The 58,901-nt window shown below is 44.6% G+C and overlaps 4 protein-coding genes across 4 annotated transcripts; all 4 read left to right on the top strand.

Moving 5' to 3' along the window:
• Positions 1 to 4,825: 4,825 nt before the first annotated feature.
• LOC133453111 (uncharacterized) lies at positions 4,826 to 5,933 on the top strand (the record flags this gene model as incomplete). The annotated part of the gene is made up of 1 exon (XM_061732985.1): positions 4,826 to 5,933. A coding segment is annotated over exon 1 (843 nt), but the record flags the coding sequence as incomplete, so codon positions are not given.
• Positions 5,934 to 23,529: 17,596 nt separating this feature from the next.
• LOC133452262 (macrophage mannose receptor 1-like) lies at positions 23,530 to 26,192 on the top strand. The gene is made up of 4 exons (XM_061731483.1): positions 23,530 to 23,581; positions 23,752 to 24,132; positions 25,100 to 25,435; positions 25,794 to 26,192. Exons 1-4 carry the CDS (start codon positions 23,530 to 23,532, stop codon positions 26,138 to 26,140), a joined length of 1,116 nt encoding a protein of 371 aa, XP_061587467.1. The 3' UTR covers positions 26,141 to 26,192.
• A 4,277-nt stretch (positions 26,193 to 30,469) lies between these two features.
• On the top strand, positions 30,470 to 32,795 carry LOC133453106 (tripartite motif-containing protein 16-like). The gene has a single exon (XM_061732978.1). The coding sequence runs from the start codon at positions 30,572 to 30,574 to the stop codon at positions 32,249 to 32,251; it is 1,680 nt and encodes a 559-aa protein (XP_061588962.1). The 5' UTR covers positions 30,470 to 30,571; the 3' UTR covers positions 32,252 to 32,795.
• Positions 32,796 to 40,698: 7,903 nt separating this feature from the next.
• Positions 40,699 to 42,468, top strand: LOC133453103 (tripartite motif-containing protein 16-like). The gene has a single exon (XM_061732976.1). The coding sequence runs from the start codon at positions 40,699 to 40,701 to the stop codon at positions 42,466 to 42,468; it is 1,770 nt and encodes a 589-aa protein (XP_061588960.1).
• The last annotated feature ends 16,433 nt before the right edge of the window (positions 42,469 to 58,901 follow it).

Genomic DNA, 58,901 nt, shown 5'->3' with positions numbered 1-58,901 from the left:
AATCCGGACAATAAAAACAATCAATCAATTAAAAACATAGCAAAGTACAATACATAAAACAACAGTAAAGTGCAATAGTCAGGTCATTCCAGTCCCAAGATTATTGTGAGTATGCATGTCTGAAGAGGTGAGTTTTAAGGCGGGATTTGAAGGTGATGACAGAGTCTGACAGTTGAATGTGGCAGTGAGTTCCAGAGGCGAGGGGGGGGCCGAGCGGCTGAAGGCCCTCCACCCCATGGTGGATAGGCGAGCAGATGGGAGGGTGAGTTGCATAGAAGAGGAGGACCTGAGAGAACGGGTGGGGATGTTAATATGAAGGAGCTCAGCAAGATACTGTGGGGCTGGTTGTTGATGGCCTTGAAGGTGAGAAGAAGAATTTTAAAAGTGATGCAGTATTTGATTGGAAGTCAATGGAGCTGCTACAGGACAGGTGTTATATGACTGGAAGACGGGGTTCTGGAAATGATTCTGGCGGCGGAGTTTTGGACAAGTTGCTGTTTATGGATGGATTTGTCAGATAAACCAAAAAGCAGGGAATTACAATAATCAAGACAGGATGCGACCAGAGTGTGGACCAGGATACGCTCAGCAGAGAGGGAGAGTCCCCCACAATGCTGGTCCAGCAGCCCTTATCCATGCATAGCCACGCCCCCATCGGGTGCAGCCACTTCCACCTGACAGCTGACTCTGGCACCTAGAAATCAACTGAAGAGAAAGCCACATTACTAGGAGGAGGACCAGATTAATTTGTTTGTTTCCAAGTTCTTAGTTCTCTGTTTTAGATGGTGTAAAAACATCTGCAATGTTCATACTGCTTTAAAAGAAAGAAAGAAAAAACAAAGCCTCAAAATGCTAGGGACAAAGAATTTTGTTCTGTTGCAGGAGGGGCACGGGGGCGCAGCAGGTAGTGCAGCCGTCTCACAGCAAGAAAGTCCTGGGTTCAATTCCCGCCGGGGAAGCTGTGGGTGCGGAAATGTGTGTTAGGTTCCCCCATGACTCCAGTACCCACACCCTGGGTACTGGAGGTTGGTGGGGTTGGTGAAAGGGCCTTTCTGTGTTGGGGCTATACATGCCCCCTCTGGCCAGCCAGGGCGCCAGATGGGGTGGGGAGGATCTGGCCGGAATAACGTGATCCTTCCACGCACTACGTCCGGCCGGAGAAACCCCACCCTGTCTGGTGAAAAGAAGCGGCCTGCTCACTCATCAAGTAAGGAGGAGACTTGAGCCCAGTGGTTGGTAGAAGATCGCAATGCCCAGGACTGACTTAGGTAGACCACTGTGTGATAAAATGGGTAAAAAAATCGGGGATAAAAATATTTAGAAAAAAAAACAAGTACTTGACTTGACTGGACTACAGTAGGGGAAGAACTGAACACTCTGAATACTGTCTGTGACAAACCGCCGGTGCGGTCAAAGCTTCTGTGGGTCCTCTGTAGTTCAGACGAGCTGTCCAAGAACAGACGGCATGTCCCATCTCAAGCACTCTAGAAAGGGCTGGCTGCTGTTTTCAGTTTCTACCACTAGATGTCGCTACACCCTCCATAGTAGAACCTGAATTACAGCTGAAACATTGGTAAATCTTTACTGCCTCATTTAAATTCCAATTTGGCGATTTACACCAGCAGCAGAAATAAGTATATGTCACAGTCCAAACAGTCATGAACCAAACCTTAACAGAGAAATATTTGTCAAAAACACATGTTACGTATGAAAGGTGCAAATCAACGCTGGGCTTTATTTCGGTCAAGGAGGCTGCGTTTGTTTTGAAGCATGTAGAAGCACAGACACGTCAGTGGAGAGATGGAAATGCTGTCGGTGGTCAAGGATGTATATCTAGAAGAAGGATTACAGTGAGAGAGTACAAGGTCTTCTTGCGATTTCCCAAAGAGCCAAAGAGCAAACGGAGAATGTGAGACTCAATGAAACCTCCTGTAGATGGGACCTGGGATGAGTGTCAAACATGTTAGCATACAGTATATCCCAAACCACGTAGTCAGGTATGACAGCTCCATTGGGCAGAGGTGGGGTTATATAAGGATACAGGACAGCAGATTGAAACAAAAGCCACCTCATACCCTTCAAATAAAAATCTACTTTTTAATCTTGTTAGCGTGTCCATCAACTGTTTGTACGTGTTAAAAGACAAACCTTCAGGAAACTGGGAGAGCAACGCATCCAGCAGCAGGCGGAGAAGACCGGGCGACTCTCCAGCTGCTTGAGGGAGGTTGAAGGAACAATCCTGACTTCCTGAGAGACAGACGTGCAGCTGTGAAGGGAGAAGGTTGTTAAGTTAGTGCACGTTAGTGGAGTTCATGTAGAAACTAGCATAACCACAGAGGAGGATGTTCTTGGTGTGTTTTGGTCTTGTTATGAAGTCAGAAAGCGTGACTTGCTCTGGAAAGGGTAGTGTAGCAAGGTGGATGCTACGGGGCCCGCCCGAAGGATGGAGAGACACGAAGCTTGTGCAGAACCCTTTATTTGTCACCAGACACCAACACACGTGCTTCAGCTCCAGCAGCCTCAGTCTGACCAACCCGTCTCAGCAGCAGCTTCTCCTCTTATGAGGCTGGCAGAGTGGAGAGGCTGACGAGCCACACCTGTGTCCCGTCAGCCTGAGTGGCTGCAGCTCCTCCACTCTGCCACACACCCCCAACGCCAAACTCGCGCCGGGGTCCGTCCGGCCGAGCCTACTCCCCCCCCCCGCCCCCTCGGAGCGGGACAGGGACCCTCCGGGCTTCCTGGTCGGGTGGTCGCCCCCGGCGTCGGCCTGAGCCGCGGAACGGTCGGGGTGGTCGCCCCCGGCGTCGGCCCGCCCGGCGTGGAGGATGCGCTCGGGGCCGGGCCCATGGTGGCCTCGGGCCACCCGGTGCGCGCACGACTGCCTCCTTCACATCCGCGACGCAGCCCTGCGCGGGCTGCTGGTCCGCCTCCAGGACCGCCTCTTCCCCCACACTCTGCTCTGGTCGCAGGTCCGGCCCCGTCTCCGCGGGACCCGCCGTCGCTGGCGGCTGAGCCTCCGAAGCTGCCTCCCCCGCCGCCTCCGCCTCCGCCTCCGTCCCAGGAGCCGTCGCCTGGCGGCCTGCAGCCACTGCCTCACGGCCGGTCGGCTGCAGCGCCACCAGCGCTGCCGCGGCGAACCTCAGACGGGGTGCAGGGATGGGTCGCTCCGCGGGTCCTGCCGCCTTGGGAGCCGTCGCTTGGCGGCCCGCAGCTTCTGCCTCCCGGCCTCTCAGCTGCGGCGCCGCCAGCTCCTCCCGCGTTGCTGCGGCGGCCCTCAGACGGGGTGCAGGGGTGGGTCGCCCCGCGGCCACCAGGGCTTCTATGGCGGCCAGCTGCCGCTCGCCCTGGTCCCGGAAGGCGGCCGCCATGCCCGCCATGGCCCGGGCGAGCGTGTCCAGGGCCCGCTCCGTGCCTCTCTCGTCAATTCTTCGGGCCCCACGTTGGGCGCCAGATGTAGCAAGGTGGATGCTACGGGGCCCGCCCGAAGGATGGAGAGAAACGAAGCTTGTGCAGAACCCTTTATTTGTCACCAGACACCAACACACGTGCTTCAGCTCCAGCAGCTTCAGTCTGACCAACCCGTCTCAGCAGCAGCTTCTCCTCTTATGAGGCTGGCAGAGTGGAGAGGCTGACGAGCCACACCTGTGTCCCGTCAGCCTGAGTGGCTGCAGCTCCTCCACTCTGCCACACACCCCCAACGCCAAACTCGCGCCGGGGTCCGTCCGGCCGAGCCTACTCCCCCCCCCCGCCCCCTCGGAGCAGGACAGGAACCCTCCGGGCTTCCTGGTCGGGTGGTCGCCCCCGGCGTCGGCCTGAGCCGCGGAACGGTCGGGGTGGTCGCCCCCGGCGTCGGCCCGCCCGCCGTGGAGGATGCGCTCGGGGCCGGGCCCATGGTGGTCTCGGGCCACCCGGTGCGCGCACGACTGCCTCCTTCACATCCGCGACGCAGCCCTGCGCGGGCTGCAGCTCCTCCACTCTGCCACAGGTAGTGATGGCACAAACCTTTACGTCTCACTCTATAATGTTCAACCAAGACAACAGTGGAATTGTTGTTTGGAAACATCACAATGTAAACGCAACAGGACACAACTGGATTTTTTTTTTTTTGGCCAATACATCTTTTTTTTCCGTCTTTCTTTTGTTTCATTAAAGGGGACCTATTATGAAAAACAGTTTTTTTCTTGCTTTAACATATATAAAGTGGTCTCCCCTCAGCCTGCCAACACAGAGAAGGAGGAAAGCAAATTCTGCAGTGTCTGTACAGCCGCCCGGATGAGCCGTCCAGTGTAATATGGATCTACGAGCCGTTCAGATTTGCGCATTTTCGTTACGTAAGCAAAATGCAAACCATGCCTCGGTCGGTCTCGCTGCATGAAACCATACCCACAACTAACTCTGCCGGCCGGAGCGTCCGCCATTGTTCTGAAGCGGGAAATCGTGTGGCTGTTTCAACAACGAGGGACAGTAAAAATTAGGTTTTGCATCGACACTTACCCTCATAAAAGGATCAGTACCAACAGTACGGACCCGCAACTGCACACGAGTCAGCGGTAAGTGACGTTAATTTTTTATGTTATTTATATTTGTTTACAAGTATGATCTTTGCATGGGTTTAGTATTTAGCTTAGCTCCGGAGCACCGTAATGAGTTTTTACAGGATTAAAGCTGTCAGAGAGGTCAGATTTTTTCTTTCTTTTTTCTGAACACATTATTCACTAGCTACTCTCAGGATGGAAGGACCATTTCACCCAGTATAACAATAAATGTTGAATACGATTACAGACTATATACAGGCCGCCCATTCATTTCATTGCGGTTGAGTCTTGCTTGCTGATTGGGTAACGTATTGCGTCACGCATCGCGTCACTTCCTGGTGTTTGCGGTCTGTGCTGCTGCCGTTTCACGGCGTTGCAGGCTCAGATCTCTCCCGACTTTTTATCTAAAACTTAGACTGTTTTCTGGTAAAATAGCACTATATCTGGTACATTACTGTCTTTATTTCAACACTCGCTCATTTTCTCTTCCGTAACTTTCACTGTCACCAATCACCGATACATTTTCTGTCCGTTAGCCTCCGTTAGCATCTTAGCATGGCCGCTCCGGCTCCCACCGCTTCACCTCTTTCCTGCTCAGTGTGTGAAATGTTTAGTTATTCCTCTGCCTCCTTTAGTGAAGACGGTAAGTGCTTAAAGTGTAGTTTATTTGCAGGGCTGGAGGCGAGGCTCAGTCAGTTAGAGGTCCGGTTCGGCCAACTAAACCATAGTCCGAGAGCCTCCTCAGCTAACCAGGCTAAGCTAGCGGCGGACCGGCCCGTAGCAGCTGAGCGTAACCGCTCCCCTGCAGCTCCCGAGCAGCCGGCCAGGCAGGGCAGCTGGGTGACGGTTCGGAGGAAGACTAGTCTTAAAGGGCTCACGGAACACCACCACCCGCTTCATGTGTCTAACAGATTTTCCCCACTTAGCGACACATCTGTTGAGAAACCGACCCTGGTGATTGGAGACTCCATAGTCAGACATGTGAAGCCGACTCCAGAGACCTTAGTTAGGTGCATCCCGGGGGCCAGAGCGGGCGACATAGAAGCAAATTTGAAGCTACTGGCAAAGGGTAATCGTAAATATGGTAAAGTTATCATCAATGTCGGAGCTAATGACTCCCGTCTTCGCCAGTCGGAAGTAACCAGAATGAATATTGTCTCGGTGTGTAACTTCGCCAAAACCATGTCAGACTCTGTAGGTTTTTCTGGCCCCCTCCCCAATCTGACCAGCGATGACATGTTTAGTCGCATGCTCTCGCTCCGCCGCTGGTTGTCTCAGTGGTGTTCAGAAAACGACGTGGACTTTATTGACAACTGGGAGACATTCTGGGGAAAGCCCGGTCTGATTAGAAGGGACGGCATTCATCCCACCCGGGATGGTGCAGCTCTTATGTCTAGAAATCTGGCCAATGTTATTAGACACTCCCCCTGACAATGCAGGGTCCAGGCCAGGATGCAGAGCTGTAGTTTAACAGGGCTGGAGGCGAGGCTTAGTCAGTTAGAGGTCCGGTTTGGCCAACTAGACCATAGTCCGATAGAATCCTCTGCGGACCGGCCCGTAGCAGCTGAGCGTAACCGCTCCCCTGCAGCTCCCCGGCAGCCGGCCAGGCAGGGCAGCTGGGTGACGGTTCGGAGGAAGGGTAGTCTTAAAGGGCTCAGCGACACATCTGTTGCTTCTCAAGGACCAACGCCTGCCAACAAAACTGTAGGATTGCATTATGTAATTAGCGACTCTAAAACTGTAGGATTACATGATATTGGCGACTCTGGCCAGGTGCCTAGCAAAATAGAAGTGGTTGCAGTTCTCCGCCCTCCAAAAGTTCACCAGGTGCAGCGTTATAGAGGCGTTAACCAAGATAACCTTGTAAAAATTAAAACCAATGCACATTTGGTACCAATTACAGACCGAAAAATTAGATGCGGACTACTAAATATACGATCATTAAGCTCTAAGTCTCTGTTAGTAAATGATATAATTACAGAGAGCAGGAGTGATATTTTCTGCTTAACAGAAACATGGTTACAGGAGGAAGAGTATGTTAGTTTGAATGAATCAACTCCGCCCGGCTACTTTAATCATCACATTCCTAGAAGCACGGGCCGAGGCGGAGGAGTCGCAGCAATTTATAACTCCGGTCTCCAAACAAAAATTGAACCCAAGTGCAACTATAATACATTTGAAAGCCTCATGCTTGGTCTGAAATTTCCGAGCCGGAAATCAGAGAAGCCAGTTGTGTTAGTGGTAGTGTACCGGCCCCCTGCTGGTGCGTATCTGGAGTTTTTGTCTGAATTTTCAGATTTCCTTTCTGGATTATTGATCAGCACAGATAAATTCATCATAGTGGGTGATTTTAACATTCATATGGATGTTGAAAGCGATAATCTTAAATTAGCCTTCGATTCTCTTCTAGAATCAATGGGTATCTCACAAAAAGTGGATAAACCGACGCACTGTTTTAATCATACTCTCGATCTCGTTCTCACCTACGGTGTTGAAACTGATGGTCTGTTGGTGTCACCTGTAAACTCCCTTTTATCCGACCATTACTTAATAACGTTTGAATTTAATTTTGTTGATGTTGAAGTGCAAAATAGGAGGTATTATTTTAGCAGATGTTTGTCTGATGAAGTTATTGTTAAATTTAGGGAGGCCATTGCTTATCTTACGACAGTGCGAAATAGTGATGTAGTCGAGGCCAGTGACCTGGGTTCTACCTCTGCAGATGTTGATTTCCTTGCTAGTAACACTGCTGATTTGTTGCATTCAGCTTTAGATGAAGTTGCTCCTTTGAAAAGGAGGGTTTCTAGCCACAGGAGCTTAACTCCCTGGTACAATTCAGATATCCGCATGTTGAAACAAAACGTGCGTAAAATGGAAAGGAAGTGGTACTCTTGTAGGTCTGTAGACTCTCATCGTGAATGGAAAGATATTCTAATAGTATATAAAAAAGCCATTCGCAAAGCCAGAACAGCTTATTATTCAACGCTGATAGAGGATAACAAAAGTAACCCACGTTTTCTGTTCAGCACTGTAGCCAGGCTGACAAAGAGTCACAACTCTGTTGAGCCGTGCATTCCTGCAGCTCTCAGTAGTGAGGACTTTATGGGCTTCTTCAACAGTAAAATCGCGAGAATTAGAGAAGAAATCAACCAGCCGGTTGTAGGTGTTTCTTCAGCTTTAGCGACTTCCCTAGGCTCTGACTTGTCTCTAGACTGTTTTGATCCTATAGACCTCCCTGAGCTGACTTCACTCGTTAATAGAGCTAAGTCAACCACATGTATGTTAGACCCCATCCCGACTCGTCTATTCAAACATGTTTTTTCTCTTATTGGTACGACAATACTGGACCAAATTAACCTATCCCTAAGTTTAGGATATGTACCACAGGTTTTCAAAGTCGCAGTAATTAAACCTTTACTTAAAAAACCTTCTCTTGACCCAGACACCTTAGCTAATTATAGACCAATTTCCAACCTTCCATTTGTGTCTAAAATTCTGGAAAAGGCAGTTTCAAGCCAGTTATGTGACTATTTGTATAGAAATGATCTGTTTGAAGTCTTTCAGTCAGGGTTCAGAATGCATCATAGCACAGAGACAGCACTTGTTCGAGTCACGAATGACCTCCTTATGGCCTCAGATAAGGGATTAGTGTCCATACTGGTTCTACTGGACCTCAGTGCTGCTTTTGACACTATAGATCATGGCATTTTACTGCACAGGTTAGAGCATGTTGTTGGGATTAAAGGGACAGCTCTATGTTGGTTTAAATCATATCTATCTGACAGGTTCCAGTTTGTTCATGTACATGAGGTTTCTTCAGAACAGTCAAGGGTCTGTTATGGTGTTCCGCAGGGTTCAGTGCTAGGGCCAATCTTGTTCAGTTTATACATGCAGCCGTTGGGAAGTATAATCCAGAATCACGGCATACACTTTCATTGTTATGCTGATGATACGCAGCTCTATTTGTCTATGAAGCCGGATGAAACAGAACCGTTAGTTAAACTTCAGGCATGTCTTAGGGACATCAAGGACTGGATGTCCAGAAATTTCCTGCTTCTAAATTCAGATAAAACAGAGGTTATCATTCTTGGTCCAGAGCATCTTAGGAAGGGATTAGATGGTGTTGCGATGGCTTCCAGTGCAACTGTGAGAAATCTTGGTGTTATTTTCGATCAGGATTTGTCGTTTAAACCATATGTCAATCAGGTTTGTAAAATAGCCTTTTTCCATCTCCGTAATATTGCAAAGATTAGGAAAATCCTCTCACAGAGTGATGCAGAAAAACTAGTTCATGCGTTTGTATCTTCTAGACTAGATTACTGTAATGTGTTGTTAGCAGGATGTCCAAGTAATTTGCTGAATAGGCTCCAGCTGATCCAAAATGCAGCAGCACGAGTACTGACAGGAATTAGCAGGAGAGACCACGTCTCTCCAGTGTTAGCGTCGCTCCATTGGTTACCCGTAAAATTCAGAATCCAATTTAAAATTTTATTACTTGCGTATAAAGCCCAAAACGGCTTAGCTCCGCATTATTTGCAAGACCTGATAGTGCCTTATGTTCCTGTCAGAGCTCTCCGTTCTCAGAGTGCAGGTTTACTCGTAGTTCCTAGAGTATCTAAATGTAGATTTGGAGGGCGGGCGTTCTGCTATCAGGCACCATTACTTTGGAACCAACTTCCAATCTGGGTTAAGGAGGCTGACTCCACCTCCACCTTTAAAACTAAACTTAAAACCTTTCTGTTTAGTAAAGCCTATAGTTAGTGTTTAGTAAACCTCTAGCTGGTGTTGGTAAATCTCTAGGTAGTGTAAACTTTAGTGTGTCAGAGTCGCTCCTGTAGTTTCTTGTGCTGGCCCCCCCTTCTCCTCCCTTTTCTCTCTTTTGTCCATGTTGCAGCATCCTTTGCCGGACACCGGAACCTGCAGGTGGTCGTGGGTGGCTTGTAGCTTGCATTACGGAGCACAAGTCTTTCCCTGACCCTGCACCCCAACCTGGGACTTGCTGATTGGGCCGGAGCTCCGGGAGCTGTGTGCTGGCCTGCGGTCCCCACCCCTGGTCATCCCGTTGCTGCCCCCCCCTTCTCCTCCCTTTTCTCTCTTTTGTCCTGCAGGTGGCCGTGGGTGGCTTGTAGCTTGCATTACGGAGCACAAGTCTTTTCCTGACCCTGCACCCCAACCTGGGACTTGCTGATTGGGCCGGAGCTTCGGGAGCTGTGTGCTGGCCTGCGGTCCCCACCCCCGGTCATCCCGTTGCTGCTTCCACCTGCCTGCTGTGCTGTTGCCGTCCCTGACCCACCAGTCTGGCCCTCGGCAGGAGGGTCCCCCCTGATGAGCCTGGTCCTGCTCAAGGTTTCTTCCCTCCTAAAGGGGAGTTTTTCCTTGCCACTGTTTGGCTTAAGGTTTTTCTCCCACTAGGGGAGTTTTTTACCTGCCATTGTTTATGTAATATCTGCTCGGGGGTCTCTGTAAAGCGTCTAGAGACAACTCTGTTGTATTAGACGCTATATAAATAAAATTGAATTGAATTGAATTGAACTATACCTTTAACATGATTCATTTGTCTTGTAACATAAGAAATGAAATGAGGAGGAATCGGAGTAATTAACTGTGGTGTACCTGTTTAGAATTCAATTAAATCTTCCTGTGTGAAGACGAGCTGACCCGGATCCCTCTTTAGGTAACTAAAGGCTGATTTATGGTTCCGCGTTACACCAACGCAGCGCCTACGGCGTAGGGTACGCGTCGATTTAACGCAGAACCGTAATTCAGGCTTTAAGATCCGTTTACACCGTGTCATAAATGCATGTGTGGCAGATGAGAGATGAGACTATACAAATCATTTCATTTTTTTTAGAAAACATAATTTAATTCCTTTTCAGGGTATTATAAAATATAAGTTTTTTTGTTATTTCTGCTAAGTTGCTCCGGTTATAACTGTGTAGAAAATACATTTTAAGTGTAAGTGTTTGGGGTAATTGTGCGTCAATCCAGTGGTAATACCTCAGGACTCCAGTAGGGGGAATAGCGCTCCTCTTCCTCACTTTAAGGAGCTGTATGTAAGAGCAATAATAAAACGACTCATAAAATGACCCCGATATGTCAACAGACATTTAAAAATCATGTTCATTTCAAATACTTATGTCACTGACAACATCACTCAAGCCAGGATATTCCAGTTTAAAAAGAGGAGTTGCAGCCCTCAACTGATGTTTATGTTGACATTTTTTGTTTTGGCCTCCACCTATCTCCCAATCACCAAGTCAGTATTGTTTCTGAAGCTCCACCCTCCACCTATCTCCCAATCACCAAGTCAGTATTGTTTCTGAAGCTCCACCCTCCACCTATCTCCCAATCACCAAGTCAGTATTGTTTCTGAAGCTCCACCCTCCACCTATCTCCCAATCACCAAGTCAGTATTGTTTCTGAAGCTCCACCCTCCACCTATCTCCCAATCACCAAGTCAGTATTGTTTCGGCATCCGGGTTGCCAGCTCGGCTCTAATTATCGCAGCCATGGCAGCCTACGTTCCTGCTGCATTCTGCAGCCTACCTGGCAACCTCTGGTCGGGGGGAGGAGGGGGAGGGTACACGCCGCTCAACAATATTTTGAAAGTGACTGCAGTACCAGTTTTGGCCATTTCTTACAGGTGGCTCCTTTAATACAATCGAGTGAAGGCAAGAGCTGTGTCTGTCTTTTATACCTCTTCCCTCACTACTTTTCCCTATTTAAGGTAATTACTGTACACGAAGCACTATAAACTTAGCAACACGTTCTTGATGATTTTTATTCTGTCATTGTTGTTTATTTTAAGTGAAGAGGGGGGGGGGGGGGGGTTTCACTGCGCAAAAAACACCGTCATCTCCAAGCCAGGCATGTACTGGAGTGTTTTTGGAGAAGTTTTTCTTGTTACACCCTTTTAGACACATTTGAGGGATATTGGCCAAGACTTTTAATAGTGTTAAAAGCATGTTAAAAATTCTGTCACAATACCTTTAAGATACTGCTAACATCGTGGGAAGCTAAGCTAAATGCTACTATTGTCTCACCGGACTGTTGCAACATTTTATTTTATCTGCAAGATTGTCTGTATGGTGCTTAAAAAATGTTAGTTCATTACTTTAATAAGTTAGTTAATGTGTTAATTAGGATATAAGTTAAAGATAAATGTATTTCATTTGGGTTGGAATCCATGTGTTATATTGTTTGAGGGTGCAATTTGCATCATTAAGAAATGGATAAGGATTAATTTGGTTGTTGAGGCTGTAGTCCTGAAATTGAGTATGTTCTTACCAGAGAATACCTGTGATTTTTGTTGTATTTTTCATAATTATACTTGATACAAACGAGTGAAGGCGAGAGCTGTGTCTGTCTTTTGTACCTCTTCCCTCACTACTGTAAGAGAAGATTTATTTTTGTTAAGTTTATTTTGGTAATTCATGGTTCAGTATTTTATGAATATATTTTGGTATATTCTGATGTAAGTCAGGGACTATAGTTACATTAGTCAGCATACCTGTTGTGATTAATATGTTTTACATAAGGCGGAGTGATACCGGTGGATGTTCAAAATTCCTACTCTGTTTTTGGGTCATTAAAGTACACGCGAACTCCGAAGCCGTTGTCCCCGTTCTTTTTCTCTTACTCACGACCCGAAATAAGATTAATTTACTCAAGTAAGGCTTAACTCAACACCAGCCTTACACTGGTGGCAGCGGGTTTTGTGGATTGCTAACTTTGCTGTGTTTGAGTTTTTGCCGGGGATAACAAGCTACCGCCATTTTCTTTTTTTTGTCCCGCATTGTGGTCGGCTCCTGCTACGAGCTAACGTGGAGCTACAGACTCGGTCAGTGCACGTTGGATTAAAGAGGACACATACAACAAGAAAAAAACGGACTCTATCGGACTTGCAATCACCAAGACACGAACAAAGGACAGTGTTTGTGAGTAACAGAGACTGGCAAAGTGGATACTATTTCTGCTCTTCGTGGATTTTCACACTGCTGCATATGGGAGATATGCTGCTGCGGACTGATCTTCATGGGACTGCATGGTAATTTTGTCAACCTGTTACTCTGAAGGCAACAACATTAAAGCGGACCTATCTAAATCAACAAAAGCTAAGACTTGGAAATTATATGGGCCCATTGTGAACTGTAACTACAACTTTTCTGCCTCTGCCAGAGAAGAAAAGGAGAACTATGACCAGTAACAGTGACTCAGGGAACAAACTGCCTTTTCACCCTGGTCCCACTCATGCTAATATGTGGCAATACTGGAAAGATTTTCCTCATGTCTTCGTGGGAGATGGAAAGGAGGACTTTTCTAGATGGTGTAGACGTTTTGAAGTGGCTGTAGAAGCTAACCCCAACTCGGGTGATGACAGTTTGGTTAAGCTGCTGCCTGCACGCCTGGGTGGCGCCGCATTTAGTTACTGGGACAGCCTACCTGATGGTACGAAATCTGACTACACTGCAGTGAAAGACAAACTTAAGGCTGTTTTTGGACAAACTGCTTATCTCACTACATTTCAAAGTTATGTCAACGCACGCACTCGCCTGCCTGGTGAGGCGCTTCCAGTGTTTGCTGCTGAAATTAGCCGGCGGGTGGAGGAAGCTTTTCCCACATATGGACAAAATGCTAAAGATGGAGAAAAATTCAGGCGCTTCATTGCTGGTATTGAGCCTTATCTTCAGGTGCCCTGCCATGAACAAGGATTAACGACACTGGAATCTGCTCTCAAGTTTGCAGTGCAGATTGAGAATGCAGGATGTTTTCAAGCCCAAACACACTACAGTGTTTTTCACAAGAACAAGTCTCGCCTGCTGTCCCTCCTATGACGCCCACTCGCCTTCCTGTATCTTCTACCTCTCTTGGGATTCACTCTGCCACCTCAGATGATCTTCAGAAAATGCAGAGAACACTAGAGACACTTACAGACAGGGTGGAGCAGTTACAATTGGAGGTGAAACGCCAGCAACGACAAACACAACATGGTTCATCGGACTATAGACCTCGTCAGCGGAGCCTCACTCCTGATAGTGAGAGGGGTCGCAGCCGTTATTATCCCTCTGACAAGAAATCCTACAGAGACTCTTCCTATGATCGATACTCACCTCATGATGGTTACTACAGATCATCACGGGATGAAAGAGACTGGTATGACAGACGGGATACCCGCACTCGCTCTGGATCACCTGAAAATTATGCACGTGCTTACAGTCCATCACCCAGAGACTACACAAGGCGTGGACGCTCTCCTGACTGTCGAGAGGACAGACAACAATCAAAACGTTCCCCAACTGGCAGGCGGGGGTTGAAGGGGCAACCCCTTCCGCGAGAAAGGTATAAAGACGGGGGGAAGCCGGAAGTCCAGTGAGAGTCTGCTGTGGGTCGAAGTGCAAGGACGCCCAGCCGGGGTTTCTGATGGCTGCTCTTGGCCTGGACTGTCCGGCTTTCCCAGTCGTCTGTGTTAAGGTGAGAGTTTATCAAGGCCTAGCCCCTATGTGATTGTATGTTGCTCTGTCATTTGCGGAGGGTAACCTGACACAGAGTTATCCTAGCAAACGAGTAATTGCTCAGCCATTTCCGGGGGATAACCTGACACTTTATCCTAGCAAATGAGTAATTTTGTGTGTACAGCCACTTGCGGGGGATAAATCGACAAATTATCCTAGCAAACTGCTGGTTTTGTGTGTACTGCTGTCTGCGGGGGGTGACATGACCCGTTATCCTAGCAAACGGGTAGTTTTGTGTGTTGTCTTCTATGTAAATGCTTGCTTTTTTGCTAATAAATGTATTCATATCTTATAGGAAAAGCGAGTGTGTGCCTGATTCATTTTTGCACAGCCGACCCCTCTAGAACTTATGCTGCAGGGGGGCACCGACATGATCCGCTGGGCGGTGCCTCTCACCCTTCTTCTCCTCTCCTTTTCCCTGCCTCTCTTCTCCATTACCATTTTTATTTATTATAAATATCTCATAGCTATCATTTTTGTCCATCGTTCCTGTAGTTTCTTGTGCCGGCCCCCCTTTTTTCTCTTTTGTGCATGTTTGCAGGCCGGAGCCTCGGGAGCTGCGTTCTGGCCTGTGTTCCCGGCCCTCCCCCCCCTCTGGTCATCCCATTGCTTCTTCCACCTGCCTACGTGGATGTCTGCTGTTGCTGCTTCCGCCTGCCTGCACCAACGTCTAGAGACAACATCTGTTAGACGCTATATAAATAAAATTGAATTGAATTGAATTGAATAGAACCTAGGTGAGATTTCTCCCAAAACATGAGTATTGCCCACAAACCTATGACACATGCCCTCCAAGTTGTTAGGAACTGTACTAAACCACTGATTTTGGGCTGGGATTTTCTGGTTGCTAATGGTATTATTGTAAACCCACAAAACATGTCGCTCTTGGTAGATGACAAAGTTATCCCATTGGTCAGCCCACACCAGTATGTTCCTAAACTAACTGAGGTGACAGTATCCTCCTCAGTTGCAGTTCCTGCCATGTCAGAAATGGTCATCTCTGCTAAACTAGACACGTCACTTAAAGGACTGGTACCCAACGGCTATATAGGTGTGTTTGAACCACACTACACAAACCAATCATCTACTGGTTTGCATGGGCTGTTGCAACAGCTGAACAAGGTTTCATCTATGTAAAAGTGGCTAATACCTCTAGTGATAAAGTCATGTTACACTATGGCAGACAGATAGGAACTTTTCATGCCACTTCTGGCAGTACCAAAGATGAGTACACTGTAACGGAAAGCTCTGTTTGCAATGTAAACATTCAGGTACCCGTGGCATCCAAGCCATTTGAACTAAGGGATTTTTCAAACCCCGACCTGACAAGTGCGCAAAATAGGAAGCTGAAAGAGACATTGCACTCATTCTCAGATGTGTTCAGTCAGCGCTCACATGATTTTGGACGGACAAACCTGGTCACACACAAAATTCCTACCACACGTGACATTCCCATCTCACAAAGAGCCTATCGTACCTCTCCTGCCATGAAAACGGAAATTCACCGTCAGGTGGAAGAGCTTAAAGCTCACGATCTGATTGAGGACAGTGCAAGCCCCTGGGCTAGTCCGGTAGTTATGGTGAAGAAAAAAGATGGTACGTACAGATTTTGTGTCGATTTCAGAAAGCTGAACTCAGTTACCATCAGTTACCATCCCTAGAGTCGATGATAGTTTGGATGCACTGTCTGGCTCTCAGTTTTTCTCTACCATGGACATGTCAAGTGGATACTGGCAGGTTGAACTAGATCCTGCAGACCGACCCAAAACAGCATTTACAACAGGTGATGGTCTCTACCAATTCAAAGTGATGCCCATGGGTCTGAAAAACTCACCACCAACTTTTCAGAGACAAATGGAGCTCGTCCTGAGAGGTCTCCATTGGACAACGTGTATCATTTATCTCGATGACATAATCTGTATGGGGAGCAACTTTGATGATCACCTTAAAAATCTGACAGACATTTTCACACGGTTCAGACAAGCAGGTTTGAAGCTGAACCCAAAGAAATGTGAGTTTTGCAAATCTGCAGTCAAGTATATGGGCCATATTTTTTCAAGTGATGGACTGGCACTGGAACCAGTCAACTGCCAACGCATATGTGGGTGGCCTGTTCCAAGATCACCCTCTGAGGTTCGAGCATTTCTGGGATTGTGCTCTTATTACAGACGTTTTGTGCACAAGTATGCCTCCATTGCTCATCCTCTTCACAGACTCACTCAAAAACAGGTGTTATTCGAATGGACAGAAGAGTGCTCCACTGCATTTCAGACATTAAAGGATGCACTCATCTCCCCCATATAATGGCTTTTCCCAACTTTCATCAGCCATTTATCCTGAGTACAGATGCATCTAACTATGCAGTTGGCGCAGTTCTCTCTCAGGTTCAAAAGGGACAAGAAAGGGTTATAGCGTATGCTAGTCATGTTCTGACCCGCTTAGAGAAAAAGTGGTCTACATATGACAAAGAACTTTGGGCCATTGTCTGTTCAGTCAGGCATTTCAGACACTATTTGAGTTGTAATCCATTCACTATCATCACTGACCACCGCCCCCTTCTCAGTATAAGGAAGCTGGATGTCACACATGACCCTACAGGACGACGAGGTCGTTGGGCTTTGGAGTTAGATCCATATCAGTGGACAGTAATACACAAGGATGGAAAGAAACACACAAATGCGGACGCTATGTCACAGATCCCTCCCTCACAGGGGGACACAGCGGTCTTAAAAGACACAACACCTTCTCTACGGGACGACCGTGCTTCTCCTGTTAGACTGGATACGCCTTCTTCACTTCCGGCGCTGCAGGACATGCCAACGCAGCCGCCATCTGTGGTAAGCACAACAGCTCAGGTTTGTGTATCGCAAGACAGTTCTGTTATTCGAACTGCTAACGCAGATGTTGACTTGTTGATAAACACATTCTCTAATCAGGGAAATGACATTTTGGCTGAACAACTTTCTGATCCCATTCTTTCAGATGTATACACCTGGGTACAGCAAAACGAACGTCCGTACCTCAGACATGTTAAAGGGAAAATGCAGATAAAACTGTGGTGCAGTTCCCAAAACTTGTACTGTGTAATGACTTGCTCTGTCGGAAAGCCCACACTGCACCAGGACTGCCAGCTGTGTTTCAGGTGCTTATTCCCAAAACACTCATCACAGAGACAATGAACATTTTACATGGTAACCCCTGCTCTGGTCATTATAGTGCAGATCGCACATTCAAGAAAGCTCTGACTATGTGCTATTGGCCTAGCATGAGGGGTGATATCGACAATTTCTGTTATGTGTGTCATACATGTGAGGCTTATAGAAAACCTGTACCACAGCTCAGGGCTCCCTTGCAGTCAATACAGGCTGAGAGACCATTCCAGTTTGTGTGCACAGATATTACTGAGCTGCCTTCCACTTCACAGGGACATTGTTATGTTCTTGTAGTGCAAGACCACTTTACAAAGTATGTCAGTGCATTCCCTATGTCAGATCAGAAAGCGACTACTGTGTGAACGTTACATTCCTGAACATGGAGTTCCAGAGGAACTTTTTTCAGATCAGGGACGACAGTATGAATCAGATATTGTCCAAACAATATGTCAGAGACTGCACATAAAAAAGAAAAGGACCTCACCATACCACCCTCGTGGTAATGGGATGGTGGAGAGATTTAACAGGACTTTGAAAGAACAGTTGGCTAAACTCATTCATCAAAATGGTGGTGAATGGGATCAATATTTGCCAGCAGTGGTTCTTTCTTTTAACTCCACCCCACACTCAAGTACTGGTTACTCACCTTATTTTCTGGCTCATGGCAAAGAGCCTCGTCTGCCTGCTAATGTGACTCTGTCCACACCAGTAGTTTCACTAACACCACAGAACTATGGAGCAGAACAAGTGAAACAGCTTGACACAGTTTTCCAGGCTGTTCGCTCTCATCGTGAGGAACAGAGACTCAAGCGTGAGTACTACTTCAACACGTCTGAAAGATTCAAGCCTTATCAATGTGGAGATCTCGTCTGGATGGATGATCCCACTACACAGAGAAAGAAACTTGACCCAAACTGGACTGGACCTTACAAAGTTGTCTCCTCAGACGACAGGAGGCTCTTATATGAGCTAGTGGATTTGAGTCATGCTGGGGCTGGACACAAAGTGGTTCACTATGATCGCTTAAAACCATATAGATCCTCTGGGGTTACATCCCCAGCACAAGTGGAGAAACCTGTGGTTTCACGGCATATGGAGACTCTTCCCAGGTATACCGCGTTATCTGGTTCACTTCCCTTACATCACGGACTACCTGAGACTAGACAGGTTGTTGCCCCTGCCTGTCCCTCTGTTCCCCTGCTGAGGAGACCATCAGGGTCATCGGGTCTCTCATGTCCTGCCACAACCCAATCAACAATCTGTTGCTGCTCCAGCAGTATCTGGTGAGACACGTGGCTCCTCTACAACTCGTTCGGGACGGGTTGTTCTCAGACCACAGAGGCTTTTGCTGTGAGCGCCCCCCCCCCCCTCCCCCCATCCCACTCACCTGACGGAAAAGGGACTGTTTTGCATCTAATATGGACTGTTGTTTACATTTGGTGGGACACTGTTTGAGTTTTCCACTATGTTTTGACATGGTCTTTGTTACAAAAAAAAACAACAAAAAAATACCATATCTTTAAAAAAAAAAAGAAAGAAAAAAAAAAAAGTTATGTGGTTGATGTCATTTGTCGTGGTTCACATTAGTAGTTATTTACATTTTCTGGTTACCTGTCAGTGACGGCTAATTTATTTTCTTGTTCGCTTTAGAGATGAGATTTATTTTTCATAACTGTTGAAATGAGGACATTTCATTTGAAGAGGGGGAAGAATGTAAGAGGAGATTTATTTCTCTTTTATTTTATTTTTACAACCTGGACCTTATTTCTGGCATTTTTTATGGTTGTATACTCACCCAGAGGTGTTTGGTGTCATTTGGAGTCCTTCGGAAGATATTAGGAGTTTTTTGCGAGCCGCTTCTCCATATAACGGTAGCGCATAGGGCACTCACGGGACACAGACGATGCAGCATCTAAATAACACATTATTGCCGCGAAACTCTTCATTTATTTTATGAATCACTAGATCTGCTTCCAGGACCTGTTGTAACATTGTGGCGCTGTCTGTGTAATAAATAAAATAAATAAATCCGTTTGTAAACAAGACCTCTGAACTCATGACGTCATCTCTGTGCGTGCACTCTGTCCTCCGTTCAGTGAGCTCTTCAGCCGTATACTCTGGCTCAAAACGGTAAGGACGTCCATCATATTCAAAGTCGTCGTCCACAACCTCAGAATTTGACAAATATTCAGACATGTTTCAAATAACTATCAGTAAACTAACAGTAGCGAACTCCAGCTGTACACAGAGCTGTGTCTGGGACGCGCGCACAGAGATCTGTTGTGAACATCAGCTTCTTCCAGTTCAGGATCACGTGGCAGTATTATTCTGTCCCAGCTGTCTGTTATCTGGTTGTTTGGTAAAGACACTTGTGGGGGTGACCGGTATTAAATAATATCCATCCCTACAAACTATTGACTGTTTTTTGTTTTTTTTTTATAGCAAAAGGTGCAAATAAAAATATACACTGATGCTAATAAATAGCCTATATAGGCCCAAACTTTTATTTAAAATCAAGGTTCAAAATAAAACAAACATCCGCAAAAGCAGTGGTCCCCAAGTTTCTTCTTGGTTATAATGGTGGTCCCTGGGACAAAACCAGTTGAAAACCTCTGCTTTAAACTACAAATAATAGTTTTTGACGTGACATCAGAGATTGCGCCAATCGAGGCCAATCGGGTTGTAGCTGCTTCAACTGTGTGATTCCTTCACGAGGAGCGACCAGGATTTCAAACACGTTTGATTTTCTTGCGAGCACAGGATTTGTGATCGGGAGCTCATCGTGAGGTGTTAATCTCTCATTGTTACCCCACGTATACTACACGAGGCACGACCAACGATTGGGTTGAAATCTGGCCCGATCCAAAAAATAGTTGCACGAGTGGAAAATTGGTTCAAAACGAGCAGACAATCACACAGTGTCTCTCCGGCCTTAAACAGAACGGCAGCCACTCGGAGCAGGCGGAGCAGAGGGGCGACCGCCCCGGGCCACGCCGAAGGGAGAAAGAAAAAGTGGACTGTATAACACTTGTTATTCTTAAGGATAAAGTTGTTTCGCTATTGATACATTTAGGGACCATCGGAATTCTGAAATTAACGATTATTTCTTCATCCACTCCATCTTTCATCCACTGGTGCGTTCAGGGACAATTGGAATTTACTGTATTTGGCGAGAATTGACCATTTTGGCTTTTCCTGTTTACTGGTGTGATGAGTGATCTGTAAATATTGTAATCTTTAATTACCAACTTCATATAATTAATGTTTTTCATCTAACCTCAATAGTGATATTATATAGAGATATTATTTCAATAGGAAACTGCACACCAACCCAGCGGCAGTTGGTATTGTTTTCCCTAGGGGAGGACTCTACCAGACTACAAAATAGATATATACCAAAAAGCTGTAAAATCATGTTCTAAGGTATCATATCCGAGTATTTGAATTAATGCCATTAATAATAGAAAACTTTGTGCCTCAAGCCCCACAATACGGTTTGACGTACATCCACGAAAATCGGTACACACCTGTATCATGTTGCAACTTAAAGGAGACCTATTATGGCATTTAATGTATATTTTAAACAGGCCTTGAATGTCTTAAAAACAATCTAAAGCTTGTTTTTTCTACATAAAACAGAAATTCAGGCTGTGGGCCATGTCTCTAGTTTTACCGCTTCTAACCCCATTATCTATGAGTGATCCTGAGGGGGCGGGGCTATGATAATGAGGCTCTGTGCTGATTGGCTGCCTGAATGACGTGTAGCAGGGGAGGGAACAAAGCCTCTCCGGGCTGAAGAGCCGGTGTCGGTGCTTTTTTTTCCCACCTGCTTTTTTTTACCGGCTCCCCGTACGTGATGACGTTCCGTCTTGTGATTGGCTTTTGACCGTACGTGATGATTGAAAACTGATGATTAATAAATGTAATAAAGCAAATCGATAATTTAAAATGTGTATTAAGATCAAAATATTTAACTGCTTACTGCTATGCAGCAAGCAAAAGATTGTTTACCCTATACTGTATATAGTAGGCTATTATTGTTCTCAGCTCACTGATGAATCTCCAATTGTCTAATGAAAATAGTCCCTAATAAATATTTTAACTCTAATAATTTTTTTAGCCTATGTCAGTAAGATCACTGATAATTCTGATAATTCCTTGTATATGTTTCTTCTCCCTTTTACCTCCACTATAATCTGCGGGGAAAAAATGCACACTTCCGGGGAAAATATTGCAGCCCGATACAATCTGGTACCCACACCGGCTCCGTACACAAAGCGTGTCCCATGCGACAGAGCTTCGGCGACAAAATAAATTCCATTGCTTTATTTTTTTTGTATTGGACTGTCCTAACTGGCCGCGAGTTTAACGGTTTCAGTGTGGACAGAGAGAGTTTAACAGTTTCAGTGTGGACAGAGAGAGTTTAACAGTTTCAGTGTGGACAGAGAGCCTCCGATGTCACGCAGCTCCACGCGATAGTCTGACGCTCGCATGCAGTTACACGTTGTAAATGGATCTTAAGCCTGAATTACGGTTCTGCGTTAAATTGACGCGTACCCTACACCGTAGGCTCTGCGTTGGTGTAACGCAGAACCATAAATCAGCCTTTAGTTCCCTGAAGAGGGAACGGGTCACCTTGTCTTCACACTAATTCACACAGGAAGATTTAATTTGAATTCTAAACAGGGACACCATAGTTATTTACTCCGATTCCTCATTTCATTTCTTATCTTACAAGACAAATGAATCATGTTAACTGTAAAGAAATCACAACACTGAATTTTCACAAATGGCAACTTTATTGTTAAAAAAATAAAACATAAGTTGTATATAAATAACATTTATGCACTATTGCTGGCTCAAGGAAGGACCGTGCGTCTTCTGAAGGCGTCGTTGAACAGATTCAGGTGCTTGGAAGATCTGAAACCATGAACAGAAGAAAAATGTATTACTAATAGAGCTCCGGTGTTACCTAACACTCCGTTAGGGAACACTGGAGCCACTGGGGCCCGGGGCTCCTCACCCCGGTGTGTGGCCTCCGGTGCTCCGGAGCTAAGCTAAATACTTAGCCCATGCAAAGATCATACTTGTAGACAAATATAAATAACATAAAAAATAGCGTCACTTACCGCTGACTCGTGTGCAGTTGCCGGGGCCGTACTGTTGGAACTGATCCTTTTATGAGGGTAAGTGTCGATGCAAAACCTCATTTTTACTGTCCCCTCGCTGTGGAAACCGGTGGAAAACAGTCACCGCTTCTAAACAATGGCTGAAGCTCCGGCCGGCGGAGTTAGTTGTGGGCGTGGTTTTAGCAGTGGAGGACGACTTATGGAAATCTGCTCCTGTCGTTACGTAAGGACGGCAGCAGATTCTGAATGGCCTGTAGAGGTCACATGACACTGGAAGATTCATCCGGGCGGGGGTACAGACCTTGCAGATTTTCATGTTATTTCATGTTTCCTGTGTTGGCAGGCTGAGGGGAGACCACTTTATATATGTTAAAACAAGAAAAAACGTGTTTTTCATAAAAGGTCCTTTAAACCTAATTGTTCCACAAATGGTGTGTGTGTCTCAGATGTAAGTTCTTTGGATAAAAGTGTCTGCTAAATGACAATAGTTGTAGTAATGCATTTATACAAAGCGTGGGTGGCTGCAGGACAGGGAGCCCACACATAGGGGTTGTTCTATGTAAATGCCTGTCCAAAACAAGAGATGTTTTTCATGACTTCATGTAAATGTCTTATTTTATTTATAGATATGAGATACCACCTGCTGGAACATTCAAATCAGACTGTGAGGTGACAGTCTTGGTACTTAGACAGCGAGAAGACTTTTAACAAATCATCAGAGACAGACATCCCATTCAAGCACGAAGAGAGGAAACACGCAAATGTAAGTTTTATTTCAATTGTCACTTGGAAATTCACATTTATTCAGTTATCATTTGTGGTATATTATGTAACATATTTAATCTTCTGTTCCTACTGAGCTTTTTCATTTCTATATGTTCTTGTATATTGGATGGAGGGATGGTGCAGTTACAGAAACAAAAGACGATTATGGAACCGTCTGACAAATTAACTGGATGTTGATGTGAAAATACAAAAATAACAAATACATTAAATATTCACCTGCAACTTCACTTAGCTGCACTTTTCTCTGAAGTGTTGCTCTATGTTTTCTGTCTGGTTTGCAATTTTACTGTTTGAAATATATTTTCTTGTTCAACAGATATCAATTCTGATATGTGAGTAGTGTGTTTTACCAACATTGACATGAAGTGTTCAATTGTTCATCCAGCAGACAGAAACTTGAGGTAAAATACCAACGATGTCTGACGGAGCAAAGCTGCAGTGGAGCCTGCTCCTGCTCCTGGTGGTGGGTAAGTGGATCTCTGTCTTTACAACTCATCTTTATGTTTAGGTTTAAACCCAAACAAAAACTGAAATAACATCAGTTATATATCTCACTGCATGACAAAAAAGAAAACTGATATTGCACGGTATGTAGAGGTGAAACTCTTTGTTATGGTGGTGTTTTCTGTTTTTACAGGTCAGTGTTGGTTCATCACAGGTCAGCTTTATGAGTATCACTATATTGAAGAGAGTAAGAGCTGGACTGAAGCTCAGAAATACTGCAGAGAATACTACACTGATCTGGCCACCATCTCCAACATGACAGACTTGGAGAGACTCAACGAATCAGCAAAGACACGTCAAGAATCTGCCTGGATTGGTCTGCGCAGCCGAAATAATGCTAAAGGCACCTGGCAGTGGTCTCTGCCTGGTCTGGAGTTCAATGAAAGTGAGGTAGAATGGGACGATGATGAACCAAACAACAAAGGAGGGAACGAGAATTGTGGGGCGATAAGGTATAACCTGAAGTGGTTAGATTCGCCCTGTAATGAGAGGAAGTATTTCGTCTGCTACGATGGTGAGAACAGAATCCTGATTACTGCGTTTTTAATTCACACAACTTAAATCTGTTAGAGTGCATAATGCCATTCAATGAGATTACCTTTCATTTTAACATAAAGTGAAAAACTAAATAATCGATGTGGTAAATATGTAGATAAATATGGTTATAAATTAAGGGTAAAACACATTTCTAAAACAAACTGTTGCAAAGTGGTTTAGAATAAAGTGTGTGTGGGGGGTGGGACTGGTTTAATAAGTCAGCGGACCAATCCCCAACCTGACCAGCTGCTCTACAGCCCAGAGGTGAATCAACCGCCTGTAGGGGGGGAGCTGACTTCCATCAGCCTCCTCCTTATGGGTTTGATGGCGGCCCAAAGTAAGGGACCGCTACAAGGAAGGGGAGGGGGAAAGAAGTTTAAAATTGAGAACTTATAATAAAAGGAAAAGAGGAAATGTGAAAACATGTGAACTGCCTAGATTCTGGACTGGTAGGAAACTTACCAAGTAAAAAAACAAATCAAAAGTGAAAAGGAAACAAAACACAAACAAATGAATGTATTTAACTCTGCTCTGGCTCTGCGGTCCCGGTCCCAACCCTGACACCCCCCGTTTGTTTGTTTCTTAGCGTCCCATCTTGTCCTGTACCTGTATGCGTTTTTGTTTTGCGCACTTGTTTTGTTTTCTGTTTTTTATTATTTTGTGTTTTTGATCACCTGTATACCATTATATAAATGAAATAGAATTTTTTTTTAAATGATTCCCAGTAAAAAATCTTAAATGAAAAAAAGAATAAAAATATCTTTAAAGGAGACGTGAATATTGCATCTCCAAATTTGAAATTTGGTTATGATATCAAAATCAAACTGATCTTGTTGGAAAAAAAACAAAAAACATTACTTTGACAAGTGTTGCTGATGACAGTGTCGATGTTGAAACATTTCTGTTGAGTAAACTGTATTCAAAGATTGTCTTTGACTCCACAGGAAAAACAGAGAGATTCATTTTCTTTCGTCAACCTAAGACCTGGTCAGAGGCTCAGAGCCACTGCAGAGAGAATCAAACAGACCTGGCTAGTGGACCGGAACAGTTACAAGATCCCCAACTACGTAGTCTAGCCGAGGAAAACAGCAGAATGTGGTCAGATGTGTTCATTGGTCTGTTCAGAGACACCTGGAGCTGGTCGGATGGGAGCAGTTTCTCTTTCAGACGCTGGAATAATCTGGCTGACATTACGACTGACAGATGTGCTATGATGAAGGAGGACGGGGAGTGGGAAACTGACAATTGCAACGAAGACAAACCCTTTTTCTGTTACGATGGTGAGATTTTTATTCTCTACTTTATGTGTCTGGAAGCATAATAAAACTGAAGAAGCATTGACCCTAAATAAACAGGTAAACCTTCGTCTATATGTCTGTAGGGGCCTTTACTTTATGAATATTATGTTAATCAAAAATGATGACTTTTTAACATCTTTTGATTTGTCCAATTCAGCTTTAATATTCCAAGCTTTTCTTTTCCCCTCAATCCCTATTTACCAGATATGTATTATTACTAAAGATACAAGTGAACAGATTTTTCCAGTTTTCAGAATCATTTTAGCGTCCACGAGTTCTTAGTCATGACTTCAGCAGAGCTGATGTGATTGTTGGTTGTTGTCCACCTCTTCCCCAACAGATAAAGTGATCCTGGTCCAACAAAATCTGACCTGGGAGGATGCCTTGTACTACTGTAGAGAAAAGCACCGTGACCTGGTCTCCATCACCGACCTCAATGACCAGAGATGGGTCCAAGAGAGAGTCAAGAACGCCACCACTGAATTTGTCTGGACGGGGCTGCGCTACACCTGCACTCTGGATTTCTGGTTCTGGGTCGGTGGTGAAGTGGTCACGTACCACAACGTGGACCCGGGTCAGAAGGGGGACAGCTGTGACATGTCAGGAGCCATGCAGAGAGCTGGAAAACACAAGTGGTTCAAAAGAAATGACATGGAGGAGTTTAACTTCCTCTGTTCTGAGTGGTGAACCCACTGTGACCACTGCTGACATTCATTTATTAGTTCTGATCTTCAGTTGCCTTTTGGGTTTTTCTTACTAAAACATTTAAGACATTTTTGTGGAACAAGATTTAATGAGTTACAACTTTTCCAGAGAGTTGGGATCACATGTTCTGTAAAGTTTTGCTTTCAACTCATGTCTCCTCTTAAACCAGTGAAGTTCCTGAAAAACATAGTGGAAATACATAAATGTTTGAAGTTTGCTTTCTTATTGATCTGGTGATGGTTATACTTCTATAAAGTTATATCTATGTTTTGACTACAGTTTTTGGAGTTTTCTGTTGAATAAATCATTCAAACGTCTCAACAGATTTTTTATTTTTAGACAAAATAATTAGACAGGTCTGAAGAATTGGTCAGGTGCCACATTTCAGTTATTGTCAAACCTAGATTATAATAATAATATATTTAAATATGAGTATGTAAACTTCATGTTACAGTTGTTGCAAATGAGACCCCAAGAGATATTTATATGAAGTCACTATTCCATGTTGTTGTTAACAAAAATATATTTTCTGGAATGTTTCCACACTTTCAAGATGTCTGAACAGAACTTTGGGAGATGAGTACAACAATCTTTTCTATTTCAAAGACTGTTTCAATGAATGAATGAATGAATTAATTAATTAATTAATTAATTAATTAACCCTCTCATGCATGGAGGTCACTACAGTTTACAGCTGTTCAAAAGTGTTTTTTCTCTATACATGCCTGCAATTTTGGCCACTGCTGCATATAGTCCACTGCAGTGGAAGCTATTGCATCATCCCATACAAGAAATCCCATTGGCAGGTCATTTTGGAGGGAGAAAGGAGTCAGTGAAATCAAGATGGCTGACAGACAGGGCGAAAGACCAAACACCTCAGCTATTTCGGTTTCTACCTTCTATAAAAAGACACCATTACAGGTAAAAAAAATATATAATTGCATCAAGTAATATCTAAGGTGACATATTATGTAAAGATTTTTCGAGTTTTGATTTTATATTTGGAGGAAATACAGATTAATCATCTGTCCACTCAATTGTACTGTACATCATGCATCATGAGTTATGTTTCAACTTCAGTGCAATGTCAATTACTACCAGTGCTTTTCTTGAAAATAATTCATACCCTGTAAGGTTGTGACTATAAATCAACTTCTTTATATGTTTAGAATGTAATTTGAGGTTTTCCAATATATCCTCATATTTTGTAGAGCTCAAAAAGATGGGCATACAGGGTAATAGAGGAGTTTCCAGACTCAAGTGAGGAAGAGTGCGTTTCTGGTAGCAGTGATGAGGAATGGCTGCCAGTAAAGAAAAGTGCAAGCAGAGAAGTAGGATCATGCAGGGACAGGGCAGCTGACAAAATACATACAAAATAATCTAAGATGGGCGCCCCTGCGCACGGATCTCTCCTTCTCCCTCTTCCTCTCCTCTCCCTCTGCTCTTCAGGTTTTTATACAAGGTAATGGACGTTAACATTAGAGCTAGCCAGTTAGGTTAAGTTACAAGGTTGGTAAACGTTGGCTGTGCTGTTTCTTACCTTGCTCTACGCTGACTTTATTAATTCCAGCTTCACCGTCACCCCCTTTTTAAAATATTTGTGTAGAGAATCTATGAGGCCTCTATTTTCTTCTTCTCTTCTTCTCTTTTCTCTTCTTTTCTGAGCACCAGACTTGTGCTGACCGGACATTTTGACCATTCTAATGGTTGAATTAAATGATTACGTCAAATTTTGATCAGCGGCCAAACCATTTTTGTGTTGGGGGTTCTTGACCACAAGGACAATTAGGAAGAAAACAAATAACAAGCTTTTATGTAACTCAAATACTACATATTTTTTTTCCACAAATAGGCATATTTTGAAACATTTTGAAAATTGATTCCATAATTTAATTAGAATTAAAAAAAACTTTTTTTTTTTTTTTTTTTTTCTTCAGGTCTGCAAATCCAATTTTATTTATATAACACTTATAATAGTAACACAAAGTGCTTTACATAATAAAATCAACATTTAACATAAAAAAACTCACACACTCATGGTTAAAAACACACGTCCTCACTTTAATACCCACACAGCACACCTATATGTGAGTTTTTCTATGTTAAATGTTGATTTTATTATGTAAAGCACTTTGCATTACTATTATATGAAAAGTGCTACATAAATAAAGTTTGATTTGATTTGATTTGATTAAGGTTTTTCTCCCACCAGGGGAGAAATCCTCCTCACGACTGCAATGATCTGTTCAAATCTGATTCATGTCCCAATAGACCCCCCTCGTGGCAGAGCTGAGTTATTGATGTACCTGCAAGAGTAACTTGTATTTGAGAAACATTTTTGGCAACGGTGATGAAAGCTTTCACCACGTTGTTCAGCAGAAATTATACAAGTGAGCAGTTACCAAGATCCTTTTCAGAAAATTGATTGGAAGCGGTGGGTGACGAGGAGGTTCCCGGCGTGTCCTGCACCGCGGCTGCAGCAGCAGCAGCAGCAGCACCAGAGTCCTGACTGACGCTGAGCTTCAAACACAGAGGGACACGATCAGCGCTATTATATTATTATATTATAATTATATATTATATATATATTATTATAAGTCTGATATGTGATGACATTAAAAGTATGACATGAATCTGGCTTCATTTCACCACCTCATCGCCGGCGTCGCCAGTTCCCCATATCTTCAAAATGTTCGTGCGCTAGGGTCAGGGTTGGCGTAAAGATACAAACATTTTCCCGTTAGTTTTTAATCCCAACCTTTGCGTAAAAGGTGTCATGCGCATCTTTCAAGCCCTGTTTTGTGCGCACGTAAGCTTTATAAATGAGGCCCCTGATCTGTTCCTAATAGAGCTCTCTATTCTCAGAGTGCAGGTTTACTGCTAGTTCCTAAAAGATCCAGTTTAGGTTAAGGAGGCTGACACCACCCCACCTTTAAAACCAAACTTAAAACGTTTCTGTTTAGTAAATCTTATAGTTAGTGTAAACTCTAGTGTGTTAGGGACAGTAGTCATAGCTGTAGCTGCAGGACAAGAGTAGAGCAGCTCATTAGAAGTATTTCATAACCATAATTGTTCTCCATTGTTCTTGTAGTTTGTTGTGCTGGTCTGCCCCTCTTTTCCTTTTCTGTGCATGTTTGCAGGCCAGAGCGTCAGGAGCTACTTGCTGCCCTGTAGCTCCACTCTCTGAACATCCCACTGCCTGTTTCCACCCGTCTGTATAGATGTCTCATTTGGTATAAGATGTGAATGTTAAACAGCCGTTAATGAATTCATGAATGACTGAACAAATGTGTTGTTGGAGAGCCTCATAACCTCTTGAAGATGTTGCATTGCTGCACTGGCAAGTAGTTCAGGCTGATGAGCAAGTGGTTCGCACTGGTTTTAAAGTTCAACAAGTACAACATATGCTGATTGGAAAGCTGCTTAAAAAGTGCATATTTGTGTAAAGAAGTAGCTCAGTGTTTAAAAATGTGTCTGTGGCTTAAGGGGACTGGGTTCAACTCTACAAAGTATGTTAAGCGTTAGTGTTGTACTTTTTTTGTATACCATCAGTAGATAAAACATTAAAACCTTTAGAACAAAAGCCACCATCAGCTCAAAGAATAGCTTGGCCAGTTAAGCGAGTACTTTTCAGCTTGTCTTGATAGAAACTGGTCAGAAAGCAGTGTCAGTCACGTGGCTGTATAGCTCTGCATGTTAAAGTGCTCCTTGATGTTACAAATGTTACAGGTTCAACTGCTGTGAAAGACATTTCCTGGAAGCTGAAACTGCTATAAGCTGAAAAATGTGTTTCCCATTCATAGAAATACTCATGCAATCATCCAAGAATGGATCATTTTATTATTCTAACAACAGACTGATTAGTACGTCAGAGTTTCTTTTTTTCTGTGCCTTATTTATTGATGCTTTAACACGTCTAAACTTGGAACTGAACCAGCGACTTTATGACGAGAAGCAGATCCGTTTGACGAGTCACAGTCACCTCACCAAGAACTTTTTTATTCAAATTTTTATTCAGATAAACAACAACAGTTCTGAGGCAAAATTAAGCATTTATCCATTGTATCATTGTTGAGAAACTGGAATAACAATTATCTGGAAACGTGCAACGTGAGACTGATGGTAGTTTTAAACAGGAACGTTTTCTGTTCTGAAAGAGTTAAAGTGTTTTCTCTCAGACTTCTCTTCCTGAACTCTGAGCCTCATAAACCAGCAGCTCCACTCTGGACACGTTTCCTGGTTCCCTCCCCTGCAGATCTGCAGCTTGAAGACGGGTCTAAACAACATGAGCTGAACACTGAGAGTTGACGCCCTCTGTTCTCTGCACAGACACATGATTTGTAAATCAGCGCTCAGACTAGTTTCCCTTTTGAGGAAGTGAAACTGTCTCAGTCTCAGTGATCGAGAGGAGAAATGGCGCAGAAAGGAGTTCAGCTGGACCAGGAAACCTTTTCTTGTTCCATCTGTTTGGATCTTTTAAAGAATCCGGTGGCTATTCCCTGTGGACACAGTTACTGTATGAACTGTATTAAAAACTACTGGGATGAAGGAGAGAAGAAAATCCCCAGCTGTCCTCAGTGTAGAGAGACATTTATACCGAAGCCTGTGCTGGTGAAAAACACCATGTTAGCAGCTTTAGTGGAGGAGATGAAGAAGACTGAACTCCAAGCTGCTCCTGCTGATCACTGCTATGCTGGACCTGAAGATGTGGCCTGTGATTTCTGCTCTGGGAGAAAACTGAAAGCTGTTAAGTCCTGTTTATTCTGTCTGGCCTCTTACTGCCAGAGACACCTTCAACCTCACCGTGATTCATCTACATTCAAGAAACACAAGCTGGTGGATCCCTCCAAGAACCTGCAGGACAACATCTGCCCCCGTCACGGTGAGGTGATGAAGATGTTCTGTCGTACTGATCAGAAGTGTATCTGTTATCTCTGCTCTGTGGATGAACATAAAGGCCACGACACAGTCTCAGCTGCAGCAGAAAGGACTGAGAGGCAGAGAGAGATGGAGGTGAGTCGACAACAAATCCAGCAGGAGATCCAGGACAGAGAGAAAGATGTGAAGCTGCTTCAGCAGGAGGTGGAGGCCATCAATCAGTCTGCTGATAAAACAGTGGAGGACAGTGAGGAGATCTTCACTGAGCTGATCTCTCTCCTCCAGAAAAGAAGCTCTGATGTGAAGCAGCAGATCAGATCCCAGCAGGAAACTGAAGTGAGGAGAGTCAGAGAGCTGGAGGAGAAGCTGCAGCAGGAGATCACTGACCTGAAGAGGAGAGACGCTGAGATGAAGCAGCTCAGAGACATCGAGGACCACAACCAGTTTCTCCACAACTACCCCTCCCTGTCACCACTCAGTGAGTCCACACACTCCTCCAGCATCAGCATCCGTCCTCTCAGGTACTTTCAGGATGTGACAGCAGCTGTGTCAGAGGTCAGAGGTCAACTACAGGACATCCTGAGAGACACGTGGACAAACGTCTCACTGACCATCACTGATGTGGATGTTTTACTGTCACAACCAGAACCAGAACCAAAGAGCAGAGCTGGATTCTTGAAATATTCATGTGAAATCACTCTGGATCCAAACACAGTACACACATGGCTGTTACTGTCAGAGGAGAACAGAAAGGTGACTATTATGAACCAACATCAGTCTTATTCTAGTTATCCAGACAGATTCACTAATGTTTTTCAGGTCCTGAGTAGAGAGAGTCTGACTGGACGTCATTACTGGGAGGTGGAGAAGAAAGCAGATGAAGTTTATGTAGCAGTTTCATACAAGAATATCATCAGATCAGGGGGGTGGGAGGAAAGTGGATTTGGAAGAAATGACAAATCTTGGTCACTACGTTGTTCCTCAGACAGTTATGTATTTTGGTACAAAGACATCGACACCTCCGTCTCAGGTCCTCGGACCTCCAGAATAGGAGTTTACCTGGATCACAGAGCAGGTGTTCTGTCCTTCTACAGCGTCTCTGGAACCATGACCCTCCTCCACAGAGTCCAGACCTCCTTCACTCAGCCGCTACACGCTGGAGTTTGGGTTTGTGGCACTGTTGGAGCCTCAGCTGAGTTCTGTAAACTCAAATAGGTTTATTTACTCTTTATGTTTTTATTGATTTTCTTTTCTTCTCAGAGATAAATGTCTCAAACTCTGATGGATAGAGGGACGTTTTTGTTCTATAAGTTGATGTTTTGTTGTTATTTCCTCTTTTGGAGGTGGAAGTTGTTCTTTATTCGTTTCACCTGGGAAATATTAATAATATTGTTTCTGTGTTCTATTTCTCGTTTATTCTCCTCTTTATTTCTGATATCATGTCTGCATTCACACTGGTTTCCTCGTTCATTAACAAACCAAATGTTCTTGTTTTCTAAAGATGAAAGAATTTTCTGGACACGAGCACAAAGTGAATGATTTCAGAAATGTTAGTGACAGCAGCAACGCAGCAAACAGTTCAGTAAAGCCTGTAGTTGGTGTAAACTAGTGTGTTGGGGCCGGTAGTCATCGCTGCAGCTGCAGGACCAGACTAGATCTGCAGATCACATGTTGTTGATGTCTAAATCTGTTGAGGATGTTTCATGTTTAACAATCTGAATATTTAGTAAGAAATAAAACTTCTGATGTTCTAACAAAGTGTTTTCTTCAGTCTTCATTCCAGGATTTGACTCAGATCTGAGGGAGAAAACATGAAACTAATATTCAAGTAAAAGTGAGGCAGTTTTCCTCCTGAAACATCACAAAGTTCAGAGTTCATGTTCACAACAGATCATATTTCTGGATTTAAATGTGTCTTTACTGATTTTACTGCTCTTGTTCTGGCCAGACTTCACTCAGAAAAGAGGCTTTAAATCTCCACAATCCTCTTTTCCTGGTAAATAAAGATGAAATAAGTGAATTAAACAGTGTAATCTCAGTTAAATGGAGCCGTCTTGGGTGCAGGAGCCGCTGCAGGAACATGTTCTGCTTTGAAGATGCTGCTGGACGGTACCAGAGGGCGGTGCAGCGGTTCAGCTTCACTCTGCAGGGTGGAGGTCTGGGAACGTGATCAGGAAACCTCCCAAGATGGCTCACTTTACCGTCAGCGTGTTGACAACTGAGTGCACGTTGTGACACTAGATGTAGTAAATGTTTGACTTTTAATGGGCCGTGAAGCCTGAGAGCAAGGGTCAAGTAAACTTTGAGTTTCAATGTGCAGGTGAACAGAAGCAGCAATAAAAATGAATCATGATGGAGACAGAAGCTCATCTGGACCTCTGGGGATGTAAAGTCAGCTCGGGTCGTCACTCCTGTGTTCCCAGGTTTCTAGAACTTCCCCAGACCAGGATCACACTGGTGTCCACACTGATGTTTAGAAGACTTGTTTCAGTTAAAATGATAATAATAATATTAATACGTGGATGTTTTTCTGAATCAAGTTGATTTAAAAGTTGAAAAACTGATTGGAAGCTTTGAGATCCGGAGACTCTGACTGCAGACTGTGGAGAAAGAGAAGCTCCAGCAGAAACATGTGACCTCCACTCTCCAGGGTTAAGTTCAGGGGAACATATCAGCCTGTGGTAAAGTGGAAGTGACTGCTGGGTTCAGCAAACGCTGGTTTATCACAAGCTGCAGACTGCTGAGCTTCACTTCATAACACTTCACATTTCATCATTTACAATATTTATGTTTTCCTTCTTTCTTTAGTGTTTCTGCTCTTCATGTTACTTTTGCCCTGAACATTTTATCCTGGTTCACGTCTGCAACCTCAGGATCTGGAAACAGTGTAGATCAGGAGTCTTAATACTCTTGCTCTTGGTTTAAGGGACTCAGATTTTTTTTATATATATAATGAGTTTTACGCGCACCATCTGTCCGTGGCACTCGCAGCGTTTACAGCAGCAACGACGTGCTGCCACTCACTCGCTTTATTTTTGTTAGTGATGCCACTACTGTGACCACCAAATAATGTGGTTTTCCTGTCCTCCACCTCATCCACAACATCTCCATCTCAGTCTCCGTGAATATTGTGGCACGGTGGCTCGACACGTCTCATTCATCCTGACGCGCAGCAGAAGCAGACTGCAGGAAGCCGCTGTGCATGCTCAGCAGACTCATTCATATGCAAATACTACTTTGCATTGCCCTTTTAAGGTATGAAGTGGGCGGGATATGAGGCGAATTCACCTGCGCATAAATCCGGATTTTTTTGTGCGCCCGCCATTTTCGGCTTTTGGGCGCACGTGCACTTTTAGTATGAATCCTACGCACTCTTTTATAAATGAGGCCCCAGTAGAAGAAGAAAAAGAAGAGTATTTCCACGACAAATATATATATATATATATATATATATATATATATATATATATATATATATATATATATATATATATATGTATATATTAACCATTTATTTAAATGCAGCAAAAAAGAAAGAAAAAGCTTACCAAAACTAAACCCTGGTTGTTTCCTGAGCCCAAATCTGTCTCACACGCCAGGACTCATGCCGCAGCCAGATTGCTGAGTCTGGACCAGATATGGCCCAGTTAACTATTGTGCCAGAACTGAACCCAGTCTTTCCCAACACACCTGATACAAATGACGTTTACATTTACAGAGCTGTGCAGATGTTGATGACATGCTGACGACGATCCGTTAATTTGAATCAGGTGTATTGATGTATCAGACATCTAAACACTGCTGAGCCAGAAGTGAAGATCGGCCCAGACGAGGCCCAAATGTGGCTGGTGTCTGGAAGCCAGATGTGTGGTGATATTATGATTGTCCTGGATTTTCCTAGATTGTACAACGGTAGTTTGTCATCACTTTATTGAATTTAAATCTTCTGAAAAGGATCTTGGTAACTGCTCACTTGTATAATTTCTGCTGAACAACGTGGTGAAAGTTTTCATCACCGTTGCCAAAAATGTTTCTCAAATACAAGTTACTCTTGCAGGTACATCAATAACTCAGCTCTGCCACGAGGGGGGTCTATTGGGACATGAATCAGATTTGAACAGATCATTGCAGTTGTGAGGAGGATTTCTCCCCTGGTGGGAGAAAAACCTTAATCAAATCAAATCAAATCAAATCAAATCAAACTTTATTTATGTAGCACTTTTCATATAATAGTAATGCAAAGTGCTTTACATAATAAAATCAACATTTAACATAGAAAAACTCACATATAGGTGTGCTGTGTAGGTATTAAAGTGAGGACGTGTGTTTTTAACCATGAGTGTGTGAGTTGTTTTATGTTAAATGTTGATTTTATTATGTAAAGCACTTTGTGTTACTATTATAAGTGCTATACAAATAAAATTGGATTTGATTTGATTTGAGAAGAGTTTAATTTCAAGAAATGTGCTGCTTCACAAACTTCATGAACCGTCACATTGAGCATGAATTTGTTATATTTTGGATAAAACAACATACTTTAAGTGCAGATAAGCCGTTGTATGAATGTGAAAGAAATGTCCAGTTCACTTGTCTTTTCAAAATGTAGGCTTCTAAATAAGATGCAGACAAAATCTGACAACAGATCACCAACAATGTTTTTACATTGCTGCCCCTCTGGATGCCCCCCATCCCACAACCCCACACTTCCACTCCCAGCATCTCGACAGGTTTGAACTTGTTGTCCGCGTCACTCGAGGCTGAGGCTCCGGCTGGTGAAGCGGGCCTCAACGCCGCGGGGTTTGTGGTCTGACGCTTGCCTCCCTTGTTAGGCATGGTTTCGGGCCGACGACTCATTCAAACGTGTAGTACAGGATTACAGATAGTATGACGCCGGGAAATAAACGATTTGTGCCGAATATAATACTTATTCACTGAATGTTCTGCGGAGCTCGCAAATCCACGTCTTACTCCATCATTGGCTCAACAGCGCCCCCGTCACTGCATTTTTAAAAGAACAACTGGAGGAAGAAATCTACATGGACCAACCTGAGAGATACATCAAACCAGGTCAGGGGCATCTGGTGTGCAAGATGCTCGTTGTGAGGTCAAAAAGCCCAAGCCCCAACCAAGGACTCTGCCCATGCCACAGCCCCAGTCCCAGTCAGGGCCCAGGCCACAGCCAGGAACTCTGCTCAGGTCCAGCCAAGAGCTCAGTCCCAAGGCCGGTCACCTGAACTGGGACTCCGAAGTAGTCCCACTGAACTGTCTGACGGTCAGCCCTGAGCCCAGACCCCTGAACTCTGTCTGTGTGTTGGCCTGGTCATCATCCCTGTACTTGTTGAGAATCATCAGTTTGAGCCCTTTCTTAGACTAACTCATGCCTGGACGTTGCTTCACTTCTTGTCTGAGTTTATTCCAGACCTTTACACCACTGACTGAGGGGCACATTCTCTTCATGGTTGTTTGAACACTCCTGGTTCTGAAGTTCAGGCTTCCCCTGTAATTACAACCTCCCTCTCTATCAGTAAATAGTTTCAGTATATTATCTGGTATCTGGTAGTTGTTTGTTTCTGGCTTTATACATCCAAAGTTAATTTGTAATTCTCAGTAGATACTGTCTTTAACTTCCGTTCCACCTCTCCCACCAGTATACCTTTCTCTTATAGCAACAATTACAATTATATACAAATGGAGAATTATGCAAATGAGGCTATGCCGTCATTTAGGGACTTTCGAGACAGCCAACAGCTTCTTTCCTTGTGGAGGAGCTGGCAACACTGGCTGGTAGCCACAGTTAGCTTTGATTGACAAACCGGGGGGGCAACTTGGCTGCACTCATACACAAAACTGCTAGTTAGAAACCAGTGGGTCACGTGACCTAATGCTTCGTCCATTGTTTTTCACAGACTGTGGTTTGGGCATCAACAATGTGAGATCATGGCTGTACACTCATCCACTGTCCCACAGACATGAATCTGCCATCACAACTCTGTTCATTCACTCCTCCACAGGTGGAGCGTTGTGAGCCTCCAGGGGGCGCTCCTGTCTCCCCTGGTGGAAACAGTCTACCTGCAGTCTGACGGCAGGTACGCTCAGCTACCCCGGTCACCTGGGCAGGGCTGTGGCACCGCCTGACACCTGCCAAGCACTTGCCCTTCCCCTACCGACGAAAGAAGCTGCTGCTGGGCTGCAGGTCCAAACCATTCTCGTCAGAGAAAAAAACAGAACCACACGTGAAGTTCAACAAAGCTTTCACATTTTTACCTTCATTCAGGAAAATAAATAAATGAACCGTTGCATCTTGTTTTTGTTGAGTCAATAATGAAATAATGCAACACAGCAGCCAGTTTATTACCTGGTGAACATAATAAAGTTTGTTGGTGACTGAATCTCATGTGTCGTTTATCTGAGGTCGTATTCACCTCGTTATAAATCACATGGTTTTTATTGTTCAGATATGTAAAAACCTTTGAACTGAGAGAGGGAGGAACTTTTGAACACGACTGTAGATACTCTTAGGTGACGAGTCACATGAGCTGGTTCTGTCAACTCAAGCAATATGTGACACTGACACGCACGCCGACGTAGGTGGACATGAAACGCTTCACAAACACAAACACACACTTTATGTGAACCAAAAGCGAGTAAATCTCAATTCAAATTTAAAATACTTCAGTAATCTCCATAGGAAATGTATTTTTTGCAGTAGTTTCCGTGATTCAAGTCTGTTCAGAGGCTTATTGTAGCTTTGTTGCTATGGGCAGGAAGGATCTCCTGTAGAGGTCTGTGTTACAGCAGATCTGAAAAAGTATCCTCCTTAAAACAATCATGTACAGTCTCTGGTTCTGATGCTGCTCCCCAACAGATGACTGCAGATGTGACCAAACTCTCCACAACAGACTTATAGAAGATATTCAACATCTTGCTGCAAATGCTGAAGGAGCTAATCTTACCTAATCCTCCTTGAGAGGTCAAGTCTGCTCTGTCCTTCCTTGTAAACAGCATCATTGTTGCACCTCCAGTCCAGCCTGCTGTCCAGGTGAACACCAAGGTATTTATTCTCTTCAACCACCTCCACTTCTTCTCACGGATGGAAAACCTATTAAACTTAGTCCTGATCCACCTAAAATCCAGAATCTCCTTTGTGTTGTTCACATTTGAAATGAGATGATTGTCCCCACAACATCCCACAGAACGGTCCACCAGTTCTCTGTCCTCAGTCTCTGATTCACTACTGCAGAGTAATCTGAGTATTTCTGCAGATGACAGGACTCTGTTGTGCAACAAAGGGAGTGCTGGTTCAGTTATTGGAGAAGTATTAATAATTGTCTTATGATAGTTATTAATAACAGTCAGGCAATACACAAAACACATCTGATGTATGCTTATGTTTCAGAGAAGTTGGGGTATCGATTACCATAAAAAAAACATATCAGGAAAATATATGATATCAAACATCAGGAAATAATAACTAAACAGCACAATCAGTCTCAAAGTAGCTGTTATTCTCTGCGTGCAGCCGTTGCCAGGGTGGTGCTATAGAGTAACAGTGAAGGAAGGAGTCTGATCACGGGCCTTTGCAACCAGGAAATGTTACAAATCTGTATAAAATTTCTTTCTTTCTTTTTTTATAATTTTATTTTTTTATAAATATATAAAACTATCACAGAATATCTGTACCGTTTCTGATTGGGTGGGCACAGTGCATCATTTTTAGACACAACAATGAACGCTCAATGAACGTTCATAACAGCACACACTGAAGGCTGATTTATGGTTCCGCGTTTCACCAACGCAGAATGGTGCGCGTCGCCGCGTACCCTACGCCGTAGAGCACGCCGTACCCTACGCCGTAGCCGTGGCTCAAGAGCCTGCACAGCACCGCAGCGCATCGTCACCCGCACCGGCGCTCTCTCCGCCCTCGCCGGGATGGAGACGCCTCTCTCTATCCCGGTCCATGCCCTGCAGGCTCTGGAGCCACCAGGCTGCCGCGGGACCTTTTAAATCAACGCAGAGCCTACGCCGTAGGCTACGATTGATTGATAAAAAAAAAAGCAAACAAAAAAAAAGCAAAAAAAAAAAGCAAAAAACATAAAATAAATGCAGCTTCAACAGGGCACAAGCCAGTGTCATATTTGTGCCGGTGTTCTGCCATTTTTTGCTGCTTTGCCAAAAATGCTACCTAATGGTTTTCTACCTTTGCAGAGCTACAATTTTTGTGTTTTGTTTTTTTCTGTATTTTACTCCCTAGCCCACTTCCTTGTCTCTTGCCAGGCCGTTATTGTAAATTAGAATGTGTTCTTAATGACCTGCCTGGTTAAATAAAGGCCAATGACTGAATGAATATCAAATAAAGCGATAGAATTGTTTTTTTTTCTCTTTATCGTATAATGTTCACAAAGTGTAATGCAATTCATGTCATGGGTAGTGTATTTTGAAGGATCAAATACTCAACATCCCATATTATCCATTTTACATCGTGCAAGAAATGATTGGCGGAGCAATCAAACCTTGAAAATCGATTGTGCGCATGCGCAGAACCACAAAGTAGCATTTCTCTGTAGCAAGGATTGGCAGAACACCGGTCCAAGCCCGGGTAAATGCAGAGAGAAGTGTCAGGAAGGGCAATTGGGTTAACATACTGTGGAGAAAATAGATGAACTGATATGATGACAGCATAGTTTTCTATGCATTTCGGGGGTTTGACCCCCCAAAACGGCTCCTGAGGCGGCCCCAGCAACAGCGGGACCTGCAGTGCGACCCACCCGGGCGCCACGCCTGAGGTTCGTCGCGGAGACGGGGACGGACCAGCGACCGGAGCAGTGCTGCGTCGTGAAGGAGGCAGTCCTGGACGCGCCGCGGATGCCGTCTGGCCCGAGGCCACCCTGGGCCCTGTCCCGAAAGCGGCCGTCTCGGCGGTCGGCCCGTCGCCGAGGACGACCTCCCGACCGGACCTGGGGGCCGGCCCGACGCTGAGGGCGACCTCCTGACCGGTCCCGCTGGTCGGCCCGACGCCGACCTCCCGACCGGTCACGGCAAGCCGGCCAAACCGGGAAGGCCCGGAGGCGCAGACGGCGGTTCCGGGCTTCCTCTCCCGCTCCGAGGGGGACGGGGGGGGGGGGTTGGCTCGGCCGGATGGACCCCGGCCTGCGTTTAGCAATGGGGGTGTGTGGCAGGGTGGAGGAGCAGCAGCCACTCAGGTGATTGGGAACAGGTTTTCGCAATCAACCTCTCCACCCTGCCTGCCTTCATAAGGCATGGCTACACAGCAGCAGGGGGCTGCTGGGAGAAGGTGCTGCTGCTGCTGGAGAATGTTCTGCTCTGCTGAAGGAAGCTGAAAACACGTGTGTCTTGGGTGAAGGGAGAAAATAAAAGATTCCTGCACTAAACCCCGTGTCCTCTCTGTCCTGTCAGTCGGGCCCCGTAGCACTCGCCGTACTACAAAGATGATCTGGAAACTTGATAGCAGTTGTTAAACACGTGTTCTGTTCTGAAAGAGTTAAAGGGTTTTTATCTCAGACAACTTCTCCTCATGGACTCTGAGCCTCATAAACCAGCAGCTCGACTCTGGACACGTTTCCTTGTTCCCTCCCCTGCAGATCTGCAGACTAGTATCAGTGTTGAGGAAGTAAGAACTTCAGTCTCAGTTATCGAGAGGAGAAATGGCGCAGAAAGGAGTTCAGCTGGACCAGGAAACCTTTTCTTGCTCCATGTGTTTGGAGGTTTTAAAGGATCCGGTGACTATTCCCTGTGGACACAGTTACTGTATGAACTGTATTAAAACCTACTGGGATGAAGGAGAGAAGAAAATCCCCAGCTGTCCTCTGTGTAGAGAGACTTTCAATCAGAGGCCGGTGCTGGTGAAAAACACCATGTTAGCAGCTTTAGTGGAGGAGATGAAGAAGAGTGGACTCCAAGCTGCTCCTGCCGATCACTGCTATGCTGGACCTGAAGATGTGGCCTGTGATTTCTGCTCTGGGAGAAAACTGAAAGCCATCAAATCCTGTTTGGTCTGTCTGGCCTCTTACTGCCAGAAACACCTTCAACCTCACCGTGATTCATCTACATTCAAGAAACACAAGCTGGTGGATCCCTCCAAGAACCTGCAGGACAACATCTGCCCCCGTCACGGTGAGGTGATGAAGATGTTCTGTCGTACTGATCAGAAGTGTATCTGTTATCTCTGCTCTGTGGATGAACATAAAGGCCACGACACAGTCTCAGCTGCAGCAGAAAGGACCGAGAGGCAGAGAGAGATGGAGGTGAGTCAACAACAAATCCAGCAGGAGATCCAGGACAGAGAGAAAGATGTGAAGCTGCTTCAGCAGGAGGTGGAGGCCATCAATCAGTCTGCTGATAAAACAGTGGAGGACAGTGAGGAGATCTTCACTGAGCTGATCTCTCTCCTCCAGAAGAGAAGCTCTGATGTGAAGCAGCAGATCAGATCCCAGCAGGAAACTGAAGTGAGGAGAGTCAGAGAGCTGGAGAAGAAGCTGCAGCAGGAGATCAGTGACCTGAAGAGGAGAGACGCTGAGATGAAGCAGCTCAGAGACATCGAGGACCACAACCAGTTCCTCCACAACTACCCCTCACTGTCACCACTCAGTGAGTCCACACACTCCTCCAGCATCAGCATCCGTCCTCTCACACACTCCTCCAGCATCAGCATCCGTCCTCTCACACACTCCTCCAGCATCAGCATCCGTCCTCTCACACACTCCTCCAGCACCAGCATCCGTCCTCTCAGCTACTTTGAGGATGTGACAGCAGCTGTGTCAGAGGTCAGAGGTCAACTACAGGACATCCTTAGAGACATGTGGACAAACTTCTCACAGGCCGTCACTGATGTGGATGTTTTACTGTCACAACCAGAACCAAAGAGCAGAGCTGGATTCTTGAAATATTCATGTGAAATCAGTCTGGATCCAAACACAGTACACACACTGCTGTTACTGTCAGAGGAGAACAGAAAGGTGACTTTTATGGAGAAACATCAGCGTTATTCTAGTCATCCAGACAGATTCACTGAATGTTGGCAGGTCCTAAGTAGAGAGAGTCTGACTGGACGTCATTACTGGGAGGTGGAGAAGAAAGCAGGTGAAGTTTATGTAGCAGTTTCATACAAGAATATCATCAGATCAGGGTGGGAGGAAAGTGCATTTGGATTTAATGACAAATCTTGGTCACTATATTGTTCCTCAGACAGATATGTATTTTTTTACAACAGCATCAGAACCTCCCTCTCAGGTCCTCTGAGCTCCAGAATAGGAGTTTACCTGGATCACAGAGCAGGTGTTCTGTCCTTCTACAGCGTCTCTGGAACCATGACCCTCCTCCACAGAGTCCAGACCTCCTTCACTCAGCCGCTACATGCTGGAGTTTATCTTGGTTACACTAATGGAGACTCAGCTGAGTTCTGTAAACTCAAATAGACTTATTTACTCTTCATGTTTTTATTGATTTTCTTTTCTTATCAGAGATAAATGTATCAAACTCTGATGGATAGAGAGACGTTTTTGTTCTATAAGTTGATGTTTTGTTGTTATTTCCTCTATTGGATGTGAAAGTCGTTCTTTTGTACAGTAGTTTCACCTGGGAAATATTAATAATATTAACATCTTCTATTTCATTATGAAAACACAGAAATAAGCCTGTGTTGTAATTGTTGTTAAATATTAGTTTTGATGTGTTTCTATGTTGTATTTCTCTTTTCTTCTCCTCATTATCTCTGATATCATGTCTGCATTCACACTGGTTTCCTCGTTCATTAGCAAACCAAAGGTTCTTTTCTAAAGATGAAAATATTTTTTAGACTCGAGAACAAAGTGAATGATTTCAGAAATGTTAGTGACAGCAGCAACGCAGCAAACAGTTCAGTAAAGCCTCTAGTTGGTGTAAACTAGTGTGTTGGGGCCGGTAGTCATCGCTGCAGCTGCAGGACCAGACTAGATCTGCAGATCACATGTTGTTGATGTCTAAATCTGTTGAGGATGTTTCATGTTTAACAATCTGAATATTTAGTAAGAAATAAAACTTCTGATGTTCTAACAAAGTGTTTTCTTCAGTCTTCATTCCAGGATTTGACTCAGATCTGAGGGAGAAAACATGAATCTAATATTCAAGTAAAACTGAGGCAGTTTTCCTCCTGAAACATCACAAAGTACAGAGTTCATGTTCACAACAGATCATATTTCTGGATTTAAATGTGTCTTTACTGATTTTACTGCTCTTGTTCTGGCCAGACTTTAAATCTCCACAAACAGGAATAGAGTTTCCTGTTAAATTAAGATGAAATAAGTGAATTAAAATGTGCAGGTGAACAGAAGCAGCAATAAAAATGAATCATGATGGAGACAGAAGCTCATCTGGACCTCTGGGGATGTAAAGTCAGCTCGGGTCGTCACTCCTGTGTTCCCAGGTTTCTAGAACTTCCCCAGACCAGGATCACACTGGTGTCCACACTGATGTTTAGAAGATTTGTTTCAGTTAAAATGATAATAATAATATTAATACGTGGATGTTTTTCTGAATCAGGTTGATTTAAAAGGTGAAAAACTGATTGGAAGCTTTGAGATCCGGAGACTCTGACTGCAGACTGTGGAGAAAGAGAAGCTCCAGCAGAAACATGTGACCTCCACTCTCCAGGGTTAAGTTCAGGGGAACATATCAGCCTGTGGTAAAGTGGAAGTGACTGCTGGGTTCAGCAAACGCTGGTTTATCACAAGCTGCAGACTGCTGAGCGTCACTTCATAACACTTCACATTTCCTCATTTACCATATTCATGTTTTACTTCTTTCTTTAGTGTTTCTGCTCTTCATGTAACTTTCTTTCCTGAACATTTTATCTTGGTTCACGTCTGCAACCTCAGGACCTGGAAACAGTGAAGATCAGGAGTCTCGGGAGTGACGTCACACCGCCCCCTACAGGAAGATGCTTACATGACATGTAGTGAGGTTTTCAAAGAGGAAAGAAGTCACGTGTTTAAACACTTTTCCTCCAGTCTGGTTTTCTTCTTTTTATATATTTAAACATTTTATTGTCATTTAGAATTAAAGAAACGTTTTTTTGGAGGTAAAGGATGTTGATAAAAACTTTTGTTGCTGGATATAAAATGAAAGTTAATATTCTTAGGGATGCAGAATGTACTGAAGGCCAAGTTGAGAGTTCTGTTCAGACTCTGGTCAGATCTCAACTTGGCCTTCAGAAGGGGGGCAGAGCCTCCAAACAGGCCAAGGACTCCTATAAGAGGAGAATGGAGGGAGACCTGAAGGACAATAACCCACAGCAGATATGGAGGGACGTCCACTCTTCAACTCTTCAATCTCTCCCGGACACATGCCTCCGTCCCCACCACCATCAACAACCTCCATGATTACAGAGCCATTGCCCTGACGTCTGTAATCATGAAGTTTCTGGACCGATCAGTCTTGCAGACGACTTGCAAACGACTGGAGCTCAGGGGAGGAACAAGGACCTTCACCTGTAGGAGCTGAAAGAAAAATGTTGAGACACAAGAAGGTTTTTCTGGCTGCAGCCTCGACAGCTGCATCAGCTCTACTGTCGCCTTGGCTAATAGGGTCAGAAGAAGAAGTGTGGGCCTGACACTTACACACAGCAATGGCAGAAGGGAGCAGAATACCTTCAAGAGGAGACGCAACTTGTGTTGCATTTCAAATGGGTTTACCATCAGATTTCAAGAATGTTCTGTGTTTCCACAATGCTCCAAAGTCAAGAATGACACCTAATGCATATCTGGAGTCCGTAGATGATTACAGACATACCTGCAGCTAGTTTGCATGCCTCAGTTATGTAATGCATGAGTTCAGCAGTCTGGGTGGAATAATGTTTTTGAAGAAGAACAGAAGTCATGGAACCATGTTTTTCATCCACAGTTTGAAGGAAAGGTTTACCTGGATCAGGAAGTCCTGAAGTAGAAGCTGTTTGAAGAGACACTTCCAGTTCAGGAAAAGCCATCTCTGCTTCTGGGGTCCATGTAATAAGGTCTGAAGGCTGTAGACTTTTCCCATGGATAAGAGAAGACAACGGGGCTTCAAGAACAGACAAGTTTGATACAAAATTCCCACAATATGAACACATTCCCAGGAATAAGTTGTTTTTTCGTGCAAAGTTTGGGTGAGAGGGATTTGCCCTCAGCTGTGATCACATGATCCGATAGGTGACTTTTTCTTGCACAAACTGCAGTTTAGACGGACTCGTTTTATATCCATTTGCATGAAGATGTTTCAGTAAGACAGTGGTGTCAGATTCACATTACTCACAAGTGGGACTGCAATTCATCAAACCGTCAACATACTGCAGGAAACCAGTGCCAGGGGTTAAATTTATGGCGTCAAGACTTTGTTTTAGAGCGTAATTGTAAATTGTAGGACTTTCACCTTGACCTTGTCTCTGATTTTCTTACAGTTTTTCTTGATCTTTTTGGCCCATTTTTCCATTCACAGTTTACTTTTTCAAAACAGCTCACACAAAGCCCTTAACAGACGCTGAAATAACCAAAACACTTTATGATGTTTGCAGAATGACACCACTTTCTCAAAACTTGTCACACATCCATCAAAACCAAACTTTTCCATCAAAACCTACAATTTTTTCTCAATTGAACATGTATGTTTTCTCATTTTTTTAACAATGGATAACAAAATTGAAACTACAGCTATCAATATCAACTTTTGTTCAACACCCTCATAGTATTGACTATTTTACAACTGACAACATATTACAATTTGGGTTTTGTATTGAGCACTCTAACTTAGTTATATAACTTAGAAATATACTGTCACAGAGTATTTACAGTAAAATCAGAAAATGTGTATACAGTAAAATATTGTAGATCTGTTTTTGTATTGCTGAAGTTCCTGTCAACACGATTGATTTACATTTGTTCTACTGTGTACAAAATGACAAGATTCTGGCAGAAAAATATTTATTGCAGTACTTGTCACATGCACATACTGTAAGCAATCAAAATGACAGGGTTCAATATGCAGTACAACAAAGGTCAATTCTCAAAGAAAGTACTGTAAATGAAACACATTGAAATGAAACCCTGTAAATATGAAAAAAATAAAAATACAGGAAAATTACGCATTGTTGACACGGGCCTGACGATCAGGCCACATGTTCTCATCCACGTCCTCCTCCATCCATGCTTGGTGTCAACTTCAAGCTATTGACCTCTTTGATAGGTTGAGGACTACTTGCTTTGTTTTGCAAAGAGAGTTCACACAGGGGCTGATCATTTTTAGAATTGAGAGAGCAGTTCCAATTGGCTGCTACAAAGTTTCTGCAATGTGTTGCCATGGTAAATCAGTTATGTTTTGTGTCTCTTTGTGAGAAGTGTGTTAACTGTTTTGAAAAGTGTATTAAAAGTCAAAGAAAATTGTGTGAAAGCAATGAGAAATTGTTAACTGATTCGCCAGAGAGGACTCTTGCTGTGCAAAGAAGGTGTGAGCATTAGATAAAGTTGACCCATGATGTGCAAAATGTGTCAAAGCAATCGAGAAAAACTGTAACAGGAATCAAAGGTGAACTTTGCCCCAGATCTACTCCTCAGCCATTGTCCTTGATGTTATCAGCTCGGTATAGTTCTGATACACCGCCGGTCCACCGGAGGGGAAGGGGGGCTAGTTTTCATCCATCCAGGGAGATTGTGTTAGACAGGCCTGCCAAGCCGCTCTGTCAGCCTTAAATTCTTTCTATCTATGGTTCATCTCCATGGCGACTCCAAACAGACGAGCTTTAACTTCTACAAGGTCTTTTCATCCCACCAATGAGTTCAAAAACCGCAGCTAATCTGCAATTCTGTTCAAGAAACTGATCCATAGTGATGTCTGTGGACCCATGCAGACTGAATCAACAGGTGGATCAAAATACTTTGTAACCTTCGTTGATTTCTTCTCCCGCTGCTGTAAGGTTTACTTAATAATAATAATAATAATAACTTTATTTGTATAGCACATTTCATACAAGAATTGTAGCTCAAAGTGCTTTACATCAATAATAAGGCAAACAGCAAGTGTAGTTTAAATAAAGAGAAAGGTATAAAATAACAATCAACATCATATCAGATCCTAGCGTTCTTATAGGTTACTTGAATTACCCTAATCTCATTACGGAGTATAAATAGTGATAGTTAAAAAAAAAAAAAAAAAATGTAAAGTTTAAAAATATAAAAGTTTAGAAAAAATGAAACAGTAGTGCGTACAGTTCAGAGTAAGTTAAAAGTGCAAGTTGGTGCAGTAAGAACTGGAACAAGTATTTAGGGTATTTAATGATGAAGGTGGGTAAAGGTGGTGATGAAGGTGATGGTCAATCAAATGCTTTGGTGTACAGATATGTTTTAAGCTGCCTTTTGAATATCTCTAAGGTGTTTGCTTCCCTGATATTTGAGGGTAGTGCATTCAGCAGTTTTGGGGCATAGTTAACAAAGGCTGCATCACCAATCTTTTTATGTCTACTTCTGCTGATCTCTAATAGACCTGCATCAGATGATCGGAGTGTTCTAGCTGGTGTGTAGTTTGTTAGGGAGTTTGCAATGTAGCTTGGTCCTTGTCCATTTAGGGCTTTGTATGTGAGAAGGAGGGCCTTAAAATCAATTCTAAAAGTCACAGGTAGCCAATGTAGAGTAGCTAAGATTGGACTAATGTGTTCTCGCCTCTTGGTTTTGGTTAGTAGTCTAGCTGCAGAGTTTTGAATAAGTTGGAGTCTTTCAGTGGTTTTCTTAGGAAGACCAGTGAAGAGTGCATTGCAGTAGTCCAGTCGGCTAGATATGAACGCATGAATTAGCTTCTCAGCATCATTTTGATTTATGAATGGACGAACCTTTGCTATGTTTCTGAGGTGGAAAAAAGCTGTTTTGGTCACTTTGTTTATGTGTGAGTTGAAGTTCAAGTCTGAGTCAAGGATGACGCCAAGACTAGTTACCTCAGGTTTAATCCAGGAAGTTAAGCTTCCTAGGTTTTTAGTTAGCATCTCTCTCTTTGATTTGGGACCGACTAGAAGAACTTCAGTTTTATCTTCATTTAGTTTGAGGAAATTTGCATTCATCCATTTATTTATTGCCAACAAGCAGTTGGTAATGGATTTAATTGCTGTTGTATCGTTTGGTTCAGCGGATATGTACAATTGTGTGTCGTCTGCATAGCTATGGAAATCTACATTATATTCTCTAATGATGTCACCAAGTGGTAACATATAGAGAGACAGAGTAATGGACCTAAACAGCTCCCTTGTGCAACCCCATAGCAACTTTCATGTCTCTCTGATACATTGTTTCCCAGACTAACATAAAACTTCCTTCCTCTGATATATGTCATGTCTTGAGCCAGTTCAATACACAATCAGAGAACCCAATATGCTTTTCAAGTCGATTGATTAAAATGTCATGATCAATAGTATCAAAAGCCGCACTGAGATCCAATAAGATAAGGATGGAGACTTTATTTGCATTTGAATTTAGCCTGAGATCACTAATTAATTTTGTTAGAGCCGTTTCAGTACTGTGATATCTTCTGAAACCCGACTGAAAGATTTCTAAAATGTTATTTTCAATTAGGAATGAGTTTAGTTGGATTGAGACAATCTTTTCTAGCACTTTACTAATGAATGGAAGATTTGATATCGGTCTATAATTTGTTAGTATATTATTATCCAGTTTGGGTTTCTTACAGTTTTTTCTGAATGCTTAAGTACATTTTTTGCAACATTGGCTATTTTTGCTAAACTCTACACACAAATGAGAAAACCTTTCACCAAATTATCAAAATGTTATAGTTCTCTTGCAAAAGAAAACACAGCTTGATTAACTCTACACACCTTAGTAAAAATGGTGTTTTCATATCAGACAGTAAACACATGCCATCATTTACTAAGCACATAATGTGCCAACTACACACTGATGGTATGAATACAAAACACATCTGGCTTTTTTCTTTCTCTGTGCACAAGGTGGCTAGCTCAGTTTGAGGTCATACTTTTGTCATAGTTCTGTAAACACACAGGGATCCAAACTTCAAGTATTGGTGTTTATTCACACTCGTCAAAACAAAGACACAGCACAGAACACAAAATAATACATTCACAAAAAAAAGACAATCAGCCTACATCATGCCGTCTCTCTGGGTCCGGCCACAAAATCTCATCCACATGGCATGCGATGTCCTCCAGTCCAAGGCACCGGGGAAAATACCTCCTTGCATGCCGTATCCAGGCCTGACATGATGCCTGCTCAATATCTCCATATGCCTCCTCCATTGCTTGTAAAAGGGCCACGTGTTGATGGGGAAGGCGGTCGTGGACTTTCCAGCGCCGGGCAGAAATGGAGAGTATGGGGGAGGTTCAGTGCCATGAAGAGTGGGTGATCGGTAAACCAGTTGCAGACCAAAGCAGCCCTATGGAAACTAACATCGTCCCATATGATGACATATCAGGTCTGCTCTGGCCCTTCTTCTTCCCCCTCCTCGTCCTCCTCTTGCTGCTCCTTGTCCTCTTCCTCTAACTTCCTCTAAACCTCTCGCTTCTTCACCTCCACGTCCTCTTCCTCCAACTCCTTCACCTCCACGTCCTCTCCCTCTTGCTTCTTCACCTCCACGTCCTCTTCCTCATCCTCCTCTGATTCTTACTCTTCTTGCTCCTTCCATTGTATTCCACACAGACAGCTTACCTGTGGCTTATTTATAGTGCTTAGGCTGATTGCAAAGTGAACTAATTCTCTAAAATTGTTTTCACATGTGAAAGTGTGCCAGACAGTTGGCAAAATAGTGTAAATAATAGCCATACATGTGTATAATTTTGCTAGGAGTGTTTTGGAAATTTGGCAATTGAGTGTAAGCAGTGAATTGTGCCTACAGTATTTGTGCTTTTAGTTTGGCTAACTCAAAAAAACTGTAAGTATAGGCTTTATAACAGCTGTTTTAAAGCTTTCTGGGAAAACACCCGTTCTAAGGGATGTGTTTATAATTTCCAGTACCGGGCTTGAGATACTATCAAACACTCGCTTGAAAAACGTTGTGGGTATAGGATCGACATCTGATGTGGTTGAATTGCACTGAGTGACCGTTTTGCATAATTCACTCATTGTGATACAAGTGAAATTACTCATGGTTACATTGCAGGGTCTATCGATATTGATATCCGTTACACTTCCAGTACTAGTAATGTTATCCCTGATCATAGTTATCTTGTTCTTGAAGAATTGAGCCAGTTCTTCACACAAGGCAGTAGAGGATAGTGGGGGGGGCAGGGACAGCGTTTAGTAGCTGATCGATAGTGGAGAAGAGAACTCTGGAATTTCCAGCATTGTCTGTAATAATATTGGAAAAATATGTTTTTCTGGCTAGGCGAATGATTCTGTAATAGGAGGTTAGTGCATCTTTGTAGATGTCATAATGAGTAGTGGAATTTGTTTTTTTCCATTTTCTCTCTGCTACACGGCATTTTCTTTTTGCTTCACTAACGTTATTTATTTTCAGCCATGGGAAGGTTCTATTTGACAATTTCTTTTGTTTAGTTTTCAATGGGGCAACAGAATCTAACACCGATGATAGAGCATCATTGAGATTCTCTACCATTTCGTTAAGGGAACATTCATGATTTGGCATAGAGAGTCATTTCTTGTGAGAAAATTTCCACAGCTTTATCATCTAGATATCTTTTTTGGATTAGGAATTGTTTTTTGGTGTTTGTTATGCTGGTTAAGATGGTTACATCAAAGAGAATACAGTGGTGATCAGAGAGTGGTAAATCTGTTACTGAAACATTATTGATGTTCAGTCCAGTTGTTATCACTAAATCCAGCGTGTTTCCTTGCCGGTGAGTTGAATCTGTTATGTGTTGAGTTAGATTGAAGCTAAGATTTAAAAGCTCAACAGTTTTTGGGTCTGCTTTTTTATTTACGTGAATATTGAGGTCCCCGTTTAGAACTATTTTGTCATATCTTGTGACACATATTGATAGTAGTTCAGACATTTCCTGTAAAAATATTGGTGAATACTTGGGTGGCCGATATATTATGACAAGTAGTATTTGTTAATGAAAGAAAAAAGGTGAAGTCTTGAGCAAATTCAAGGAATCTGAGAAAACATTTTCCAATGAGTGTGGACACAAAGTTGCAAGACTGAGATCAGATAACGGTTGGGGAGTACGTTTCATGTGAGTTTCAAGAATATCTGAAGGCTCGAGGAATCCACCATGAGATGTCTGTATCTCATATACCTCAGAAAAATGGAGTTGCAGAAAGAAAAAAAGAAGGACATTGAAGCAGCTAGTAGCATGTTGTCACATGCTAAGCTACCAAAGATGTTCTGGTCTAAGGCTGTAGCAACAGCCGATATATGTCCTGAAGCAAGAGATACCCTACCAACGATGGTCTGGCAAAAACCTGACCGCTCATGTGAGAGTGTTTGGTTGTGCTGCTTATGCATATGACCCAGATGTTGACAGACTAAAACTAGACAAGAAAGCTGTAAAGCTCAGGTTTGTGGGGTACGCCAACAAGGCGAAAGATTATTGTATGTTCAATGAAGAGAAGAATTTTGATTCGAAAGGATTTGATCTTTAATGGGTCAGACTTTGACTGGAAACATGAGGTGGATGTTTCCTGTCCAGAGAAAGAGGTGATTACCATCACAGAAGAGAAACAAACAACTGATGATGACATCACTGTCAATGAAACTGTTGAAAGAGGAAGCAGAATAAGAAGGGCCCCAAAGAGATGTGACGAGTTTGCAGATATGGTGACTGCTGATCATTGTGCTAATGTGTTTTCTGTCACAGAACCAAGCACACTGAAAGAAGCATTAAAGTGTCCAAATGCAAAACAATGGCAAGAGGCAGCTGAATATGAGTCACTACTAGAAAATGAGACCTGGGAACTGGTGGAACTACCAAAGGACAAAGAGGTCATAGGGTCAAGATGGGTGTTCAAAGTCGAGCATCAAAGTCATGGAGAAGTTGAGCGATACAAGTGCCGACTTGTTGCCAAAGGTCCCTCCCAGCTGTATGGTGCTGACTACGATGAAACGTTTCCACCCGTAGTACGTTTCAGCACAATTCACACATTAATGTCTTTTTGCCATCCAAAATAACCTACATGTGCATCAAATGGATGTTGTCACTGCATTTTTAAAAGAACAACTGGAGGAAGAAATCTAGATGGACCAACCTGATGCTCGTTGTGAGGTCAAAAAGCCCAAGCTACAACCAAGGACTCTGCCCATGCCACAGCCCCAGTCCCAGTCAGGGCCCAGGCCACAGCCAGGAACTCTGCTCAGGTCCAGCCAAGAGCTCGGTCCCAAGGCCGGCCCCCTGAACTGGGACTCCGAAGTAGTCCCACTGAACTGTCTCACGGTCAGCCCGGCCCTGAGCCCAGACCCCTGAACTCTGTCTGTGTGTTGGCCTGGTCATCATCCCTATACTTGTGGAGAATCATCAGTTTGAGCCCTTTCTTAGACTAACTCATGCCTGGACGTTGCTTCACTTCTTGTCTGAGTTTATTCCAGACCTTTACACCACTGACTGAGGGGAACATTCTCTTCATGGTTGTTTGAACACTCCTGGTTCTGAAGTTCAGGCTTCCCCTGTAATTTCAACCTCCCTCTCTATCAGTAAAGACTTTCAGTATATTATCTGGTATCTGGTAGTTGTTTGTTTCTGGATTTATACATCCAAAGTTAATTTGTAATTCTCAGTAGATACTGTCTTTAACTTCCGTTCCACCTCTCCCACCAGTATACCTTTCTCTTATTGTTAGGCTCACTCGAGAACAGATACAGCCAAAAGTGCCAGGGACCCCAAAAGCAAAGACACTGAGACTGAAGTTGCAAACAAAGGATTTAATGAGTAACTCAATCCGGGGGAGGTGGATGGAACGGTGGAGCGGGGAGACACTGGATTGACTGGAGGGAGCCTGGAACACAAGGAAAGAACAGTTAGAACCAAAAATATAGCAGATCCACAAAATCTCACAAACACCAGAGCCTAAACTTTCTGCTGCAGGTACTTGCCACAGTAGTCAACGTCTAAGCGCTGAGCGTTGTCTCTCAGCAGCTTATGAAGGCAGCCGTTGATCATGATGGTGGAGCAGCTGGGCTGATTGGAATCAGCCACAGCTGTGCTGGCTGCTGGCTGAGGGGCTTGTGGCACAACAGTACCCCCCCCGCTCCAATTCCCTTGCAAAAGGCCTGCCACACCTTGGAGACGAACTGGGGACCACGGTCGGACACGATGTCGGAAGGAATTCCGTGAAGGCGGACGACATGGAGTTCGAGGAGGTCTGCGGTTTCCGCAGCAGAAGGGAGTTTGGTGAGAGAAACAAAGTGGGCTGACTTTGAGAACCGGTCGACCACGGTCAGGATGGTGTCACAGCCCTGAGACACAGGGAGCCCTGTCACAAAGTCCATGGCTATGTGAGACCAGGGCCGACTAGGAATGGGAAGGGGTTGCAGAAGGCCTGCCGGAGGACGATGGGAAGCCTTACTCCGAGCACAGATGGTGCAGGCGGCTACAAACTCCCTGACATCCCTCTTAAGGGTTGGCCACCAGAACCTCTGGCTGATGAAGGTCGCTGTCCGGCGCTCCCCGGGATGACAAGCCACCCGACTAGAGTGACCCCACTCCAACACCTGAGGCCGGACTGCGTCAGGAACAAACTGCCTGTCCGGAGGACCATTACCCGGGTCCGGCTGGGCCTGTAAGGCCTCTCTCACCACGGAGTCGATGGCCCAGGTGACAACCCCTACTACCTGGGCAGGCGGAAGGATGGTGTCAGAACTCTCTTGGACAGTTGGGTTTTCGACAGAGAACTGACGGGAAAGTGCATCAGCCTTGACATTCTTGGAGCCCGGGCGGTAAGTGAGTGTAAAATCAAAACGGCTTAGGAAAAGGGCCCACCGGGCCTGTCTGGAGTTCAGCCTCTTCGCCGTCCGCAAATAGGTCAGATTTTTGTGGTCTGACCACACAACGAACGGCAGCTTCGCTCCCTCCAACCAGTGTCTCCATTCCTTCAGCGCGTCGTGGACCGCGAGCAACTCCTTGTTACCCACGTCGTAATTCCTCTCAGCAGGCACATAGCTCCTAGAGAAATAGCCGCACGGATGCATCCTTTGGTCCTCCTCCGACCGCTGGGAAAGAACGGCTCCAATACCTGAATCCGAAGCATCCACCTCCACAATGAACTGTCTCGCAGGATCTGGGTGGATGAGCACAGGTGCCGTAGAGAACAGGCCCTTGAGCTTGGAGAAGGCTGCCTCGGCAGCGATCTGACTGAATCCCCTGATAAAGCGCCGAACAAAACCGGTGAAACCCAGGAAGCGTCTCAGATGAGTCCGGTCGGTGGGACGCGGCCACTCCTCCACTGCCCTGACCTTGGCTGGATCAGCACGCATCTGTCCAGCTTCGACCACGTTGCCAAGGTATGTCACAGAGTTTGCGTGGAACACACACTTTTCGGCCTTGACAAAGAGGCGGTTCTCCAACAGCCGCTGGAGAACTAGACGAACATGCTGGTGGTGGTCTTCCAAGGACCTGGAGAAGATGAGAATGTCATCCAGGTAAACCACCACATGGATGTTGAGCATGTCTCTTAGAACATCATTCACGAGGGCTTGGAAGACTGCCGGGGCATTGCAGAGACCAAAAGGCATAACCAGGTACTCAAAATGGCCGAGATGGGTGTTGAAAGCTGTCTTCCATTCGTCGCCCTCCCTGATGCGGACTAAGTGATAGGCGTTGCGGAGATCAAGCTTGGTGAACACCCGGGCGTGAGTCAGTGGCTCGAAAGTGGAACTGATAAGGGGAAGTGGATACCTATTTTTCACTGTGATGTTATTAAGACCTCGAAAGTCAATACAGGGCCTCAGGCCGCCATCCTTCTTAGCCACAAAAAAGAAGCCTGCCGCGAGGGGAGAAGACGATGGTCTTATAATGCCTGAGAGCAGGGACTCCGCAATATAGTTGCGCATTGCCTCCTTCTCCGGGAGGGAGAGGTTGTAGAGTCTCCCTTTAGGATGGGGTGCCCCGGGGAGGAGGTCAATGGCGCAATCATATGGCCGGTGAGGGGGAAGGGATAAGGCTTTATCTTTGCTAAACACCAGGGCAAGATCATGGTAAGCAGGGGGAACACCAGTGAGATCGGGTGGAGAGGACATGGAACCTGGACCACCGGGAGGAGACCAGGCGGAGCGCAGACAGGCCGCATGGCAAGCAGTGCTCCAACCCAAGATCCGACCAGAGGCCCAGGAGATGTGCGGTTCATGCCTCTCCAACCAGGGTCTACCCAACACCAGGGGCGCAGTGGGAGCATGAAGAACGAAAAAACGGATGGACTCAGAGTGGTTACCCGAAAGAGTGAGCGTGAGAGGCTCAGTGGAATAAGAGATTTTACCCAAGGAGTGCCCGTCGATACCCCGGGGTGACAGAGTGCGGTGCAGGGGAACTAAAGGGATGCCCGCCTGGCGAGCTAAGGAGATGTCCATGAGGCTTTCGTCCGCACCGGAATCAATGTGGGCACTAACAGACAGCGTTTCTTGGTCCCAGGAGAGAGTAGCGGGAAAAAGTCGGTTGGGACTATTCTTGGGCTGAGGAGAAGTTGCCTTGCTCACCAGGATAGCCCCTACTGGCGAGCTGGACCTTTTGGTCGGGTCGGACAGGCTCGGATGTAATGTCCCGACTCCCCACAGTAGAGACACAGCTGGTTGGACATTCTCTGTTCTCTCTCGTGTCGTGAGAGGCGCGAACGGTCAATCTCCATGGGTTCTGCAGGCCCGGATGTAGTAGGGGGAGGCATGAGTGAATGGGGGTCTGGACTTGCTGTATAAAACGACGCACCATGGGACACCGAAGCAGAGCGGCTGGGCCTGCGTTGGTCGGCACGGCGCTCATGGAGTCGGGTGTCCATCTTGAGCGCCAGGGATACGAGCTCGTTGAGGGTTGTGGGACTGTCACGGACAATAAGATCCTTAATGGAATCATTCAGACCTTTGCGATATGCACTCAGCAGGGCGTGGTCATTCCAACGACTCTCCGCCGCAAGGATGCGAAACTGCAGCGTATACTGGGCCACAGAACGTGACCCCTGGCGGATAGCTAACAAACGGCTCGAAGCTTCTTGGCCGTCTGCAGGGTGATCAAACACTGCTTGAAACTCACTCTTGAATTGAGTGTAGTTGATGGCAAAGGCTGGGTTGTTCCCTACTGCGGCAATAGCCCAGCTGAGGGCGTCGTCGACCAACAAAGACATGACCAGGGCAATCTTCGACCCATCAGAAGAGTATCTCGAAGGCTGATGAGTAAAAAGTAACTCACATTGGGCCAAGAAGCCCTTGCTCTGATCAAAATCTCCATTGAACGGCCTGGGACTGACTAAGCCGGGCTCTGAATGAGCTTGCTGGTGGGCAGGAAGGGCTGGGTTTGCAGGCAGGTTGGGAGAACTGGGGCTAGGGCCTCTGCTGGCAGAGACTTGGTCTCTAAGGTCATCCAAGGACCGTTGTATGCCAGACAAGGCCCCTGATAAGGAGTTAATCTGGGACGAAAGGGCAGTCACAGTACCCACCGTGGACTGAGATGTCTTCTCAAGATCCGCAATCTGGGATTGGACAGTTGGGAAGGCCTTCTTTAATTCCTGCTGTAGTGCGGAAAGCTTAGTAGCTTGACCAAACACCAGCTCCCGTAATTATGGAGGTCTCTCTGCCCCTGGAGCCCCGGCTTGGCTCATGTTGGCTTAGACGTTCTGTTAGGCTCACTCGAGAACAGATACAGCCAAAAGTGCCAGGGACCCCAAAAGCAAAGACACTGAGACTGAAGTTGCAAACAAAGGATTTAATGAGTAACTCAATCCGGGGGAGGTGGATGGAACGGTGGAGCGGGGAGACACTGGATTGACTGGAGGGAGCCTGGAACACAAGGAAAGAACAGTTAGAACCAAAAATATAGCAGATCCACAAAATCTCACAAACACCAGAGCCTAAACTTTCTGCTGCAGGTACTTGCCACAGTAGTCAACGTCTAAGCGCTGAGCGTTGTCTCTCAGCAGCTTATGAAGGCAGCCGTTGATCATGATGGTGGAGCAGCTGGGCTGATTGGAATCAGCCACAGCTGTGCTGGCTGCTGGCTGAGGGGCTTGTGGCACAACACTTATAGCAACAATTACAATTATATACAAATGGAGAATTATGCAAATGAGGCTATGCCGTCATTTAGGGACTTTCGAGACAGCCAACAGCTTCTTTCCTTGTGGAGGAGCTGGCAACACTGGCTGGTAGCCACAGTTAACTTTGATTGACAAACCTTGGGGGCAACTTGGCTGCACTCATATGCAAAACTGCTGGTTAGAAACCAGTGGGTCACATGACCTAATGCTTCGTCCATTGTTTTTCACAGACTGTGGTTTGGGCATCAACAATGTGAGATCATGGCTGTACACTCATCCACTGTCCCACAGACATGAATCTGCCATTACATCTCTGTTCATTCACTCCTCCACAGGTGGAGCGTTGTGAGCCTCCAGGGGGCGCTCCTGTCTCCCCTGGGGGAAATAGTCTACCTGCAGTCTGACGGCAGGTACGCTCAGCTACACCGGTCACCTGGGCAGGGCTGTGGCACCGCCTGACACCTGCCAAGCACTTGCCCTTCCCCTACCGACGAAAGAAGCTGCTGCTGGGCTGCAGGTCCAAACCATTCTCGTCAGAGAAAAACCAGAACCACACGTGAAGTTCAACAAAGCTTTCACATTTTTACCTTCATTCAGGTAAATAAATAAATGAACCGTTGCATCTTGTTTTTGTTGAGTCAATAATGAAATAATGCAACACAGCAGCCAGTTTATTACCTGGTGAACATAATAAAGTTTGTTGGTGACTGAATCTCATGTGTCGTTTATCTGAGGTCGTATTCACCTCGTTATAAATCACATGGTTTTTATTGTTCAGATATGTAAAGACCTTTGAACTGAGAGAGGGAGGAACTTTTGAACACGACTGTAGATACTCTTAGGTGATAAGTCACATAAGCTGGTTCTGTCAACTCAAGCAATATGTGACACTGACACGCACGCCGACGTAGGTGGACATGAAATGCTTCACAAACACAAACACACACTTTATGTGACACAAAAGCGAGTAAATCTCAATTCGAATTTAAAATACTTCAGTAATCTCCATAGGAAATGTATTGTTGCAGTAGTTTCCGTGATTCAAGTCTGTTCAGAGGCTTATTGTAGCTTTGTTGCTATGGGCAGGAAGGATCTCCTGTAGAGGTCTGTGTTCCAGCAGATCTGAAAAAGTATCCTCCTTAAAACAATCATGTACAGTCTCTGGTTCTGATGCTGCTCCCCAACAGATGACTGCAGATGTGACCAAACTCTCCACAACAGACTTATAGAAGATATTCAACATCTTGCTGCAAATGCTGAAGGAGCTAATCTTACCTAATCCTCCTTAAGAGGTCAAGTCTGCTCTGTCCTTCCTTGTAAACAGCATCATTGTTGCACCTCCAGTCCAGCCTGCTGTCCAGGTGAACACCAAGGTATTTATTCTCCTCAACCACCTGCACTTCTTCTCACGGATGGAAAACCTATTTAACTTAGTCCTGATCCACCTAGAATCCAGAATCTCCTTTGTCTTGTTCACATTTGAAATGAGATGATTGTCCCCACAACATGCCACAGAACGGTCCACCAGTTCTCTGTCCTCAGTCTCTGATTCACTACTGCAGAGTAATCTGAGTATTTCTGCAGATGACAGGACTCTGTTGTGCAACAAAGGGAGTGCTGGTTCAGTTATTAGAGAGTTATTAATGATTGTCTTATGATAGTTATTAATAACAGTCAGGCAATACACAAAACACATCTGA

This window comes from Cololabis saira, chromosome 10, assembly GCF_033807715.1.
Source record: "Cololabis saira isolate AMF1-May2022 chromosome 10, fColSai1.1, whole genome shotgun sequence".
Classification (NCBI taxonomy): domain Eukaryota; kingdom Metazoa; phylum Chordata; class Actinopteri; order Beloniformes; family Belonidae; genus Cololabis; species Cololabis saira.
The sequence above is the reverse complement of the archived record's forward strand: the minus strand, read 5'-3'. Positions and strand labels throughout refer to the sequence as shown.

What these genes read in the sequence shown, in the direction of transcription:
- LOC133452262 (XM_061731483.1), top strand. Translation starts at nt 23,530, where the DNA reads ATGTCTGACGGAGCAAAGCTGCAGTGGAGCCTGCTCCTGCTCCTGGTG. An exon ending in GCTCCTGCTCCTGGTGGTGG is followed by an intron (nt 23,582 to 23,751) that starts GTAAGTGGATCT and finishes CTGTTTTTACAG; the next exon opens with GTCAGTGTTGGTTCATCACA. An exon ending in GTATTTCGTCTGCTACGATG is followed by an intron (nt 24,133 to 25,099) that starts GTGAGAACAGAA and finishes TTGACTCCACAG; the next exon opens with GAAAAACAGAGAGATTCATT.
- LOC133453106 (XM_061732978.1), top strand. Translation starts at nt 30,572, where the DNA reads ATGGCGCAGAAAGGAGTTCAGCTGGACCAGGAAACCTTTTCTTGTTCC.
- LOC133453103 (XM_061732976.1), top strand. Translation starts at nt 40,699, where the DNA reads ATGGCGCAGAAAGGAGTTCAGCTGGACCAGGAAACCTTTTCTTGCTCC.